General features: G+C 41.6%; 2 protein-coding genes across 5 annotated transcripts in view; both read right to left on the reverse strand.

Moving 5' to 3' along the window:
- Positions 1-9,686: 9,686 nt before the first annotated feature.
- On the reverse strand, positions 9,687-48,438 carry LOC115224665 (transmembrane protein 201-like). Of its 3 annotated transcripts, none has more exons than XM_036513568.1 (10): positions 48,356-48,438; positions 30,702-30,819; positions 29,061-29,231; positions 26,764-26,967; positions 23,655-23,899; positions 20,521-20,715; positions 17,356-17,930; positions 14,482-14,589; positions 11,930-12,181; positions 9,687-10,161 (listed from the first exon to the last, which is right to left on the reverse strand). In XM_036513568.1, exons 3-10 carry the CDS (start codon positions 29,151-29,153, stop codon positions 9,977-9,979), a joined length of 1,857 nt encoding a protein of 618 aa, XP_036369461.1. In that variant the 5' UTR covers positions 29,154-29,231; positions 30,702-30,819; positions 48,356-48,438; the 3' UTR covers positions 9,687-9,976. The 3 variants fall into 3 exon arrangements, with proteins under 3 accessions (XP_036369461.1, XP_036369460.1, XP_029651383.2); XM_036513567.1 differs by lacking the exon at positions 48,356-48,438 and adding an exon at positions 42,894-43,322; XM_029795523.2 differs by lacking the exon at positions 48,356-48,438 and adding an exon at positions 34,444-34,619.
- Positions 48,439-66,261: 17,823 nt separating this feature from the next.
- The window catches only part of LOC115224666 (nuclear speckle splicing regulatory protein 1), a 38,828-nt gene continuing 33,000 nt past the window's right edge, over positions 66,262-72,089 (reverse strand). The window contains exons 7-8 of one of the 2 annotated variants that reach the window (XM_036513792.1): positions 70,714-70,764; positions 66,262-68,094 (exon numbers count right to left, since the gene is read on the reverse strand). In XM_036513792.1, coding sequence (XP_036369685.1) covers positions 66,381-68,094; positions 70,714-70,764 — 1,765 coding nt within the window. In that variant the 3' untranslated portion in view covers positions 66,262-66,380. The remainder of the gene's footprint in view (positions 68,095-70,713; positions 70,765-72,089) is intronic. The other variant, XM_036513793.1, reaches the window with a different exon arrangement.

Genomic DNA, 72,089 nt, shown 5'->3' on the forward strand with positions numbered 1-72,089 from the left:
CATCGGGTCGTCTAGATCGTACTTAGATAGAGTGTTTTGTAGGCCAGCGGATAAGGACAGCATAGGGTGTCCACAATTCCACCTAGTCGACCACAAATTCGTGATCTGTACGGCCGACTTAGATAGGCTACATAGACAGGGACCCGGCTACTGGAAGCTGAACGCGTCGTTAACGGCGTGCAAAGCCTACAGAGACCGGATTAGTTTATTAGTTAAGCGGGCGCTCACAAGGGCAATCATCAACAACAACTGGTGGTTTGCCTTCAAGAGAGCAATTAGAGTAGAGTCAATTAGATTTAGTAAGACTCTAGCTATTGAAGAGCGAGCGGGGTTTAGTTAAGAAACTAGACGAGGCTCTTGAGACTGGCATCGCGACTGACGTGTTGGCGGCAAGGTTGGCCCTTGACCAACACTTTGACACCAAACATGAAGGCTGCATTGTCAGAGCTAAGGCACGTTCGCCAAGCGGGGAGGGGACTAGAGCTGCTCGATGGGCCCGCGTGGCAGAGGCGAGGCGAGGCAACAAAGCAACCATTCGGTCTTTGGCGGACCAGAACGGGCGCGAGGTTACCGAACCGAAGCAGATGTGTGCGGTGTTTCAGCGGCACTTTACTCAACTGTTTGGGATGAGCGGTGGAATGGACAACGGTACAGACTTTGGTGTGTACCTGGATGGCCTACCGCAACTCTCGGACAGCGAGGCAGAGTGCTGCGAAGGACTGATATCTGCCTGGGAAGTGGAGGAAGCAATGAAGAGTTGCACGAGAGGTAGATCGCTGGGTTTGGATGGTCTGCCCTACGAGCTTTACACTTCAATGCCAGACTTGTTTGCGGGCCTGTTGGCAAACGTCTGCTGCAACTGGCAGCAAAACGGGAGAATTCCTGCTTTTGTCTGTCGAGGGGTGGTGGCTTTGCTGAGAAAGGACCCAAACAAGGGGGACGTTATAGGGAATTTTCGGCCCATCACTCTGCTCAATGCAGAGTTGAAGATTTTGGCGAAGGTGCTAGCCAAGAGATTGGCGCTTGTCGTGGACAAGCTGGTTGGCAAGACGCCTTGCCGACCAGGTCGATATACGACAATCTCCATCTCATGCGCTACATCATAGAGAGGGTGGGTAACGACGCTGGCGCAGGTGGGGCTTTGATCAATTTAGATCAGAGTAAAGCCTTCGATAGGGTCAACCATCGGTACCTGGCAGCTGGCTTCGGTCCAGTCTTCCGCGGGTGGATCGCTGCTTGATACAGCAACATCTGCTCGGTGATACGGGTGAACGGTCACCTTTCGGAACCGTTTTTACATCTCGCGTTCAGTCCGCCAAGGATGTCCTCTCTCCTCCCTCTCGTACGTATTGACTCTCGAGCCATTACTGCGCAACTTGGAGGCTTTACTCTGATCTAAATTGATCAAAGCCCCACCTGCGCCAGCGTCGTTACCCACCCTCTCTATGATGTAGCACATGAGGCTTTGAGGGGTATCTATGATGTAGCGGGGAGGCTTTGAGGGGTATCCCGCGTGATCTAGGAGATGAAAACAGCGTGTCTGCCTATGCCGATGACGTCACCGTGATGGTGTCGAGTCACAGGCACATTGACCTGATTGGCGAGACACTAAACAAGTCGTAAGCGGTGACGGTGCAAAGTTAATGCGGAAAAGTCGTGGGCGCAACTGGGCACCTGGAGAGGCAAAAGATGCCGTCCAACAGCGTCGTAGGGCGCTGGACAGAGGACCCGTTAAACTGCTCGGGGTCTGGTTCGGTCCGGACCTCCAAGAGGATAAAAACGGGAAGAAGTGACGAACAGGTGGCACGTCTCACCCAGAAATGGGCCGAGAGAAAGCGTCCCTGAAAGGCAGAGCGGAGGTGGCGAATGCATACATCGCATCCGTCATCTATTACCGCTTGAAAGTCGTCCCTTGTCACAACCGCTGGGACCAAGCTGGTACGCCTGCACTTCGACATTTTGTGGCAGGGTCAGGTGCCACTGGTCAGGTGACCATCTGCTGTCAAAAAACCGCTGAACGGAGGCCTTCGCACCGGGTTACTGATGCGCAGACCATGCGCTCAGCTACGGCATCTCAAGCGTTTCCTAGACGGTGAACAGGTGTGGTCGTCTTTTGTCAGACGCGACTTTCCGCAGCTCGTCTCTTTCACAGAGCTGCAGACCTGGATCAAATAGGACGAGAAAGGGCGCTTGGCACCTCGAGTGCCGTCAAGCTACTCCGCCCTCCGTCAGGCGGGAATGCGATCGGTTTTAATACCACTCTAGTGTTCTATAGAGGGTTGTGGAGGAAAAATGTGACGGTTCTCAGGGAACTCTAGGCTTGATGATAATGAACTGGAGCGGTCTGTTTGGAAGAACTTTCGGTTGGAGCCAATGGATAATTTCCAAAGGTCCCTCGCCTGGCAGTGCTACTGAGGAGCTCTGCCTGTTCGAGGATAAACTCTACCGGCACGGAAGTGCTGTCAGCCGGGCCTGCCCGAGGTGTTGCCAGGACGATAAACCGTTCTGCACGCACTCGTCCAGTGCGAGTATTGCTGAACTATGGGTTTAATCGAACACTAGTTACGTATAGAACGGATCCGGCTATCAGGCCAAACCATAGGGAAGATTGCCCCGCCGACCTCCTTTAACAAGGAGGGCGAGGCCGTTCTTCCTGTGCCTAGTGGCTGTGGCGAAAAAGGTTATAGGTGGACCGTTTGAAAGGGCTAAGTCAGACACTTTCCTCTTTGGTCAAGGCCTCATCAACTTTTTCAAGTTTCACTTGAAAAGGAAGATGAGGTTAGAGAGGAGAGTGCGTCTGTGATAGCAAGTTTTCTGAAAGGTGGGTGAATGTGTGCAAGAATGACCAGTATAAATGGACCAATTCTCAGGTTTCGCCTGTAATTGAAAAAGGTATTATAAAAGGAGAAAGGGGCTCTCTACCCACCTTTTGACCAGGCTCCCATTGGCTTTTATGGGTTTTTCCACCAGGAACCTTTCATAACGCCTCCCCCTATTGGGAGTTTTTCGTTGTTATAATTTTTGATTGTTACACTGTTTTTACACGATTTTTTCACAAACGGACAAAACCATTTGTAACTTTTCGTCCTGTTTTGTCCCTTTAGGTTTTCCAATCATGTTTGTCAGCCCTTGTGGCCAATAAAAAGAATTTATTATTATTATTATTATTTTAACTGAACGCGACAGTTAATATATATATATATATATATATATATATATAGAATTAAACAGCCGAAATCTGCGATGAGGGATCAGTTTCTGAGTTTCTGACTGAAGAATGAAGGCTTTGAATGACCCGCTTGTCTTTTTGTTCGTCCCTTCGTGTATTTCACGTTATTTATTTATGTAAAGGTTTATTATATATATAATATATATATATATATAACTATATATATAATATATATATATAACGTGAGTTCATGGCTATTTTCTGCACTAGCTTCACATAGCAGCCCCAGCCCTTCCAAAGTACTTTGGATCGCAGGACGACCTGCTGTGCTTACCTTGGATTGTAGGGCGACCTGCTGTGCTCGAGGAGACTTACTGAGTCAAGTACATCAACATCAAAATAAAAATCAAATGGAAATTGTAGTTGTGATACCCGTGCCGGTGGCACGTAAAAAGCACCAACCGATCGTGGCCGTTGCCAGCCTCCACTGGCACCTGTGCCGTTGACACGTAAAAAGCACCCACTACACTCACGGAATGGTTGGCGTTAGGAAGGGCATTCAGTCGTAGAAAGACTGCCAGGTCAGATTGGTGTATGCGAACATCAGTCATCGTGTCTGGATGTGGGTAGGTGAGGCCATAAGGGATTACGAAGCGGTGGCAGGAGAAAAAATCAACTGGGATAAATCAGTCGGCACCTGGAGAGGCAAGTCAATGCTGCTCAACAGCGTCGTGGAATGTTGGACGGATGGACCGGTAAAAATGCTAGCGGTCTAGTTTGGACCAGACCTCCAGATAGAGAACTAGAGTGACGTGGCAAGCAGGGTTGCTTTCATAACTCAAACCTGGTCTGAGTGGAAGCTATCCCTGAAAAGGAGGGCGGAGGTTGCAGGTATGTTTATCGCATCTGTAATTACCTATCGCCTGACCGCCATGCCTTGCTCAGATTCGTGGCTAAACAAGTTGGAACGCATGCTCTTCCGCTTTTTGTGGAGGGACAAGGGACCTCTTGTAAGGCGCTCTATTTGCTGCCAACAACCGCTAAAGGGTGGGCTGGGGATACCGTGGCTAAAAATGCACTGGCATGCTCTGAGACTGGGGCATCTCTGGCTCTACCTGGACGGTGTGCAGGTGTTATCTCTGTTCACCAGACTTTTGTTTCTGCAGTTTACCTCTTTTAGTGAATTGAACCCATGGATTAAGCGTAGACCTAAGTTGGGGGCATGGCAAGCAGAGTGTTGTCAGGCACTCATGCTTCTCTCCCAGACGAGTAACGCCGGCAGCGGGAGTTCCACCTCGTCCTTTTATAGAGGGTTGGTAGAGTTCAAGTGTGACGATGCCCTGGGAGAAACCTTAGGCTTCGATGATTGTCAACTCGATGGCCTATACCGGAGAACATTCGGGCAAGGGCCTATGGACAATTTCCAAAAGTTCCTGGCAATGTTACGGAGGAGCCTTAGCTGTTTGGGACAAACTCTACAGGCATGGTTCTTCATCTACGCCAACTTGTCCAAGATGCGAGCAGGACAGTGAAACTGTTCTGCATGCAATTGTGCAATGTCCGAAGATTTCGGAACTTTGGGTTTATGCTGTCATGACTGAGAAGAGTTCAACTGTCAACCGAGTCTATAATTAAGATTGTTCCGCCGTCTTCTCTGAATAGGGAAGAGGTTTGTTTCCTCTGTGTAGTAGCTACTGCGAAGGAGGTTGCATGGAAGACGCGAATGAAAGGGATCATGACAGCCATTTTCATCTCCAGCCTTGCGTTGGTCAACTTCTTTCTTTTCCACATGGAAAGAAAAATAAAGCTGGAGACAAGATGCCTGTGGCGTGGAATGTTTCGGAAAAGACGGAAGACTGTAGTAAGTTTGGTGAGGGTGAATGAACCTGTTTGAGCGGCGAGAACATAAGGGGTCTATCAGGGATTCAGTGCTGGAATGTTGAGTCGGCCACGTTCCTCACTCCATTTTTGTTAATTCATCCAATTACATACTCACCCGCCATTATTTTTAATTAACATATTGTTGTACCATTCGTTCCCCGATCCCTTGTCTGTACTTATATTGTCCCCCTCTGTATTTTTGACCACGATGGTTAATAAGGGATAGAGTTTGAAAATGGCCATTTGAACCTTGAAACTCAGACCAGAGTCGCTCACTATAAACATTATCATTAAAATTAAAATTATCTAAAGAAAGCCATCGCTACTCATTTTTTCAAGCATATAATACTGTACCAAGAACTTCCTTTTTTTTATCCTACTATATATCTCTCTCTATATAAACGGCAGTTTGTCTGTCTGTCAGGTTGTACCCTCACTCTGACCACGGCTTTCAACCGATTCTGATGAAACTTGACACACACATAGCCCAATGTCATAATTCAAAACTGACGCAGCGAAAATTTTGAAAAGTTCCCCCAGTTCTGAAAAAATCGATAAATTCGACATGGGGTCGAGAATCTAAGCTTTTTATATGCAACACATTTTCTGGGCTGTACGTGGGCTGTTCATGCGTTGGGAGGCACAATGATGTTTTCATGTTTTCGCCCAAAGGGACAGCTAGGAACATTGTATACACAGAAGTATTCGAGTGAAGAGAAGACATTGCAACCTACACATGCGCCTTCGTTCCCTAGAGGGAAAGGACTAGATTGGGATTAGTCGTTGCCTACTAGGGGCTCTTACATACCCGTGCAACACCGGGCTATGCTGCTAGTATATATATATATATATATATATATATATAATACATATATAATGCATATTTATGTATATTCCAGCTCCGACAAATCTCATTTTGTAGAATCCGTCCACAAGGGACATAACTCTTTGACAGACTTGAGAATGCAGTCCATTCTGGCGACTGTTAATGTCCGAAACAATTAAACTGCAAGAGGCTGGGCTAGGGACTGTTTAATAAGTTCATTAACAGAGAGGAAGGGTTTAAGGTTTCTGACCCTGAGAGTGGGGGGCTGTTGGAAAGATAAAATACCCTGACTTAGCAATTCAACAAAGAGAAAAGCAGATTTTTAATAAGCCCCAGGGTTAGTATGGTCAACTGAAATGATGCTCCAACATGGCCACATTCCAAAAAGTGATACTGATTAAACAGAAATATCAAATACATTCCAGCCACGACCATCTCATCATATATCAAATTACTTTATCAAATGTATCCTTCCTTTCATCAGACAGCTATCGTGTGAGGGAGAGTTCACTTCCATTTCTTGCAAGCCAAAGGACCACATACAGATTTGGCAGTGTAATTCCCCAAGCACCAAATCAGCTTTAATTAAGCAGAGTTAATCATTAATTAACCCATTAATATTCGTCATCAACATCATCCTCCTTTACCATTCTTGTTCCCTGCTGGCATGGGTTGGACGGTCTGACAAGAGCTTGACCAGTCAGAGCTGCACCTGGTTTCACCTGTCCTTTTTGGCATGGTCTCTGCAACTGGATGCCCTTCCTAAGATCACGCACTTCACAGTGGACTGGGTGCTTTTTCATGTGACACCAACACCCCAGCAGGGTTTACAAGACAAAGAGCTCTCAGTTGGAAGAGGGCCTGGTACTGAGGGAGGAGGTTTTGTGCTGGTTGGGAGGTTTAAGTATAAGAGGGGGAGAGAGATGGATGTCTTACTAGAGAGGAGGTACTTGGTTATGCTTGTAGGAAAAAAAAAAAAGAGGGAACAATAGAGAGGCAGACAGGGATTGTTTATTTTTAGGACATTGTAGGGTTGGTGCAAGTGGTCAGATCAGATTGATTTCAACATTAAATAAGCTCTTGTCAAGCCATCCAACCCATGCCTTGGTTATGCTTGTAGGAAAAAAAGAAAAAAGGAGGGAACAATAGAGAGGCAGACAGGGATTGTTTATTTTTAGGACATTGTAGGGTTGGTGCAAGTGGTCAGATCGGGTTGATTTCAACATTAAACAAGCTCTTGTCAAGCCATCCAACCCATGCCAGCAGGGAAAGAGGATTTTACAGGAGGAGGATATTGCTGGTTTCGCAGCTGGCATGGGTTCAACTTGTCTCAGTTATTATCACATAGCATTCATAGTCAGACACAGTAGTCCCCATTAGTATTACTATTATCCAAGGCACATGGCTCAGTGGTTAGATCATTAGGCTTTCAATCACAAGGGAGTGAGTTCAATTCCCAGACATGGCTGTGTGTTGTGTTTTTGAGCCAGACACTTTATTTCACGTTGCTCCAGGGCATAATAACGATGATGATGATGATGATGATGATGAGCATGATGACGATCAGGTTGATAATTAGAGTAGTAGTAGTAGTAGTAGTAGCAGCAATGATAATTATGAAATTAACCAAACTTCAATTAGTCTAATTGTTTTAGTGCCATTTTTTTTTGGCAGATTATAATCACTAAATAAAAAAAATGCATATACTATATACATATAAAACGTGTGCTTATACTCTTTACTCTTTTACTTGTTTCAGTCATTTGACTGCGGCCATGCTGGAGCACCGCCTTTAGTCGAGCAAATCGATCCCGGGACTTATTCTTTGTAAGCCCAGTACTTATTCTATTGGTCTCTTTTGCTGAACCGCTAAGTAACGGGGACGTAAACACACCAGCATCGGTTGTCAAGCAATGCTAGGGGGACAAACACAGACACACAAATACATATATATATACATATATACGACAGGCTTCTTTCAGTTTCCGTCTACCAAATCCACCCACAAGGCATTGGTCGGCCCGGGGCTATAGCAGAAGACACTTGCCCAAGATGCCACACAGTGGGACTGAACCCGGAACCATGTGGTTAGTTAGCAAGCTACTTACCACGCAGCCACTCCTGCGCCTATTATATATATATATATATATATATATATATATATATATATATATTATATATATATATTATATCTAATATCATCATCATCATCATCCACTCTGCTGGGTGGTTGGGGTTAGAAAGGGCATCCAGCTGTAAAAGCCTGCCAAAGCAGTCACAGATGTCTGGTGCAGGGTTCTGCCTGGCCAGCTCTTGTAAAACCATCCCACCCATGCCAGTACGGAAGACGACGGACATTAAACACTGATGATGATGATGATGATGATAATATCACATAATATAATATATATATATATATATGTTATATACATATACATATATATATATTACGTTTATATATGGATATGTTTTTGTGTGTATATTTTGTATACCCAAAAAAAGTGCGGAGGCTAAATGATGTTTCATATAGATATATTATGTATACATTACATATATATATACACATATATAAAATGTATATTTATTTTTTAAAAAATGGAATATAAAATGAAATACAATATATACACATAAATACATCATACATACATATAAATACATATATATACATACACACTATTACATATATATATGCACAGACATATACAGTATGTATAAATATACATACACACACACACATACAGTATGTATAGATATACATACATACACACACACACATTATATAAATATACACACACACATACAGTATGTATAGATATACATACACACACACACATTACATATATATACACACACACATACATACACACACAATTACATATTTATACCTATATATATACATACATGTGTGTGTATATATATATATATACCACACACACATTTTTGTTTTTCACTTACACCAACAAATGTCTTGTTTGTTCCTTTTTTTTAGGTATGAATAGTCTTCATGTTGAATTAGATTTTTAAAATACTTTCATCAACTGGAATCAAGTTTTCCCATCGTTAACTTATTTTCCGGTGTGGCTAATTACTGTCATTATATTATTAACCAGCAAACATTTTCTCGGTCTTTAAATAGTTTTATATTTAGTCATTTTTCTTTTTCTTTTTGCCATTCCAGTTTCACTCGTTACCATTCGGGCTACCCTCGTCAAATATAATGCTCATTATTTATTCACATTGTTTTAAATTAATCATCTATTATCTCATTACTTTGAGATTTCGAAGATGCGATTGTTTACTTTTAGAATGACATTGTAGGGTAGGTATGAGAGGCAGGATCTGGTCAGAATCAACATAAAACAGGGGTAGAATAATATGGCTGGACGTGGTCACTTGAACCCTCTAGCCTTTAGATTCCTCTGTTAAATGCTAATCCGTATTAATTCACATTGTTTTGAATTAATCATGGATCATCTTGTAGCCTTGAGATTTCAACGATGGGATTGTTTTATTTCTAGAATGACATTGTAGGGTGGGTGTGAGAGGCTGGAGCTGGCCAGTGTGAATATAAAACAAGAAGAATGTTATGGCTGGATACAACTGAATCATTCAGATTTCTCTGTTAAATGCTAATCCTTATTTATTCACATTGTTTTCAGTTAATCAGGGATTATCTCATATCTTTGAGATTTCAATGATGTGATTGTTTTATTTTTAGAATGATATTGTAGGGTGGGTGTGAGAGGCTGGACCTGACCAGGTTGGACTAGATATGACCAGTTTAAATGCTAAATGTTAATGGATTTTTGCTTTTTCTTCTTTCTGTTTCATTTTTCATTCTCTGAAGCCCAAAGAGAAAATTTCTGCTGCAGATTGTAACCAAAGTCTGAAAACTGTGAAGAACCGATGATGAAGAAATCTTCACAATTAGTGCCAAGTCAGAATCTCACAACATTCTGGTTGTTTCCAGTCAAGAAACTTCCTTTTTCTTAACTGACAGTAGAGATTTATTTTGTGTGATAAAGTGATGGGCAAAAAAAAAAAGAAAAGAGTTTATGGCAAAAAAAAACTGATGCGGTTCAGAGCCATCATAATTGCAGCTAAGTGTGGTCTGTAAAGAACTGAACCAACTGATGCGTGACGTGTTTGGTGTAGTATGACGCTTGAGTGGCAGCACGTGAGAAATATAGGGAGAGCGGGAAGTCTCTGAGTAAGACTATGAGGATGAGGACAACATTAACAGCGATGCTGAAGGCCAGGAACATGGCTTTACTTGTTTTGGGAGCTGAAAAAAGATGAAATAAGACATTAAAGGAAGAGACGGGAAAAGAAAGGAAAATATTCAAACATTTGGAAAAAATACAAGTTGAGGAAAAAGATTTGGCGGAAAATGTACAGAACATATATAGGCGCAGGAGTGGCTGTGTGGTAAGTAGCTTGCCTACCAACCACATGGTTCCGGGTTCAGTCCCACTGCGTGGCACCTTGGGCAAGTGTCTTCTGCTATAGCCTCGGGCAGACCAAGGCCTTGTGAGTGGATTTGGTAGACGGAAACTGAAAGAAGCCCGTCGTATATATATATATATGCGTGTGTCTGTGTCTGTCCCTCTAGCATTGCTTGACAACCGATGCTGGTGTGTTTATGTCCCCATCACTTAGCAGTTCGGCAAAAAGAGACCGATAGAATAAGTACTGGGCTTACAAAGAATAAGTCCCGGGGTCGAGTTGCTCGACTAAAGGCGGTGCTCCAGCATGGCCGCAGTCAAATGACTGAAACAAGTAAAAGGAAAGAGAGAAAGAGTCATCACGCAAACACATGTGTGTGTGTGTGTTTCTGGCCCTTTAGACATCCTCAGTGGCAAATACCAAGGGGAGATAACACTGGGCAGATTCAAAGCCATGGCTTACATGCGTGTGTATGCAGTGTGCATCAGGAAATTATCTCACAGATGTGCTATGTCCATTTTAGTCTGATTTTTCCTGGCTGATGTCAGTACCCTGTGACTGGTGGCAGTACCCGTGCCGGTGGCATGTAAAAAGCATTATCCAAACATGATTGATGCCAGGCCCACCTGATTGATTGGCTCCTGTGCCAGTGGCATGTAAAAAGCACCTACTACACTCTCGGAGTGGTTGGCGTTAGGAAGGACATCCAGCTGTAGAAACCTTGCCAGATCAGATTGGATCCTGGTGTATATGTATATATATATATAATATATATATTATATATATATATATATATATATACCAGTCAAACCGTCCAACCCATGCCAGCATCTAAAATGGACGTTAAACGATGATGATGATAACTAATCACCTATTTTGACCAACACAAGCCTGATTACAATGTTTTTCATAAGTGATATCTAATTTCTTTTTTTAGAATATATATTTATTGTGGGACGTCTTGTTTTTAAAGAAGCAAAAGTAGGTAAACGATTTCATGACAATCAGTCGAGTGTCCATTTACTAGATGCGGTTGAGTATGTCTGAGTACATAAGCCTTACAGTATCCAAGACATGCAGTTATTACACCACTGTGGTCCTCACTTTAGTTTACCGTGATTGTGGAAGCGCCAGTCTCTGAGAAACGTGTCAAATTATGTTAAAATTCTGCTTTCATCAAGAGATATCCCCGGCGATTATGTAACCTTGTAGCATTTGGAGTGACTTGATGATTTCTACTTGTGTTTAGAGTGGGCGGCATGGGATGTATAGCTAATGTTCCTTCAATATGCCTGTTTAAAATTCTAAAGAAATATTTAAAGATATATTTTTTCGGTTTTCTTTACAGGGCAGACACCAATTAGCAATGAATCCTGAAGCTGTGATTATGGCACATTTTTAAAATTTATATAAAATAAAATTGGGTTTTGAAATAATTCTTAGTGTATCTGGAAAACACTAATTAACTAACACACCTGAAGCTATCTATGGTACTACTTTCGTTCACAACCTACCTGTGCTACATGTGGCACTATTTGCTGTACTACTTTAATTAATTCACCTGTGTTACATGTTGTGCAATCTGTAGTAATTAATTCACCACTCACCTGTACTACGTGTGGTATTATCTGTGGTACTGTCTACTAAACAAGAATCTGTGTTTGATTTCTTCATTGAACTTTGAAAATCATTTTGTCTGTCAGATTTCTCAAATTGGTCATCAGAACCAAACTCATGACAGCTTTTAGAATCCGAAGGTTTAATTGAGAAAGAATCCGAGAACACAGAAGCTGTATCGTTGAACTGGTTGGAAGACGAGAACTTAGACGACGATAAGCTGTTCTTGTCAAGATACGTACCTAGAAATTCGAAAGAGAGAGATGGTTTAAAACACACGGCATAAACACAAACAAGGTGTGACACAACAAATAAAGACAAAATCAACAAGAGAAATATTCTACAGTTAAGTGACCTACACAACAGGGCCACTGTTTAGCATTTAAACCACTCGCCTGGCCCCCGTGCCAGTAGCACGTAAAAGCACCATCCGTTCGTGTCCATTGCCAGCCTCGCCTGGCCCCCGTGCCGGTGGCACGTAAAAGCACCATCCGCTCATGTCCGTTGCCAGCCTCGCCTGGCCCCCGTGCCGGTAGCACGTAAAAGCACCATCCGTTCGTGTCCGTTGCCATCCTCGCCTGGCCCCCGTGCCGGTGGCACGTAAAAAACACCATCCATTCGTGGCCGTTTGCCAGCTCTGTCTGGCACCTGTGCAGGTGGCACGTAAAAAGCACCCACTACACTCACGGAGTGGTTGGCGTTAGGAAGGGCATGCAGCCGTAGAAACACTGCCAAATCTGACTGGGCCTGATGAAGCCTTCCGGCTTCACAGACCCCAGTTAAACCGTCAAACCCATGCTAGCATGGAAAACAGACGCTAAATGATGATGATGATGTCCAGCCAAAATAATCCACCTGTTTTATATTAAAACTGGCATAATCAGGTGTCTCGCATTTACAATCATCTCATTAAAATCTCAAAGCTGCAACAGAAGATACATGATTAATTCAGAACAATGTGGAGAAATAAGGATTACATTTGACAGAGAAATCTAAATGCTTCAAGGATCAAATCAGACACATCCAGCCCAAATATTCTGTTTCAGGTTCAAACCAGCCAGAGCTGACCCCTAACAATGATCTGAATACTAAAAGGTTAACCTTCTTTTTCTTAAAACACGTCGACAATCGCTGTTGCCAGAATAGTAAAATCTACACCCTAACTACCTCCATAAACTCACATGGACTCTTCCTAACCAGAAGATTTTGACTAAGTGCACTGTAACTCACTACAGTTTATATATTTCTTAATATCCCTTAATAGGTACCATAGTGAGGTACAATCTACTTGTGTCAAAGTACTGCAGTATGTACACAGACACAGGCGTTAGGAAGGGCATCCAGCTGTAGAAACTCTGCCAGATCTGACTGGGCCTGATGAAGCCTTCTGGCTTCACAGACCCCAGTTGAACCATCCAACCCATGCTAGCATGGAAAGCGGACGCTAAACGATGATGATGATGATGATGATGACACACAGAATTATACTTTCAGTGTTGTACTTAGCCATTGAATCTTAAAGGTTTTGATCATAGTTACATCATCACCTGCGATATAAACCAACAACTGTGCAGTTAGAATGTGTATCTCAGACTGCATTTTGAACCAACAACATTACGTTTGCTGCAGTCTCTCACCTCTTGAGGGAAGTCTTCTGACAACGATGCTGGAAGAAAAACATCTTTTGATGGGGGAAGAATATGAGGAGAATAAGTTAGGTGAAGGGCTCAGACATCTGTTAAACCCAGCACCATCAGATGCTTTGCTAAGGGAGCCAAAACTGGGAATGTCTGTCTGACTTCCAGAAGAAAATGATGGAAAGTTTGTCTGAACAGAAAGTGGACTCCATGATGACTTCCTGACGGGGAAATTGATTAGAGAAGCTGAGCTCTTACTCCTGTGTAGAGGATGTGTTGATGAGGAGAGGGGTTTGCAACGGAGCAATGGTGATGTGGAAAAGGATTTATAGGAACTGGCAGATGAGTTGGTTGTCACACATTGCGGTTGGTCACACATTGCGGCATCCCAATGAAGAACTCATCCGGAAGGCAATAGCACCAGATCCTCCCCCACGTTGGTGTAAACTGAAGGTGTGGTTCATAACAATCAAAGTGGATATGGAACTCATTTCTGGGCCCTCGAGTCTTTGGCATTTGCCTGGAACCCATCTTCAATATCTTTCAAGACATTAGCCTTTTAGCTTTTAAACTGGCCAGATCCAGCCCAAATATTTTATTTGTTTTATGCTCAAACCGGCCAGATCCAGCTTCACTACAATGTCATTCTAAGAATAAAGCAATCATATTGAAATCTCAAAGCTATGAGATAATCCATGATCGATTCAAAACAATGTGAATAAATGAAGATTTCACAGAGTAATATCTGAATGCTAAAGGGACCAGATCTGGCCCCACTCGTTTCTAACACCTACCATTCCCCGCCCAGCATCTCCCCCATATATTTTCACTCCTCCCTACATTAGCTTTTCTGGAACATTCCAGAGAACAGAAAGAAAGAGAGAGAGAAACAAACAAGTACTTACCAGATGGTGAGACGTTCTTCCTATCATAGAGTAACCTGGCAGGGGCAATGTCCCCTCGTGACAAAACAGATGAAGGACTGCGAGGCCACCTGTTGAATGAACCCATACCTGAAAGCAAATAGGAAGTGTCAGGCAGAATACCTATTTCTTTATTACCCACAAGGGGCTAAACATAGAGGGGACAAACAAGGACAGACATAGGTATTAAGTCGATTACATCGACCCCAGTGCGTAACTGGTACTTTAATTTATCGACCCCGAAAGGATGAAAGGCAAAGTCGACCTCGGCGGAATTTGAACTCAGAACGTAACGGCAGACGAAATACCGCAAAGCATTTCGCCCAGCGTGCTAACGTTTCTGCCAGCTCGCCGCCTTATTGTCAGGCAGAATACCTCTTGGTGTTGGCTTCCGTCCCTTTTTGCTCTAAGTTTCGATAAATATCACCATTTATATTAAACACTAGCAGCATAGCCCGGCGTTGCCTGGGTATGTAAGAAACTTTGTCGATAAGCAATGCCCTTTACCTTTTTTTGTACTCATTGAACCGTTATTTTGTAAAATGAAGCCTAAAAGGCATTAAGGCATTCAAGGCACCGTTCCCTTGCATGCATGAAGAAAATCTATGACAGTCAAAGTGCATTTTCTGGTTTTGTTTAGCACACCCAACCCAGTTCTGCGGGATCAGTGTCGCGACGGGAACGCATGGGCTGGGAGTTTGACCGGCAGAGGTGATAAGTTAAACTGCTTGACAAAAGGTCGTTAGTTTGACATTTAATGCAAACTTGATGTCCAACATTGGTGTAGGGAAAATCTATGTGAACTTTCAAAAAGTATCGCAGAAAAATCGGTTTGCTATGTGTGCCACATATGATGTAATTAACCGATTTTTTCCAGTAATAACGTATCCTATTGGAATCAAAAGGGCCATATAGCTCCTTGGAGCAGACATGATGCTCGCTGTGAATTTCAAAAAAAATTCCTGCCAATTTGTTAAAGATATTGTCGAAAATATGTCATCCTGAATTTGAACGCGATTTCCCAAAATGGCATGATTTTATCGATTTTTTCTCATGGTAAGGTATTGCATGAAAAACTAACGTCAGAATTAAGTTCCTTAGGGTAACATTAAGCTTCACCATGAGTTTGGTGAAAATCGATGGCAAATTGCGAAAACTACAACGGAAAATGTGTTGCATATGATAAGCTTAGATTCTCAACCCCATGTCGAATTTATCGATTTTTTTCAGAACTGGGGGAACTTTTCAAAATTTTCGCTGCGTTAGTTTTGAATTATGACATTGGGCTATGTGTGTGTCAAGTTTCATCAGAATCAGTTGAAAGCCGTGGTCAGTGTGAGGGTACAACCTGACAAACTGCCTTTTATATATAGAGAGAAGATTACTGATCTTACTTTGGACAAAAGTAAAATATTGACCAGGCAAAATACTGGGAGGTGGGGTTTAAATGATAACTGTTAAGGGGATACCCCAGCATGGCCGCATTCAAATAAAAAAAAACAATAAAATAATACTATTAAATAATCTACTCCTAATTAAAAAGAAGAAACAACTATGTGTGGTAGCATGCTTAATGAGGTTGTCAGGGTGACCCTTTGAAGACCAACTGGTCTGAGGCTAATCCCCCCCCCCCCCCGTCTTATGATAAAATCCTTTCATTTTAAAGTGACCTAAATTAAAACCTTCAATCAAAATCTCAGATTAATTTACGATCCAAATACTAATTTAATAACGACAAAATTATTTTTCTAAATTCTTCATTGTTTTTAAAAGTAAACTAGCAGTATCGCCCGGCGTTGCTCGGGTTTGTAAGGCAAATAACTATATAAGCATTTTTAGAGAGTTATAGCCAAAAAATGGAAAAAAAATTGTTGAGTTGCGTCCCCTAGACAGTCTGTGGTTTGTGTTTCTGATTCTCTACCCCATGTCGAATTTATCGATTTTTTTCAGAACTGGGGGAACTTTTCAAAATGTTCGCTGCGTTAGTTTTGAATTATGACATTGGGCTATGTGTGTGTCAAGTTTCATCAGAATCGGTTGAAAGCCGTGGTCAGAGTGAGGGTACAACCTGACAGACAAACTGCCTTTTATATATAGAGAGATGAATCCAAAACAGCAAATTTCAACAGAAATACGGTAATAAAAGGGTTAATGCACCTTATGAGTTTATGGGACTAAAACTGTTAACGAGGCTGTGAGATTAAGTAGACAACAATGCCACAGTATGGAGAAGGTACAACCCTGAAACCAAATACACTTTGACCCTGCGGTATTTATTCCACCTCCTGTTCTGAGTTCAGATCCCATGATGCTACTGTTAGCTTTCATTTTTCTGGGGTTAATAAGGAACTACACCGAGATAGGGGACAGGCAGAACCATTAGAGCAGGGAATGAGGTGCCTTGTGGTATTTATTTTGACTTCAAATCCTACCATGGCCTACCTAGATTATCTAGTTTAACACCAAAACAGGGTCCTGGAGTCACTTTAACAACAGAGGCCACTTTGTGGCTAATATTTGGGATGAAGTCACCAGTCTGAGAATATCTTCTGCCCCATTCTAACCAGTCTTAGAGGCATCACAACATAAGATAGAGAGTGTTTAGTGTTGCAGGGAACAAAGTAACCCCACTGGTGCTGGTGATATGATAAAAAGCACCCAGTATAGTCTGTAAAGTGGTTAATGCTAGGAAGGGCATGCGACCATGGAAAGCATAACAAGCATGGTATGGTGATCCAAGCTAAGAGGATATAAACTCCAAATAAGAACTGTTTTGATCTGTGGAAACCCAACCGGTAGAGAAAGCAGGCATAAAATGATGCACAGACACAGATACAGAAAAGGAAAATAACTTACTAGATTTAGAGGTATTAAAGGATCGTCCAAGGTTAATGCTGTCCATCTTCAGACCAAGGATTTTATCTGATATACTGTTGTGTTGGTCATCTGAAAGTGACTGATAATGGGACAATGGAGAAGGAGAAGAGAGGTTGGAAGAATTGAACTGATTCAGTGATCCGTTGGAAGAAAAACATCTTTTGATGGGGGAAGAATATGAGGAGAATAAGTTAGGCGAAGGACTCAGACATCTGTTAAACCCAGCACCATCAGATGCTTTGCTAAGGGAGCCAAAACTGGGAATGTCTGTCTGACTTCCAGAAGAAAATGATGGAAAGTTTGTCTGAACAGAAAGTGGACTCCATGATGACTTCCTGACGGGGAAATTGATTAGAGAAGCTGAGCTCTTACTCCTGTGTAGAGGATGTGTTGATGAGGAGAGGGGTTTGCAACGGAGCAATGGTGATGTGGAAAAGGATTTATAGGAACTGGCAGATGAGTTGGTTGTATGGTAGCTCTTTGTGGACCCTGGTTTTGGGGAACTGCATGAAGAATCATCGAGTGATGTCTGTGATGCAAAACTGTCAGAATAACTGAAAATATACAAGAAAAGAGAAATATCCATTTAGCTGCATGTGTATGAGAGTATGTGTCTGTATAAATACGTGTGTGTGTGCATATATATATATATATATATATTGCGAAGACATGTTGGGGCAAGTGAAATCGGAATCGAAATTGAACCAATCCTATGACTGGCACCCGGCAGATGCCAGGACCTCTGGACTGGAGATATGTAAAAAGCACTATCCGAATCGTGGCCGATGCCAGCGCCGCCTCGACTGGCTTCCGTGTCGGTGGCACGTAAAAGGCACCATCCGAATCGTGGCCGAAGCCAGTGCCGCCTCGACTGGCTTCCGTGCAGGTGGCACGTAAAATGCACCAATCCGACCGTGGCCAATGCCAGCCTCGCCTGGCACCAGTGCAGGTGGCACGTAAAAAGCACCCACTACACTCACGGAGTGGTTGGCGTTAGGAAGGGCATCCAGCTGTAGAAACATTGCCAGATAAGACCGGAGCCTGGTGCAGCCTTCTGGCTTCCCAGATCCCCAGTCGAACCGTCCAACCCATGCTAGCATGGAGAAAGGACGTTAAACGATGATGATGATATATATACACACACGTACATACATACTTTGTGGGTTAACAAGGTAACCATTGGTTTCACATGAAGAGGTCTTCACAATTATCCAAGCATACAACTTGGAAGTGTTGGTACTCATCTCCATTTTGGATGAGAATACTTTAACCCACAAATAAAGAATATTTATCCACTAATGCAATGTTGAACACTCACTCTCACTGTTTGACATTACACACACACACACATCTATATATATAAAACTCAACTTGTGTGTCCGTGTGTGTATCTGTGTGTGTGTCTGTGTGTTTAACTTCCCGGCACATCTCCTCCTAGCCAACAAATCGTAGAACCACTAAAAATGGGTCACTTAAAGTTTAGGCGAATGAGAATTGAACTGCGCTATTTCTTTTCCGAAATTCATCTCGCAAGTGCAAAATTCGATAATGTGTTTGTTTAGGCCTTAACCCATACATTGAATAGTGAACTTTACTCAGTCAGCTGTTTGACGTGAACTGTGTTCACCACACGTGCAAGCATGCGTAAATTGCATGAAAAATAAAAAATCAAGATATAAAAACGAATCGCCGTAAACATTGTAGAAATTCGGCAAAGAAATGAATTTTCAGGATGTAGCGTGGAAGGTTTTTCGTATTAATCGTTTGGACATTGTGAACACACACCAATTGTTTTCATAACATTTTTAACGCTTTGAATTAAATGTGACCAAATCCACTCACAAGGCATTAGTCGGCCCGAGGCTATAGCAGAAGACACTTGCCCAAGATGCCACGCAGTGGGACTGAACCCGGAACCATGTGGTTGGTTAGCAAGCTACTTATCACACAGCCACTCCTGCGCCTATATATATATATATATATATATATATTATATATATATATATATATATATATATATATATATATTGTAAAGTATAGAAGCCATCTTAACATGGCTAACCACATGGGGGAGGGGGTGTTACTGTAGCTGTATAGCCCCAGGAGATCGTCGTCTCCAGCTGGCTTTAGACACCATTTCAGTTGCCTTGAAGTATTTGCAAAGGGAGGCCATCCCTTCCTCGCAAGCCTGAGTGATACGCTCGAACTAGTTTCGGGATTTTTGTCCCTTGTCAACGGGCGGTAACCACCAGGTCGCGATGAAAGAGAAGGCCGCCTTGCAAATATATAAGAGTTTTTCTAGTGGACATCTGTAGTGTGTGTGTGTCTGTGTGTGGGGAGGGGATATAATAAGTAAAATTGATAATGTAAGAAAATGGAGAGTTAATGATGTAGAGTTAATTGATTTGCATCATTTATTTGTTGTTAAGTTTTAATTACAAATAATTTTTTTAAAAAAACAATATTTGTGTTTATATCTTTGAAACAGACTATGATGCAATTAAATTAACTCTCCATTATTAATTTTACCTATTATAATCCAAAACACAATGTAGAAATTTTCTTCTAATGTAATGGGGATTAAACCAATGAAATTTTGGATTTACTAATCCCTAATAAAGATAAGATATCCTTGAATTGACTCTCTTTCTCTTTCTTTCTCTTTTACTTGTTTCAGTCATTTGACTGCGGCCATGCTGGAGCACCGCCTTTAGTCGAGCAAATCGACCCCGGGACTTATTCTTTGTAAGCCCAGTACTTATTCTATCGGTCTCTTTTGCCGAACCGCTAAGTGACGGAGACGTAAACACACCAGCATCGGTTGTCAAGCAATGCTAGGGGGACACACATACATATATATATATATATATTATATATATATATATATATATGTATATATATATATATATACACGACAGGCTTCTTTCAGTTTCCGTCTACCAAATCCACTCACAAGGCTTTGGTCGGCCCGGGGCTATAGCAGAAGACACTTGCCCAAGATGCCACGCAGTGGGACTGAACCCGGAACCATGTGGTTGGTTAGCAAGCTACTTACCACACAGCCACTCCTGCTGTATATAGATATAGATATATGGTCTGTGGTGTATGTGAGCAGAGATTCATTTGAAATGGAAACAAACTTACTCTAATTCTTCTCGGCTTTGGTAATTCACTCTGGTCCAAACCAGACAAAGACAGGTAGAAACGGTGTTGACAGTATGACAGAGACAGTGCAGGCCGAGAGCAAGAGGGGAGGCAGGTCTGTCGTGGAGGAACATCAAGCCCACCACGTTGAGCAGGAGCCAAAAGAGGGCATCGACCACGTCACCAGCATACAGCCTGAAGCAAACCAAAACAAGAAATTGAATACAGGTAGAAATGGATAAGCGAACACTTGCTGCAAATTAGTGGTATGCATCCATGTATATAATGCATATATGTATATAATGTATATATATGTATATAATGTATATATGTATATAATGTATATAATGTATATATGTATATATATAATGTATATAATGTATATAATGCATATATGTATATAATGTATATAATGCATATATGTATATAATGTATATATGTATATATATAATGTATATAATGTATATAATGCATATATGTATATAATGCATATATGTATATAATGTATATATATGTATATAATGTATATATATGTATATAATGTATATATGTATATATATAATGTATATATGTATATATATAATGTATATAATGTATATAATGCATATATGTATATAATGCATATATGTATATAATGCATATATGTATATAATGTATATATATGTATATAATGTATATATATATGTATATAATGTATATATGTATATATATAATGTATATATGTATATTTATAATGTATATAATGCATATATGTATATAATACATATATGTATATAATGTATATATAATGTATATAATGTATATATGCATATATGTATATAATGCATATATGTATATAATGTATATATATGTATATATGTATATAATGTATATATATAATGCAACACACACACATATGGCAACACATACGTCGACATACACATATATATGGCAACAAACACACATGTATGGTGATAAACACACACGCATAAATATGGTCACACACACATTTATTAACGAAGGGAGCATTAAATCTGTCAGCAAGAAAATTCTGTGTTGAAGAAAAAACATTTTTAGTTAATGAACCAGCTTAGAAGTCACCCTATCGAGTGGCTTTTAACCTAGCTCTTGTGGTGGAGGGCTCTTCATAGGGCCTTGGGCCCAACAATGACACTTCATGCATTGAGTACATACTCTTTTTCTTTTACTTGTTTCAGTCATTTGACTGTGGCCATGCTGGAGCACCGCCTTTAGTCGAGCAAATCGACCCCGGGACTTATTCTTTGTAAGCCCAGTACTTATTCTATCGGTCTCTTTTGCCGAACCGCTAAGTGACGGGGACGTAAACACACCAGCATCGGTTGTCAAGCAATGCTAGGGGGACAAACACAGACACACAAACATATACACACACACCTACACATATATACATATATACGACAGGCTTCTTTCAGTTTCCGTCTACCAAATCCACTCACAAGGCATTGGTCGGCCCAGGGCTATAGCAGAAGACACTTGCCCAAGATGCCACGCAGTGGGACTGAACCCGGAACCATGTGGCTGGTTAGCAAGCTACTTACCACACAGCCACTCCATATTAAACTTGATTGATATTTTTCAAGCAAAGAACAATTTTCATCAAAACAACAATATAATTTGTCAACTTGGAACTTATTGCAAAGCAGCAGGATAAACAACAGTACCACCACCATCGCCACCACATCTGCCATACACACACCATTCAGACTTCTGACGCCACCACCATCAATACCTTTGACTTCACTGCAATCCCCCCTGCCTTTCACATCATTTACCTTCACCAGTATCCCTGACCGCCGTGGCTACCACCACCACCACCACCACCATCATCACTGCCACCTCCACTTCTATCACAACTACAGCTCATAATATCACCCCGCCGCCGTGGTGATCTCATTCTCGCCCACAACATCATAAGCGGGAAGTGTAACCTCTCGAAAGAGCTGTTCTTCACCCCTGCTCCGGAGCGTCGGCTGCGGGGTCATTCCGAAAAGCTCTACCTGCGACGATTTCATCTCAATCGAAGGAGAGGAGCTTTCTCCGTCCGGGTTGCGGATCCGTGGAACAAGCTGCCAGACGAGATGGTGAAGATGCCGACGACCGCTTTGTTCAAAGCCTCCCTGGACCTCAAGTGGCCTGAACTCTTTACATGAACACCACCCTGTACTTAACTCCATGTCCCCCTACATGGCCTTGCTATTTGCTTTTGAGCCAAATTAACTAACTAACTAACTAACAAAAAGGCAGTGTGTGTGTGTGTAAAAGAATTGTGTTCAGTCCTTCTTTTATCATTCCCACTGCCATCATCAACACTACTACTTATAATAAAAACATCAACTCTCCCTAAATTTCTTTGTCTCTCTTTGTCTATCTTTGCCACTACCCTCACCATCTCTATGCCTCCTACTATTACTCTCACCCCAGCATGAGCAACAGAAATATCAATGAACAGTGAGGAAGGGGGGGGGGATCCGAAGTGTGACACACTGACACACAGAAATTAGTTTTTGGATTTATTATATTAGATAATACTGTTTTAATAACTTCAATAATTAGAGACAACTGCAAACATATTTCTCTCTTATGACCCCTCATCAACAAAGCACAGATTTCATTGTGGTTGCTGAAGTAGTAATGACAAAACCATGAAGTGAAATATCTAAGAACTGACAACCATCAACAAGAATCAATGTTAGCTTGGAAGGATTTCACATCAGGCAATGATTACGGGCAAGGCATGAACATCATTAACCCCTTACCCAACAATTATTTTGAAAATAAATGTATTTTTTCAGACATATTTTTTAATTGTTTTATTTTACTATGTTTTGAATGGTGATTTCGAGGTATATTTCAAACCTTATTTATTATGAATTTTAATTCAATAATATTGATTTTAAATTACCGCTTTGGGCAGAAACGAGTTAACCCGTTTTTAGACGAAGGAACTCGTTTTCTGTCGATTTTGGCGAGTCTATCTTTTGACGAGTTAACTCGCCAGAGATAGAAAAAAAACGATTTCGGTCAAAACGAATATATTCGTTTCTGCCGGGTAAGGGGTTAAAGCTTCAATCCTAATCAAAGAGAGACTGGAAAAGTGGAACGAGATGACTTACCTGACTCGTCCGAGAAATAAAAACTTTGATGCCAGGCAGAAGAAGAGACCAGAAATAGCAATGGAACAAACGTTTCTGCTGAGCAGCTGACACAGATGAACCGACCAAATGGGCAACATCATTGTTGTGAAGAAGTTCAAAGAGATTTGGAAGATGTATGCAATAAGGAGGATGATAGCAGAGACAAAACTGAACATTTGTAGGAGGGACGGCAGCTGGGCTTGAACACACGACAACTTGGATGACTGAAATTAAAACAACACAATGGAAAGGATTAGTGAAATTTTCATTTCAATATAAACACAGCAAAACCTCGGTCAAAGAATGTCTCTCATCATCAACAAATCAGTTTACAAAGGATTTTTCTAATCTAAAACATGTCAGGTGACAAACGGTGTCTTGAATAATGAACATGCAAGCTGGCATGGACGGTTGGCAACAAGCTGAGAGTCTCAGCCGAAGAGAGTCTCAGCCAAAGAGAGTCTCAGCCGAAGAGAGTCTCAGCCAAAGAGAGTCTCAGCCGAAGAGAGTCAGTCGCCATCCAGCTTTCACTCAGTGCACAGCTCTGATTGAATTAGCTGAGCATTCTCTTGAATTTCCTGTGAGGAAAATAGTTTACAGACATTTTTGGAGATGAATAGCCTTCAGGAAAGAAATTAGATTCATAAACAAAGATTCCACTATATAGTGTGTATATATATTGTATAGAGGGCATTATTACACATAAATGCCTCACACTAAGAGGGACAAAGTCATTACTACCAAAATTACACTAATCATACCTAAATGCAGTTCTTCAAAGCAAGACATTTAAAAAATGAATTTAGTTCTGTATCACCTGTGATTTCACATTTAACGTATAAAAAATTACGTCTATGATCATCAGCAGAACTGATTCTGAACACATCATAAATAAACGACCAACCTTACCTAGTGAAGACGAACAGATATCTATTCACTCCGGCGAAGCACATGGAATGTTTATAAAGTGTGAGGCATTTATGTGTAATAATGCCCTCTATACAATATAAATATAATTAATTTGTTCAAAAGGAAAAAAATTATTTTCGAATGCTTTTCTCTTATGAGGTTTTTCACGCTAACTACCTGATAATTTCTTGTTAAGATTCCTTATTAAGAAGTTATCCTTAATTGTTATATATATATGTGTGTGTGTAGGAAGAGAGAGAGGGGGGGAGTAAAGAGCCCCTTTTGGTCATGAATGACTATGGGATTGCATGTAGAAAGTAAGCTCCCCACTGAGGCATAAATCCAGGCAGGAAGACCAGCAGTCACCCATGCATAACAGCCTCCCCTCTCCATGCCACCAGTGTTATCCAAGGCAAAGGGGCCGATACAGCTTGGAACCAGTGATGTCGCAACTTATTTCTACAACTGAGTGAAAATGGAGCAAAGTGAAATAAAGTGTCTTGCTCAAGAACATAATCTCTAGCCCAGTCCAAGAATCAAACACACCACCTGATTGTGAGCCCAATGCTTTAACCACTGAGCCATGCATCTTCACCATCTATATATATATAGATACACACACACACATATATCATTTAATATACAAAGAATTTTTAAAAAGGGGCTACTAATAGTATCATGCTGTACAGGTACAATAATTTGGCTGATTTAAATAACATGCCACATGGCCATGGAGCTACAGGGCAGGTTATATAAATCTGCCAATTTAAGGTGCCTTAAAGCATGAAACTATTAAGAGCTTTGTTGTATTCCATGTATATTAACCCTTTAGTATTTAAACCGGCCATATCCGGCCAAAATAGTTAATCTGTTTTACATTCAAACTGACCAGATCCAGGCTCTCACACCTACCCTACAATGTTATTCTACATTAAGTAATTACACCATCAAGATCTTGAAGATATGAGATAATGCAGGATTAATTCAAATCAATGGGAATCAATAAGCATTATGTTTGATACAATAATCAGAACACTAAAGGGTTAAATGATGTTTATATCTCACAAGACAGAAAATCTTTTTTTTGCTGATCCCATCTATAATGGAACAATAAACTATATATGTGTATATATCTCTCTTTTACTTTCTTTTACTTGTTCGTCATTTGACTGTTGTCATGCTGGAGCACCACCTTTAGTCGAGCAAATCGACCCCAGGACTTATTCTTTGTAAGCCTAGTACTTATTCTATCGGTCTCTTTTTGCCGAACCATTAAGTTACGGAGACATAAACACACCAGCATTGGTTGTGAAGCGATGCTGGGGGAACAAACACAGACACGCACACATACATATATATATATATATATACGACAGGCTTCTTTCAGTTTCCGTCTACCAAATCCACTCACAAGGCTTTGGTCAGCCCAAGGCTATAGTAGAAGACACTTGCCCATGATGCCACACAGTGGGACTGAACCCGGAACCATGTGGTTCGTAAGCAAGCTACTTACCACACAGCCACTCCTATACATATATAATTTGCACACATATATTCTTGTATTGCTTGGTTCTTGTTTCAGCCATAGGACTGTGGCCATGCTGGGGCATCACCTTCAAGCGTTTAGTCAAATTGATCCCAGGACTTATTTTTAAGGTTAACTACTTATTCTATTGGTCACAACTGTTATGGTTGTTTAGCCCCAGGTCAGTCTTAATCCACTGAGCCTATGATCAGAGATGTTCCATCCATGCCCATCTCATCTTTTATTCTAAGCAGTGTACATCAACAACTACAGCATCCAAATATTTTTTTTTCTTAAGGCTTGAAGCAAGAGGGGAAGAAGAAACTAGATAGGGAAAGCCTTTAACCCTTTAGTATTTAAACCGGCCATATCCGGCCAAAATATTTAATCTGTTTTATGTTCAAACTGACCAGATCCAGGCTCTCGCACCTACCCTACAATGTTATTCTACATTAAGTAATTACACCATCAAGATCTTGAAGATATGAGATAATGCATGATTGATTCAAATCAATGGGAATCAATAGGTATTATGTTTGATTGAATAATCTGAACACTAAAGGGTTAAGGCTTTACTTATAAAGTGAGTTTGTCCAACCCATGCCAGCATGGAAAACAGATGTTAAGTGATGATGATGATGATGATGAGCTTACCTGAGATAAGGTAGAAGTAGAGACTGTAGAGACAGAAGAGGCAGGGGACAAAGCACTGCCGCTGAGAGTCTGGGGGTATTTCATCTTCAAAAACATATCGAGTTTTTCCAGTTCCTGTTGCACATAGAGTTTACACTTGTAGCAGAGATTGTAGATTTTCTCCAGATGTTCCTTGTAGTCGTTCACCTCTTTATTGTAGTTGGCCTAAACAATTTGGAAAACAAGTAAATACTATTATTAATAATGATCCTTTCTACTGTAGGCACAAGGCCCGGAATCTGGGGGGAGGGGGAGGGGATAGTCAATTACATCGACCCCAGTACTTGACTGATACTTAATTTATTGTACCTGAAAGGATGAAACGCAAAGTCAACCTCGGTGGAATTTGAACTCAAAACGTAAAGACAGACAAAATGTCGCTAAGCATTTTGCCCAGCATGCTAACAACTCTGCCAGCTCACAGCTTTATTATCATTATTATTATTGTTATTATTGTTATTATTATTATTATTAATAACAATGATTTCTTTTATGTGCCACCAGCACAAAGGATTAGGGGGACAATACAGACATAAAAAGGGGGTTTACATATGAAATGATAAAATAAAGAAAAAATATATAAGCATACATGGCATACAATAAAGAAGGGACGTATATACAGTATACAAAAGTAAAAACAAAAAAGGATGATAGAGATACAAGAGAGACCTCTAAGGATAGGGATAATCAAGGAACCCCACTGCCTAAGACCTCCCTAAACACCAAGGGCAAGTGACCTCTCCAGTTCCTTTCCTCCAACTCACAGGTCCACACTGTAGACTGATACTTATTTTATCAACCCCGAAAGGCGAAGAGGCAAAATCAGAATTTGAACTCAAAACATGACAACTAATACAATGTAATCGTCACAGCCCATGCATTCATAAGAAGTTGTTGTTTTTTTCTAGTCATACCTGTTATAATTGGAAGGTTTGAAAATTAATTAGGCTAAAAAAAGACAGCAAACAATTTTGTGTGGTATGATTGATTGATTCTAGTTTCAGCTCACGAGCTGTGGCCATGCTGGGGCACCGCCATGCTAACAAGTATGCTAACAAGTCAGCCATCTCACTGCCTTAATTATTATAATGATGATGATGATGATGATGGCTTGAAATTTTGCAACAAGGGCAGCAATTTTGGAGGGAAAGGAATGAGTTGTTTACATTAACCCCAGTGTTTAACTGGTACTTATTTTATCAACCCCAAAAGGATGAAAGACAAAGTTAGTAGCAGCAGACAAAATACTGCTCATCGTTTCGTCCAGTGTGCTAACGATTCTGCCAGCTCACTGCCTTAATAAGGATGATATTGAGGCTATAATCCATGCCAGCTGTAAATATCCTGCCAAAACAGTCACAGAAGTCTGATACAGGCTTTGGCCTGGCCAGCTTTTGTGGTACCGCCCCCACCCATGGAACACAGATGTTAAATGATGATGATGATGGTCTCAAATTTTGGTACAAGGCCAATAATTTCAGAGTTAGGGTGAAAGTTGATAATAATAATTATAATAATAATGATGATGATGGTAATCATCATCATCATCATCATCATCATCGTTTAACGTCCGCTTTCCATGCTAGCATGGGTTGGACGGTTCAACTGGGGTCTGGGGAGCCCGAAGGCTGCACCAGGCCAGTCAGATCTGGCAGTGTTTCTACAGCTGGATGCCCTTCCTAACGCCAACCACTCCGAGAGTGTAGTGGGTGATTTTATGTGCCACCGACACAGGTGCCAGACGAGGCTGGCAAACGGCCACGCTCGGATGGTGTTTTTTATGTGCCACCGACACAGGTGCCAGACGAGGCTGGCAGATGGCCACGCTCGGATGGTGTTTTTATGTGCCACCGACACAGGTGCCAGACGAGGCTGGTGAACGGCCACGATCGGATGGTGTTTGTTACGTGCCCACAGCACGGAGGCCAGTCAATGTGGTACTGGCTACGGCCACGTTCGGATGGTTTTCTTATGTGCCACCGGCACTGGTACCACAAAGATACAAATTCCTTTGATGTTCATCTATTTTGATTTGGTATAATAATGATAACAATAATGATGATGATAATAATCCTCTCTACTATAAGCACAAGGGTTGAAATTTGGGGGAAGATGGGGGGAAGTCGATTAAATTAACCCCAGTGCATAACAGGTACTTTTTCCATTGACCCCCAAAATGATGAAAGGATGAAAATTGATTTCAGCAGAATTTGTATAATTAGTATTAATAATAATTGAGACAACATTACAAGACTCACCTCAACAAATGGCTTGAAGACAGCCAACTGTTGAACTTTGAGAAGTTGTCTTTCATTGCAGGCAGAACAGAGACCGTTGGATAAAGGAACCATTTTCTCTTTGGAACAGGAAATTGGGAAGTTGAGTTCGGAAGACCATTGAGCTGGAATTGGTTTATTGTAATCTCCATCCTAAATACAGAAACAAAAAGGAAAAGAAAAAGTATATCAAAATTTGGAAAAGAAAATAAAATTATCAAAAATATAGCAAAAGCAAAACAAAATGATAGAGAAATCCTATGACTGGCACCCGGCAGATGCCAGGACCCCTGGACTGGAGATACGTAAAAAGCACTATCCGAATTGTGGCCGATGCCAGCGCCGCCTCGACTGGCTTCTGCGTCGGTGGCACGTAAAAAGCACCATTCGAATCGTGGCCAAAGCCAGTGCCGCCTTGACTGGCTTCTGTGCAGGTGGCACGTAAAATGCACCAATCCGACTGTGGCCGTTGCCAGCCTCGCCTGGCACCTGTGCAGGTGGCACGTAAAAAGCACCCACTACACTCACGGAGTGGTTGGCGTTAGGAAGGGCATCCAGCTGTAGAAACATTGCCAGATAGGACCGGAGCCTGGTGCAGCCTTCTGGCTTCCCAGATCCCCAGTCGAACCGTCCAACCCATGCTAGCATGGAGAACGGACGTTAAACGATGATGATGATGATGATGATGATGAAGACCCCCAACAGGTGCATCAGTTGTTTTTCGACATGGGACAGGACTTATGCTCATTGGTTTGTTCAATCCCAGGTATCTTTATCTTCTATTTACTGTGGCCATGCTGGGGCACCATCTTGAAGAACTTTTAGTCAAGCAAATTGACCCCTACCCCAGAGTACTTACCATTTTTTAAAGTTTGGTACTTGTTCTATCAGTCACTTTCGCCAAACTGCTAAGTTTCAGGGACATAAACCCACCAACACCAATTGCCAACAAGTGGTGGTGGGAGACAAACACAAATACATGCACACACACAGAGAGAGAGAGAGAGAGAGACACACACACAATCACACATGCTGGGCTTCTTTCAGTTTCCATCTATCAAATCCACAAGGCTTTGATCAGCCTGAAGCTACAGTAGAAGATACTTGCTCTGGGTGTCATGCAGTGGGACTGAACCTGAAACCATGTGGTTGGGAAGCTAACTTCTTACCACACAGCCACACCTGTTCTTACGTTAAAGCCTCGTCTGGCACCTGTGTCGGTGGCACATAAAATCACCCACTACACTCTCGGAGTGGTTGGCATTAGGAAGGGCATCCAGCTGTAGAAACACTGCCAGATCTGACTGGCCTGGTGCAGCCTTCCGTTCTCCCCAGACCCCAGTTGAACCGTCCAACCCATGCTAGCATGGAAAGCGGACGTTAAACGATGATGATTGATTTCTAACAGATGCAAAGCCACACAATTTGGTAGAGGTGGGGGGCTTACAGTTACAACTGACATTCATATTCAACCGGTTTATTTGACCCCAGAAAGCCAAGTTGATCTTGGTAGAGTTTGAACACACAACATAAAGATACACTTTACTTCAAGACATTTTCTCTGTCCCCTTATCAATCCCCTCATTACTCACAAATGTGTTAATGTCACCTTTATCTTCTTACCTTTTTAAATCCATTGTACTGTTCACAGTGGGGGCAATCCCAGCAATTACAATTACCAAAGGGGACGGTGGATTTCTCACTACAAAACCAACACACGACTCGAACGGGGAACTTGGCCCTGAAAATAATCAATACAAAATAATACAGTGACACCACCAAGCTCATCTTACGATTTACTCGTTTTACAAATCAATTATCCCCATTGAAATTAGCTCAAATATAATTAATCCGTTCCAACCCCCACCAAAACCACTCAAAAGTAAATTTTCATGGGTTTTAAAAAAGAAACAGTGTCGTCACAAGTAAAGTGACAATTATAAAAAAGCTGGCAGAAACGTTAGCACGCTGGGTGAAATGCGTAGCCGTATTTCGTCTGCTGTTACGTTCTGAGTTCAAATTCCGCCGAGGTCGACTTTGCCTTTCATCCTTTCGGGGTCGATTAAATAAGTACCAGTTACGCACTGGGGTTGATATAATCGACTTAGTCCCTTTGTCTGTCCATGTTTGTCCCCTCTGTGTTTAACCCCTTGAGGGTAGTAAAGAAATAGACAATTATAAAAAAGAGAATGCCAAAGGAATGTGTAAACTGGTTTTCTTAACTGAATTACCTGAAAGATGGGATGATTTGTCTGCTCGTACTGCGGATTGCCGCTTGTACTTCAGGACAAAGATTCACACGAGTCTTGACTCATACAATGGGGCACTCGCACTGCGAGGTTCTACTGTGTAAGCAATTCATTTAACCCTTTAGTGTTCGCATTATTCTGCCAAAATTAATGCTTCTTCATCCACATTGTTTTGAATTAATCATGCATTATCTAGTAGCTATGAGATTTTGATGAGGTAGCTGTTAATTTTTAAAATAATATTGTAGGGTTGGTGTGAGAGACCAGATATGGCCAGTCTGAACATAAAACAGGCAGAATATTTTTGGCCGGATATGGCCAGTTTAAATGCTAAAGGGTTAATCTAAGAAATATATTCAAGAATGGATTAAGATAATCTATGTGAAGGCACATAGCTTAATGGTTAGGGTATTCAGTTCAGGATTGTCAGGTTGGTAGCTCAATTCCTGGTGACATGTTGAGTTGTTAAGCAAGATGTTTTATTTTCCCAATACTCCTGTCCACTCAGCTGACAAAAATGAGTTGTACCAGTAATTCAAAGGGGCTTAGCCTTGTTACATTCTGTGTCACACTGAATCTCGCTGAGAACGACATGAAGGGCAAGCATGGTGTGGATAGATGCAGGAGTGACAATGTGGTAAGAAGCTTGCTTCCCAACCACATGGTTCCAGGTTCAGTCCCACTGCATGGCACCTTGGGCAAGTGTCTTCTACTATAGCCTCAGGCCGGCCAAAGCCTTCAGAGTGGATTTGGTAGACGGAAACTGAAAGAAGCCCATAGTCTTGCTAAAACTGACATCGACTGTGCTTGTGCCACATAAAAAGCACCAAGTCCACTCTGCTGAGTGGTTGGTGTTAGGAAGGGCATCCAGCTGTAAAACCCTGCCAAAACAATCACAGATGTCTGGTGCAGGCCTCTGTCAGGCTGGTTCTTGTGAAACGGTCCCACCCATGCCAGCATGGAAGGCGAACGTTAAACGATGATGATCATGATATATGTTCGTGGATCTGTGTTTGCCCCCCCCCCACCGCCATCGCTTGACAACCGATGTTGGTGTGTTTACGTCCCCATAACTTAGAGGTTCGGCAAAAGAGACCGATGCAATAAGTATTAGGCTTACAAAGAATAAGTCCTGGAATTGATCTAATTGACAACATAAATGATTTTCACTCTTTTCAATAACAAAAAACCCCTTTTATTTAAAGGAATTTTCCCCAGACACCCTATAAAACAATAACTGGCTCAAATAAAATATCCGCCCAACCCATGCAAGCATGGAAAAACAAACGTAAGACAAATGAACAACTCCATCCCCGGTTTTGAAACGTTTGTCTTATCAACAAATTGTGGGCTCAGCTCACGAACCCTTAAAAGTCCGAGGGCTCCCACCCATCCTGACTGGACACCACTGGGCTATACCCAGCTCCTAAAATATGGACCCTGTCCCGTGTTAGAAATCAATAAATACAGTTGTTGTCTTCGATCTGTCTCTGGGATCGCCAATGAAACAAGATCGAATTCTATATTTGTGTGGTTGGTGATGTCCCCCACCCCAACTCATTTGATCAAAAGACAACCCTGCCAGGAACATCCCGATTTTTATTTCTAGGCAGATTAGTCTACCTTGGACTACACTACCGAATGTGTTTCATCTGAGATAGTAAAGTCTAATTTATTCTTTAACCCCAGGTCAGTCCCCATCGATCAGACCATGATCAAAAGGGATTCTAGCCATGACCGTCCCAACTTTTCAGACAACAGTATCCAATAAAAAAAAAAAGGCTGTAGACGTGATTCAAGGGAGTTGGCTGCTGTTTCTAACAGATCGAACGTCAGCACGTGTATTGGTGTAGTTTTAATAATCCCACCAAAGCTAAACCCCGCAGCACTGTGACAACTGCACGTGTAAGCAATTGATATACTACCACATGTTGGGTGGTAATCGAAGGATCCAGCGATCGAATCGCTGTTGATCCTTCTAGCTATGTCCACCCCATTTTTTATTTTCATGCACAGTGTACCTAAGACTACATTAACAAAAACCACATGTTGGGTGGTAATCGAAGGATCCAGCGATCGAATCGCTGTTGATCCTTCTAGCTATGTCCACCCCATTTTTTATTTTCGTGCACAGTGTACCTAAGACTACATTAACAAAAACCACATGTTGGGTGGTAATCGAAGGATCCAGCGATCGAATCGCTGTTGATCCTTCTAGCTATGTCCACCCCATTTTTTATTTTCATGCACAGTGTACCTAAGACTACATTAACAAAAACGTCCTGCGTGAGTAGACTGTGGTCCGAAGACAGAAAGGCGGGAAAGATTGGCTGCTATTTCTAACAGGTTTAGCGATCTCGTAAAGGTTTCCTTGTAATGTGGTAAAGACTTCATTAATTTCGACGACCACTGCGAGTCGTGTTGCGAGGTTTGAGGCAAAGCAAAATGCAATTAATTACAGGAACAAACAGATTTTTCTAGAAACAAATGTCTGTGAAATAAACGTATCCTGTCCGATTCTGTTTCTCGAAAACAGGAGCTAAAATTTATGGCGATCTTTCGTTTGTAGTAGCACGTTTCCGTCGTTGATTTCCGTAAAAAACTTTAATTTTTTTACATATGGGCTTGCGGGAACATTTGAAGTAATGAGAGCGAAAGAGACTAAGAGTTCCCGCAAGCCCATATGTAAAAAAATTAAAGTTTTTTTTACACAAATCATCGACGGAAACGTGCTACTACAAACGAAAGATCGCCAAATTTATTGTTTCTGACGTTAAATCCTTGCAATTAGTGATTAATTAAAATATATTAAGAAAAAAAAGCGATAAAATGTTTGGATTTTGGGTTTTGGGGTTGAAAAAGCGAAGGATTCCGATTGAATCGAAGAATTTAATGAGAATAAAGGAAATAAATAAGAGAAAAGAGAAAAAGTGGAGACGGAAGACAGATATGGGTAAATGCGTGGGTGCCTGGTGGTGGTTCGCTCCCTCCCGACACGTGTTGGCGCCAAATTGAGAGGAAAAACAAAAAAAAAACAAGAAAATAGAAGAAAACTCTGCAAAAAAAAAAGATTTCAATGGAAATCAATTTAAAAGGGAAACGGCAAAGAAGCTCACCTAATTAGCTTAAATATTAAAACCGTACAACCAAATAGTGCAAAAACTGCGAGAAAAGCGGCGACGATCTGTAAATAAAGGAAATACTCCATGGTGGACATGGCCATAACACCGGAAGTGTCGGCATCTACGACGGAAGTGACGTCAATGAGCACGGCTGACGAGGGGCGACGACGACGTTTTTAGGATTTCGGTCGAATTTTTCCATCAAACTTTCAATAAAACAAAGAGAGAGACTTTGGGGGGAGTTTGTGAATATCTTAGCCTCGACATAAAAGTGGTGGTTCGGGTTTCGATTCCTCGACTGCGCAGTGCGATCTCTTTCTCGAGCAAAAACACTTTATTCCACGTCGCTCTGCGATCCGAGCCGTGGGAACACCTTTGACCTTTGACCTGTCTATTGATATATATATATATATATATATATAACATTTCTGAAGATGACAGAAACCCTTTTCTCCACCCCCCTAACCCTAACCCCCACATATATAAAAAAACAAACACTTTCTTGAAATGTATCCGGTACATATACCGAAGTCACGCCGTATATATATATATATATAATTAATTAAGGGTAGAAATTGATATTAGTCAATTCAAACCAGTGGTCTAGCATATTAAAAAGAATCCGAAGATTAAAATATTTATATATACCAATTAAGGACTGAACACGAAACAATCTTTGTGGAGAATGGCGATTTGACGTCTATATCTAGCATGTTGACTGTCCACTTTTCGTGTTCAGTCCTTAATTGGTATATATATATATATATATATATATATATATATATATATATATATATATATATATATATATATATATATATATATATATATATATATATATTGGAAGGTTTGGAGATGATGTACAGGTATTATATATTAGAAGAAATGAGGTGATCAGAAGATCGGATGGTTTATATTTACAGATATTTATTTATATATTACATTTTTTACATATACATATCATATCATTCAGATTATTAGCGCTTTCTCCCATTCTAGTGGGGTTTTCAAATCAAAATATATATATATATATATATATATATATACACACACTTGCTGGTTGTGTCTACACCTGTCTTAGTTTTTCTATAAATTTGAACCATATGTATATATTTCTTTACTACCCACAAGGGGCTACACACAGAGGGGACAAACAAGGACAGACAAAGGGATTAAGTCGATTACATCGACCCAGTGCGCAACTGGTACTTAATTTATCGACCCCGAAAGGATGAAAGGCAAAGTCGACCTCGATATATTTGGCTGTATATATATTTGCTGTACACCAGTAAACAGTACAAACAAACATTCTATCACTAAAATAAATCTCTAAACTCTTCAGCAATAAATTAAGGATCCGTCTTTCTCGGATTCAAGAGTCTTCTATTATTATGTAGGCAATGCTTGGTACTGACAGGCAAAATAGTCGAGTTCAAATCTCACCCAGGTCGACTTTACGTTTCGTTTTTCGTAAATTTTGATTCTTTCACCCGCACGATTTTCACAAAGAAAAAAAAAAAAAAAGAAAACTCGGATTTTTTGCGTGCGGGAAAAAAAGGTGGGCACCGGATACCCCACCACCACCACCACCACCACCATATCCTGGAATCAGTAGAAATTATTATTTTTTTTGCTTTGAATGAACTCCGGTGACCTATTAATATGCTACACAATTCTTTTTGGGGGTCCGGAAAATGGGGTGGGGTGAGGTGGAAGCCTCGGAAATTTCACCCCCACCCCCACCCCCCATTGATCTTTTCACCCTCACGATTTATACGTCTCCGTATTTTTCCATGTGTTTCGAAAAAAAAAAATTCTGTAAAAGTGTGAAATTTGAAGAATTTTGGGTTGGGGGAAATTAAAATTTGAAAGTACCGTTTTTTTTCCTTTTTTTTGTTTTTTTTTTTCTTTTAGCAGAATCAGAATCTCTGTACTCGAAAATGGGGGGATTCTGTAAATGAAGAAAAAAAACCAAAGCGGGTGCGGTCCACATTCTTTACCCTGAGTGAAGTGGATGCTTTTCAAGTGTGACTGGCACAGGTCCAGTCAGACAGCACTGACATCCATCAACCTCAAATGGTACTTTTTACGTGCTACTGGCACAGCCGATGCCAGTGACAAGCACCCACTACACTCTCAGAGTGGTTGGCATTAGGAAGGGCATCCAGCTGTAGAAAACCATGCCAGAACAGACTGCACCCTCATTGCGGTCTCCTGGCTTGCCAGTACTCATCAAACCATCCAACCCATGGGTTGGAATTCATTCAACAGAAAAAAAAAAATTCCCAAGGATTTCAATGCGGGTGGGGGTCCAGTACCCCACCTTTCTTCTCCGACCAAAAATAAGGGGTTTGCAACGTCAGGGTACTTGATTCCATGCAAAACACCCGACTTAGTGAAAATTGCGATGGTGAAAGAATCAAATAATACCCATTTTTCTAGGCTCAATAAAATAAAATTCCTTTAAATTCTTTTAAACACTCTTTTAACTTTTGTGTTATGCTCCTTTAAAGTACTTAAGGGCTTCGTATTTTAAATAGCCAACATTCAGAATCAGTAAAAACGTTTTTTGTATTTTAGATTTGAAGAACTTTAGTCAAACGAATAGACGACCCCACCCCCTACTGTTTTTTTTCCAAAATCCTGGTACTTACTCTATGGGTATATCTTGCCGAACCACTAGAATACAAAGACGTTAACACACCAATACTAGTTGTAAAGTGGCAATAGGGAAAAAAACAAAGACGTGTGCATGCACACACACGCACACGTGTGTGTATATATATATATATATATATATATATACAGATGAATATGGTACTTAAGTTGCTTATTTTGATTATATATATATATAGGCACAGGAGTGGCTGTGTGGTAAGTAGCTTGTTTACCAACCACATGGTTCCGGTTTCAGTCCCACTGCGTGGCATCTTGTGCAAGTGTCTTCAGCTATAGCCCCGGGCCGACCAATGCCTTGTGAGTGGATTTGGTAGACGGAAACTGAAAGAAGCCTGTCGTATATATGTGTATGTGTGTGTTTGTCCCCCTAGCATTGCTTGACAACCGATGCTGGTGTGTTTACGTCCCCGTCACTTAGCGGTTCGGCAAAAGAGACCGATAGAATAAGTACTGGGCTTACAAAGAATAAGTCCCGGGGTCGATTTGCTCAACTAAGGGCGGTGCTCCAGCATGGCTGCAGTCAAATGACTGAAACAAGTAAAAGAGTATATATATATATATACACGACAGTCTTTTTTCAGTTTCCGTCTACCAAATCCATTCAAAAGGCTCAAGTAGAAGACACTTGTCCCAGGTGCCACATGGGAGGTCTGAGCCCAGAACCATGTGGCTGGGAAGCAACCTTCTTACCACACAGCCATGCCTAAATAAAAGTTTTAGATATTTTTATGAGCACTCTTCTGGAACTTCCACAGGGTCCACATGAAAGGGATTGCCTTGAATCTGTCTTCAATCTTCCTTGCATCCACCTCTTACTTTCGCTATTCCATCCCTCCTCTAACCTCTCACCCACATCTCTCTCTCTCCTCCTGCCTCTCAATTATTCATTTGAGTATTTCATCATCATCATCATCGTTTAACGTCCGTTCTCCATGCTAACATGGGTTGGACGGTTCGACCGGGGATCTGGGAAGCCAGAAGGCTGCACCAGGCTCCAGTCTTATCTGGCAATGTTTCTACAGCTGGATGCCCTTCCTAACGCCAACCACTCCGTGAGTGTAGTGGGTGCTTTTTACATGCCACCTGCACAGGTGCCAGGCGAGGCTGGCAGCGGCCACGGTCGGATTGGTGTATTTTATGTGCCACTGGCACAGAAGCCAGTCGTTTATGGTATGTTTATGGTATTGGAAAACTTGCACAATAATATGGTTTACATACATACTACATAGACAGACGGACAGACATGTATATACATATGCACACATACATACAAATATATATATATATATATAAAGTTAATCCAAACAAGAAAGCACAAAAAAAACACAACGCGAGGACATGGAAGAAATATAGTATTATTGGACGCTCAGGAAAGAAGGAGGGTATACACACATACATGGGATGAATTACTATTTTACAAAGAGAAATATCAAAAGCACTTTTAGTTTCTCTTAGCATATATATATATATATACACACACACATATACATATATAAATTCCTGTACATATTAAATAATGTATATCTCACTAAATAGAATACTTTTATGTTGATCCCACTCATGACACAACAGTATACATGTCTATATAAATGCGTGTGTACAGACAATGGCAGACTGGAGAACAATGCATTGAAGAAATCAATGCGTTTGGAATGGGGAATATTTTAAGGAATTTGCTGCTATTGTTTGGGTGAAGAATAGAAGAAAGCTTTTGATAGCACTGGTCCACTATGGAAGCCAAAAATAGCAAGGATTGTGGAACCATTTCAAACAACCATTTCAAACAACTGCTTACAAAGTCAGAAAACAACACAGCTCCCATGACTTTCGGAAACATTTCTTCACGCTCAGAGTTGCTGAAGCATGGAATAAACTGCCTGCGTCAGTTGTTGACTGCCATGACACTGCATCCTTTAAGGCCCTCATGCTTTCCGAAATCCGCCGAAACTACACCTGATTATACATAAACTTTAGATGAGTTGTAGTGCACCTGAGCACTGTACACAATTATTATTATTATTATTATTATTATTATTATATATGGAAAGAAATGCCAAAACCAACCAGTTCCCACCTTTAAGTGACAATAAAAAGATGGCAAACATTTTTTGTTGGTGGAGGCTGATTCTTCTGGCATCTGAAAATGATAGTTCTGTCTTGTCTGAGGGTTTCCTCTGTGTTGATGGCGTTGAGGACTGAAGAAAAAAAACGGTCCTTACATAAAACAGCAGGAAATTGTTTGTCATTGGTTGTTCTTGTGTTCTTTGTTGTTCTTTTTTGTTTCTCTTGACTTCAAAAGGGTCAGTTTCTTCAGTGAAAAAGGCACGCCAATTGCAACAGTTCAGGGCTTCTTTACTTTACCACAATTTTGTCTCAATTACAGCCATTTTGCAGCTTGAAAATGTTTATTAATATCTTCTTGTTGAATGTCAGTGGAATTGGGTATAAAACCTGGCAATTTGAAGCATTATCCAATCTCTAAAGATGAAACTTTATGTGTCAAGACTTGTGACCATAGCTCAGTGAAGATGGCCAAAGTCCAGAAAATCCAATTGCTTCTTATCCCAAAACGTACGATGACGGAGACAAATGGAAAGCATTCAACTAATTCTCAGCAGATTAACTAATAATAAATAGTTAATAATTAATTTAATTTGCATATGTTTCATTTAATTTCATCATTTCCCTGTTAATATTACTCCACCCATCTAACACCCGTGGACATATTTACAAAGTAAGAAAACAGCACAGCTCCTTCCATGACTTCAGGAAACATTTTTTCACGCTGAGAGTTGCTGAAGCATGGAACAAACTGCCGGCATCGGTTGTTGGTTGTCGGAGCACTGCATCCTTCAAAACTTCCATGCTTCCTGAGATTCGCCAACACTACACCTGATCTTCTCTTCCCCTCCATACACACGCTGAAGCATGGAACAAACTGCCAGCATCGGTTGTTAGTTGTCGGAGCACTGATCCTTCAAAACTTCCATGCTTCCTGAGATTCGCCAACACTACACTTGATTTTCTCCCCTCCATACACACGCTGAAGCATGGAACAAACTGCCGGCATCGGTTGTTAGTTGTCGGAGCACTGCATCCTTCAAAACTTCCATGCTTCCTGAGATTCGCCAACACTACACTTGATTTTCTCCCCTCCATACACACGCTGAAGCATGGAACAAACTGCCGGCATCGGTTGTTAGTTGTCGGAGCACTGCATCCTTCAAAACTTCCATGCTTCCTGAGATTCGCCAACACTACACTTGATTTTCTCCCCTCCATACACACGCTGAAGCATGGAACAAACTGCCGGCATCGGTTGTTAGTTGTCGGAGCACTGCATCCTTCAAAACTTCCATGCTTCCTGAGATTCGCCAACACTACACTTGATTTTCTCCCCTCCATACACACGCTGAAGCATGGAACAAACTGCCGGCATCGGTTGTTAGTTGTCGGAGCACTGCATCCTTCAAAACTTCCATACTTCCTGAGATTCGCCAACACTACACCTGATCTTCTCTTCCCCTCCATACACACGCTGAAGCATGGAACAAACTGCCAGCATCAGTTGTTAATTGTCGGAGCACTGCATCCTTCAAAACTTCCATGCTTCCTGAGATTCGCCAACACTACACCTGATCTTCTCTTCCCCTCCATACACACGCTGAAGCATGGAACAAACTGCCGGCATCGGTTGTTAGTTGTCGGAACACTGCATCCTTCAAAACTTCCATGCTTCCTGAGATTCGTCAACACTACACCTGATTTTCTCCCCTCCATACACACACAAGCATGTATCTGACTCATACACTGCTCCCTTTCCAGACATTTGTACATTACTGCATATGCTTTATATGCACTTTCTGACAAGTTGTGGTGCACCTGAGCACTGCATACAATAATTTCATTATTATATATAAATACCCCCTCCTCTGCAAATTTGAAAGTAATATTACTTAAATAATTGCTGTAACGAGCTGGCAGAATCATTAGCACAGCAAGAAAGTGCGTAGTGGCATTTCATTTATCTTCCCGTTCTGAGTTCAAATTCTGCTACGGTCAATTTTGTCTTTTATCTTTTCAGGGTCAATGAATTAAGTACCTATTTCTTTACTACCCACAAGGGGTTAAACATAGAGGGGACAAACAAGGACACACATAGGTATTAAGTCGATTGCATCGACCCCAGTGCGTAACTGGTACTTAATTTATCGACCCCGAAAGGATGAAAGGCAAAGTCAACCTCGGCGGAATTTGAACTCAGAACGTAACGGCAGACGAAATACGGCTACGCATTTCGCCCGGCGTGCTAACGATTCTGCCAGCTCGCCGCCTTCCCAATGAATTAAGTACCAGTCATGCACTGTGGTTGATGCAATTGACTTAACCCCCTCCCCTGAAATTACTGGCTTGTGCCAAAATTTTAAACCAGTATTAGATAATTAGTATAATTAACAATGTTTCACCTTGTTATTATAATGAATTATTGAACACAGCTGAGGGTTTTTAGCCAAACACCACGTGGCTTAGTGGGTAAGGTGTTCAGCTCTTGATTGTAAAGTCCTGAGTTCAATTCCCAGTGGTGCTTTGTGTCCTTGAGCAAGACACTTCATTTTATGTTGCTCCACTCCACTCAACTGGCAAAACATTCAAAAGGGCCAGCCTTGTCATATTCTGTGTCACTTTGAATCTCCCTCAGAACTACATTAAGGAAACGCATGTCTGTGGAGTCCTCAGCCACTTGCACATTGATTTTACAAGCAGGCTGTTCCGTCGATCGAACCAACCGGAACAGTTGTCATGGTAACCGTTGCGATGCCATTTCTTTGCTCTACATTATCCTATGGACCATATCTCTCACCTTTCCCCAACACTGTATATTATGAGAAACAAATATAAATATCACATTTTACACACCCAAGACAGAGAAGACGCACAACAGCTGACAGGTGCAATTCCAAACAGAGTTGAAATGGGCAGCAGATCCACGGACGTTCCTTCCTTTTCTGTCTGTGAGCTTCCAGGAATAATGGAGTCTTTCAGAGTATTTTTGATGGTGAAGTGAGAAATCTTGGAGTTCATTCCTGCCTGGATTGTTAATATTTTCACCTGTATCCAAATACCTCTAACACCTGTGATATATGGGAGACAAGACAACATAGATATATATGCATGCGTATGAATGTATGTATGTGTGTGTGTGTGTATATATATATATATATATATATATATTTCTTTACTGCCCTCAAGGGGCTAAACATAGAGGGGACAAACAAGGACAGACAAAGGGATTAAGTCGATTACATCGACCCAGTGCAAAACTGGTACTTAATTTATCGACCCCGAGAGGATGAAAGGCAAAGTCGACCTCGGCAGAATTTGAACTCAGAACGTAACGGCAGACGAAATACGGCTACGCATTTCGCCCGGCGTGCTAACGATTCTGCCAGCTCATGCATGTATATGTACACATATGCATACACGTACATATATATATATATATGTACATATACATACCTATATATACATATATATGTATATGTGTATGTATATATATATATCTACTTACCTATCTATTATCTACTTATCTACCTATCTATCTACCTACCTACACACACATGCACACATCAGCAATCCCAGAGACAGATCGATAACAACATAGACATGCATGGACACACATACACACACAAACACATACACACACACACGTATATACACACTTTTAGCATTGCAAATGAAAAACAATGGAGTAGAGGTTTATTTACATCAGCTTTGGTGATATTCTTGTCTTCTTCCTTGATTCCATTCTTGGTTCTTGTTGTACTCTTGGGGTTTTAACTTTGGTAATGATTTAGTCTTTTTAACTTTGATTATATTTGGTCATATTCTACTTTGACCACAGGTATTTTATTCATCACACACACACACACAAGGTTTATACATTTACCTTGGAAAATCAGACAGATTAACAGACATCCAAATGCACACCACTATTCATGTGTGTGTGTGTGTGTATTTGTAGGATATATGATGCTTGAGTCCCAAGTGTGAGATGATAGATGTCAGAGAGACATGGACTGCAGATGTGAAGGAGAAAGTGTGTAGAGGCTTGGAAACTTTCCAGTTGGTTCTGCTGCAGAGTTCAAGACAGTCGGTGTGTGTGAATCAGAATGAAGAGGAAGAGAGGTGAGAGAGAGATGAGTGTTGTGCAAAACCAAGAGGGCTGCTTTGGTATGGAGGAGAAGCAAAGGTGTTAGGACAGGTATGTGAACAAGGAAGAAGTGACTCAGGTGGAAAGGGACCACAGAAAAGTGGATAGGGGCCATAGAAGAGGGAGATGTGAGACAAGTGTAAAGGTGTCCCAAACAGGGAGATGGGAAGAAGTGAGTCAGGTGGAAAGGGACTACAGAAAAGTGGATAGGGGCCATAGAAGAGGGAGATGTGAGACAAGTGTAAAGGTGTCCCAAACAGGGAGATGGAAAGAGAAATGGGAAGAAGTGGGGAAGGTTGAACCTCACCAAAGAAATGACAAAAACTGCAGCAGACAGTGGACACATCTGATACTTGGGAAGAATGGAAGAATGGATGTAAGATAATGAGGTTCTTTGCATTAATATGCTTGTGTGTGTGTTTAATTATTAAATGCAAAAAATATTAGGTAAATAAAGAATTTAATAAGTGAAGTAAATTAAATATGTCATAAAATATCAATGAAATAAGCACACACACGAGTAATGTATAGGGACAATGTATAGGGGCAATGTATAGGGGCAATGTATAAGGACAATGTATAGGGACAATGTATAGGTTTAATGTATAGGGACAATGTATAGGTTTAATGTATAGGGACAATGTATAGGGACAATGTATAGGGACAATGTATAGGGGCAATGTATAGGGACAATGTATAGGTTTAATGTATAGGGACAATGTATAGGGGCAATGTATAGGGACAATGTATAGGGGCAATGTATAGGGTTGATTCAAAGATCTAAATATAGCAATGTATAGGGAGAAAGGTATGGAAACATGAGACCAGACAAAAGTCCAAAAGCGATGAAGAGAAGATTTATTGATCCTGTTAGGGAGTTTGGCCCCAGGTTAGAGTTTCCATCAACCTTAACACAATTAAGCCATGATGGAAGCTACTATAGGGTTACTTAGCCCACAAGAAATAGCAACTAAATTCCCTTTATGTTTTCAAAAGGTGAAGGATTTATTGGATATTGTGTTTATAGATATCCATAAAAAAAAAACAAGATGGTCATGGCTGGAAAGCCTTTAATTATAATCTGCTCAATCAGGCATTAGTTAGGAGTAAATAATGGCAACAGCTTCGGCACAATTTTGTTGACAGCTGTAAATATGTACCCTGTAAGGTACTTCGGGTATCACTAGGTACCACAGGAAGTAAAACTTGCTCACTGCAAATAGACAGAATATGTATTCATAGACTCTCAGGTGAGATGGGAAAATGTTCTTTCGAGAGAGACGAAGACCATTTCACTGTTATATCAGTTACCAATCTATTTGACTATAGACAAATACTTGGATAAAAATAGAGTCAATCTAGCTGGATAAAGCTACCAGAGAAAGATAGCAACCACTTATCTCTCTTTTCTCTCTTTTACTTGTTTCAGTCATTTGACTGTGGCCATGCTGGAGCACCGCCTTTAGTCGAGCAAATCGACCCCGGGACTTATTCTTTGTAAGCCCAGTACTTATGCTATCGGTCTCTTTTGCCGAACCGCTAAGTGACGGGGACGTAAACACACCAGCATTGGTTGTCAAGCAATGCTAGAGGGACAAACATATACACACACATACATATATATATATACATATATATGACAGGCTTCTTTCAGTTTCCGTCTACCAAATCCACTCACAAGGCTTTGGTCGGCCCGAGGCTATAGCAGAAGACACTTGCCCAAGGTGCCACGCAGTAGGACTGAACCCCGAACCATGTGGTTGGTTAGCAAGCTACTTACCACACAGCCAAAGGATGTTATCATTTCAAGCTGTCTTAAGGCAGTGAGCTGGCAGAATCGTAACACACTGAGTGAAATGCTCAGCGGCAATTTATCCGTCTTTATATTTTACATTCTGAGTTCAAATTCCACCTAGGTCAATTTTGCCTTTCATCTTTTCGGAGCCAATAAATGAAGTACCAGTTGAGCAGTGGAGTCAATGTAATCAACTGACCCACCTCCCCCTTACTGTCCATGAACCAAACATTTGAAACCAATAGATTCAGGTGGTGAGCTGGTCAAATCATTAGGACAGGGGCAAAAGGCTGACCACAATATTTCGTCTGTTTTTACTTTCTGAGTTTAAATTCTGCCAAAATCCACTTTGTCTCTCATCCTTTCAGGGTCAATAAAATAAGTACCACCTTAGCCCTGGGGTCATTGTAATTGACTTTCCTGCCTCCCCCAAACATGCTGGCCTTGTGCCAAAATTTGAAACCAGTATGTATATATATATTTATATATATATACTTTATTTAAAGCAGCAGAAAATTCAACAAAATCTGTTACTCTGAGTTTCTCGTTGCCGTTCATCAGACAGTTTATGCTAGAAACTGTCTGATGAACGGCAACGAGAAACTCAGAGTAACAGATTTTGTTGAATTTTCTGCTGCTTTAAATAAAGCATATTACTCTACCACTGGTATTTGAGTACTCTTTTTTCCACCTTGTTTCACATTTATGTGTTTACTCCGGTATATATATATATATATGTATATATATGTTATATATATATATATATATATATATAATATATATATATATATATATATATATATATATATATATATATATCAAGCTGTCTACAAATAATTTGGAAAGTAGAACATCTCAGCTGTCAATAGTTATCAAACTTCCATTTCTTCTAACTCCCTTTCTCAGTAACAAATCTTCCATTCTTAGTTTCACAACCTAATCTCATTCCTCTGCAGTCTCCATCATCATCATCTTCAGCTCCTTTTCTTCTAGCTTTGTGTGCCTAACACATGGGAACTCCATTATGTCTTCCCCAGAAACTTCCAGAATAGTCTTTAATTGAGGGCAATATCCAAACATTTTCCTCTTCTGACATCTACAATTCAGCCGCTTACATTTTTGTCTGACCACATTTCTCCTTTGTGGAACGTTATTTAGTTTGCGTGTTGAATCAACAGCCTGTGGAATTACATTTTTCTTGCCGGCACCACACGAAGTCACATATCTTTTGTTTAAAGTACACACCATATTTTCCCTCCTAATGTTACATGAGAACATATTTCTTCTGCAAGTATATGGTGATATGGCGCTCCTACTAAAACTGCACACCGACATATTCCTTCGAGAGGCAGGACACATCAAAATGTCTTGTCTGTTGATACTGAACAGAGAAACACTTCTTCTACACGAAACTATCTCATCTCTATAAAGAGAATCAACGTCAATCGAACAACACATACACAAATTCTTGTTGGATGGAATACGGACTTGTTTGGGTGCACACTTGGGGTTACAGCCCACGGGAGTTTTCTTGCTGGGGCCACTACAGGAGTACATATCTCTCTTAACAATGACTTCATCTGCTATGGAACTGGACTCAGAACCAACAGAATTTCTCCTGTTATAGTTACATGAGAATAACCGGCTGCAAAGTCGCCTGAGACGAGAAAAAGCATTGGACAGGCGTTGCCGTCGACTCACTTTATCTTCCATGCCTCCACACAAAGATGAAACAGGGGACAACGAGGACATCTGTTGCTTTTTAGGGAGGAGTGGGAGATAAGGGAGGGTTGCTTTCTTTTCTTTCTTTTTGTTTTGCTTTTTTTGTGTCCAATTAAAAAGTAAGGAATGGTTGAGACAGTAATTAATTCATGAACTTAAGACAAAGATACAAATTAGTTTAAATGAATGAACCCATAAACGAGAAAAGCACTGAAGTGGCAGTTAATGGAATGAGTTAACTAATTAAATATATTAATTGGAAGAGGGCAATAAATTAAGAAAGAAAGAAAGAAAGAAAGAAAGAAAGAAAGAAAAGGGAGAAGAAGGAAGTAATAGAGGGAAAAAGTTATCAACAAGTAATCTGATGAGTGTGTGGGTCGTTGAAATCAATAGATCAATAAGTAATCAATAAGTAATCGATCGATCGGTCGAACACACAAATGGAAGGATAAAGATAAAGAAAAGATGGGGAAAATCAATCGACAGATGAAGTTTAAAATGGTAAATAATAAGGAACAATGAATCAGTTGAAAGTAAAGGGGTCGATAAGCCATGTTTAAAAACATCAATCTGAGATCGATTTGAGGCAGAAAAGATGTGAGCGAAATCTTCTTCCCTTGTGAACTTAAGAAACGAACTAATTAAAATGTTTATCACAAACGGTTTAAATAAAGGATTCTGTTTAAAGTTGTGCCAACTCAATTTGTGTTAACCTCTTCCAATGTTTCTGCTAAAACTTTCGTTTCGTTCTAAACATATCGGAAACATCGTCGAGTTTAAGTCGTGGTTTCTTGCTTCTTGGGGAAAACTCAATAACAAACTGTTACTACATGGATGATGGCATCTTGTTCTTCTCCAAGACTAAGGAACTGGAAATATTAATTATTCATGTTTTTAGGTGAGCAAAACAAGGAGGAAGAAGAAGACGACATGTGATGAGAGATTTTCTTAAGAAAAAAAAAATGTAAAAGAGCGTCGCAAATTGTAACGTTTTTGTAACGATTCTTAAAACCAAAAAACATTTCGTTGTAAGTGAAGAACAATGGAATGGTACGAGAGCAGGTAAGAAGGATCAACAATGATAGATCTAAAGGACGGACATTTAGCTTAAATAAATCATTAATGAAATTAAAAGATGCGTTTAAACATTAGGTTTTATAAACCCTCTTATATATTTTTGGCGATAAACTAAGGATGTGTTCAGAAAGTGTCGTAACTTCAAAATTCTTTGGTTTTGGTCTCTATTGTAAATCGATTGAATTTTTATTAACGAAATAAAATTGACCCTTAAATAGATTTTGTGCCCACATTTTCAAAGGTTAGACAAGCGTAAAATGGGTTCACAGACAAGAAAAACGATGGTGAAGCGATGAGATTCTGGCAGAAACCGTGTAGGACCCTGTTGAAGTTGAGGACTACAGTACAAGACTACATTGGGGAACAAGGAGGGGGTTCCGACCTCAGGACTGATATCTATGCTAAAAATAATATAAACTTACTCTGAGGTTATCTTTCGGCATTAACGGACTATCGGCAGCAAAGGAACCACCTTTTCCCAACTAATCTGTTTAATTGCAAAGATAGTGGTTTAGTGTGTGTGTGTGTGTGTGTGTGTGTGTGTGTGTGTGTGTGTGTGTGTGTGTGCGTGTGTGCGTGCGTGCGTGCGTGTCTGTCTGTGTACATACTTATGCAGAGGTGTGTATTCCAGAACCGTGTACTGCACCTGTGCACCAGAACCAAGACAGGAAGCAGGTCAAGCTGCTGGAATGCTTCCACAAGAGATGTCATGGAAGGAACACATAACCAACAACGAAGGCCTCCATCTGTCCCGAATATTGAAGCCTTGCTGCAGTTCAGGCAGCTCAGATGGCCTGGACACGTCTCTCATGCATAGACGAATCCAGGATTCCGAAAGCCATATTCCAGGGTGAGCTCAGCCAAGAGAAACGAGACAAGCCAGGAAGTGTTTCAAAGGCCAGCCGAAACAGCAGCTGGCCCAGGCAGGAGCAAACCCAACGGCATTGGAGGGACTTAGGGCACAGAGAGAGGCATGGCTATGATTGCATCCAGACCGCTGTAAACAAATTTCGAGGGGATCGGAGCAACTGCGGTGAATGACTCTAACAACACTTTGAACATAGCCTCCTACTTAACACTGTCACAGCTGACACGGTTTGCAGAATGTGGTCGGCAGGTTAGAACCTTATACTTCTTTGGAATTAATAAATGTACCACCTAAAAAAGTCTCAAAACTTCTGGACACACGGACACACACACACACACACATCATTAATAGTTGGGTCTTAAGAAACTCTATAACTTCTGCCGATTATTATTATTATTATTATTATTATTATTAAGATATATATATATAGGCGCAGGAGTGGCTGTGTGGTAAGTAGCTTGCTAACCAACCACATGGTTCCGGGTTCAGTCTCACTGCGTGGAATCTTGGGCAAGTGTCTTCTGCTATAGCCTCGGGCTGACCAAAGCCTTGTGAGTGGATTTGGTAGACGGAAACTGAAAGAAGCCTGTCGTATATATTTATATATATATATATGTGTGTGTGTGTTTGTTTGTGTGTCTGTGTTTGTCCCCCTAGCATTGCTTGACAACCAATGCTGGTGTGTTTACGTTCCCGTCACTTAGCGGTTCGGCAAAAAGAGACCGATAGAATAAGTACTGGGCTTACAAAAAAAAAGAATAAGTCTCGACTAAAGGCGGTGCTCCAGCATGGCCGCAGTCAAATGACTGAAACAAGTAAAAGAGTAAAGAGTATATATATATACCGTATTTTAATGTGTATAAGGAACCCTTGCCTGTTAAAAATTAGGTTTAAAAAATGTGGGAGTTTCTTATACATGGATAGTATTATAGATATTGATAAATACTTAATTCATCGAACCTCAATTCTCCAAATTAGGGGTTCCTTATACACATTAAAACACGTTTTATATATATATAATTATATATTATATTTTATATTTCTATTTCCTTGTCTAATTACATTTACAATATATTTTGTATAATGCCTTTACTGTTATGTAATGGTGTAATAAAGTATTGATTGGATATTATTTGATGGTTGATGTTTGATTGATTTAAGTATGTTTCTCCATTTTCTAATTTTGTGTATATATATATATATATATATATATCTTCATCAATGTAACTACATGTGCTGTTGGTGATGTCTTTCCTCTTCTTTGGACTTTTCCATTTTCTCTTTTTCCTTTCCAACGAAGAGCTATGCTCGAAATGCCAAAGACTTTCACCCTTTACTGAGCGTCAAACTAACACACTCCATGTGCACATCCTTGTTCATTTGATTTGACCATGTGGTAAGAAGCTTGCTTCCCAAAGACATGGCTCCGGGTTCAGTCCTACCAAAGCCTTGTGATTAGACTTGGTAGGCGTAAACTGAAAGAAACCCATCATGTGTGTGTCTGTGTCCCCGCCATTGTTTGACAACCGATGCTGGTGTGTTTATGTCCCCGTAACTTAGCGGTTCCGCGGAAGAAAACCGATAGAATAAGTACTGAGCTTACAAAGAATAAACCCTGAGGTCGATTTCTTCGACTACAACCCTTTAAGGTGGTGCTCCAGTATGGCCGTAGTCATATGTCTAGAACAAGTAAAAGAATAAAAGAATATATGCTCATGTCCAGAAGAACGGATGAATATCGTATAGATTCGACGGCTGTGTAGCAATAGCAGGGTCCCTCAGAAATCATGGGTTGGTGCCTGGCATATTGGAAGACCAGTGGGGGCGAAGCATCCCTTAGCTTTTACTAAAACGTGTCTCTAGGAGAAAATTAGTCTGATATAAAACCAAAGAAAACAGCACAGCTCCCATGACTTCAGGAAACATTTTTTCACGCTGAGAGTTGCTGAAGCATGGAAGAAACTGCTGGCATCAGTTGTTAGTTGTCGGAGCACTGCATCCTTCAAAACTTCCATGCTTCCTGAGTCCGTCAGTCTAACACCCGTGGACATGTTTAAAAGTCAGAAAACAGCACAGCTCCCCATGACTTCAGGAAACATTTTTTCACGCTGAGTGTTGCTGAAGCATGGAACAAACTGCCGGCATCGGTTGTTAGTTGTCGGAGCACTGCATCCTTCAAAACTTCCATGCTTTCTGAGATTCGCCAACACTACACTTGATTTTCTCCCCTCCATACACACACAAGCATGTATCTGACTCATACATTGTTCACTTTCCAGACATTTCTACATTACTGCATGTACTTTATACGCACTTTCTGACAAGTTGTGGTGCACCTGAGCACTGTATACTATAATTTCATTATTATTATTTAAACATGCAGGGAATGGCATTGGGCGTTTTAGCGATCTTTTGCTTACGCGTGAAGCCATGGCGCTCCCACAATTCTGAGCCTGCGACTCATATTAACACTGGATGTCATACCCTTGATCGTCTCTGGAAGCGCTACTTTGGCATGGGATCTACCAGGAAGATTACTTAAGAAACCACAAGTCAGCAGCTGCTAGCCCAAACCCTTAGCGACGTCCTCACACCTCGTCACCTGCACGACCCATGTTGGAAAGGGCGCAATTCCCCGCTCCCTGCGCACGCCTGACGGCTGACCCCTTCCGGTTGCCCCAGCTTCCGGTCAACGCACCCAGCTGCCGACGTCATCCCACAGCATATACAAGAAATCTTTTACACATCATTTCGAAAAAGAAAGGTGCCACTTTGGCGTGTGATCTGCAATATAAAGGGAGATTGCTTTGTGTCAGTGCTACTTTCCGTCTGATTTAGGTGAGCAAATTTATTTTGGTAGATGATCTACATGCTTATTTTAATTACTATATCGTTTCCTTATTATTAAAACAGTAAGAAAAAACGCATTTACAATAATAATAATAATAATGAAATTATTGTATACAGTGCTCAGGTGCACCACAACTTGTCAGAAAGTGCATATAAAGTACATGCAGTAATGTAGAAATATCTGGAAAGCGAACAATGTATGAGTCAGATACATGCTTGTGTGTGTATGGAGGGGAGAAAATCAAGTGTAGTGTTGGCGAATCTCAGGAAGCATGGAAGTTTTGAAGGATGCAGTGCTCCGACAACTAACAACTGATGCCGGCAGTTTGTTCCATGCTTCCTAAGCATGTACAAAATCATTTTAAAAGTAACCAAAATCCATCTCCCTTGTAGATCACATGTCAAAGTAGCATCTCTCTGGATTATGTCAGTGGGGTGACATGATCCAGAAGTCTGTAAGGTGCTGTACAAGCCTTATTGGACCAAATATTTTAGGTTTTACAATCGTCAGCAAGGCGACTAACCGATGCCCGGTCGAGTTGGAAGGAACTACTATTGGAGTCCATTCCCACGAAATTTAACTTTCCGTTTGAGTTGCTAAATAGCGGACTCATCACGAGCATCATCACCAGGTAACTGCACGCATACACACACACAAACATACATACACACACACACTCTCTCTCTCTCTTTCTCTCTCTCACACACACACACACACATATACACACACAGGTTGGTAAAGCTCAATTGCTGAATGTCATTAATTATTCTCGAACTAAATATAATTTATACGCATAGGCGCAGGAGTGGCTGTGTGGTAAGTAGCTTGCTAATCAACCACATGGTTCCGGGTTCAGTCCTACTGTGTGGCATCTTCGGCAAGTGTCTTCTGCTATAGCCTTGGGCCGACCAATGCCTTGTGAGTGAATTTGGTAGACAGGAACTGAAAGAAGCCCGTCGTATATATGTATATATATATATGTGTGTATGTGTTTGTGTCTGTGTTTGTCCCCCTAGCATTGCTTGACAACCGATGCTGGTGTGTTTACGTCCCCGTCACTTAGCGGTTCGGCAAAAGAGACCGATAGAATAAGTACTGGCGGTGCTCCAGCATGGCCGCAGTCAAATGACTGAAACAAGTAAAAGAGTATCTAGTTTATAATGCCGCCTCCTCTATATTCACGTAAAAATAAAGTAGTCTTCATCCGTCTCCTGGTTTATACAAAAGACTTGGTCTTTGGATACCTCTATGGGTATCCACCTTGTTAAACATTTTTGGATCTAGTGTCTGATTTGAGGGTGCCTTCCTCCCTCGCACTCTCTCGCAAGCCTTGAAATGGATCAACAAATACAGCAGTTGTCAAGCTTATATTAATTTGTCGTGGAACCATTGTTTCCAAAAATTACACAGCCCCAAAAGCAACATTTTACAGACAGCAACCCGTCCCTGAATCTTAACTTGGATAAAGCATTAAAGAATTGGCGTGTGTCTGTGGACAGGTGCCGCCTGGGTTCAGTCCTTTTACGTGGCACTTTTGGCAAGTGTCTTCTATTACAGCCTCAAGCTGACCAAAGCCTTGTGAGTGGATGTCATAGATGGACACTGAAAGTAGCCCGTCACACACACAAATATGTGTGTGTGTGTCTGGGTTTGTCCTCCACCAGGACTTGACAACAGGTACTCGTGTGTTAACGCTCTCCTAACTTAGCGGTTCGGCATAATAGGTTGGTACAATAAATACCAGGCTTTAAAGCATTAGTTTTGGGAACAATTCGTTTGACAGAAATTTTCAAGGTGGTGCTCCAGCATGGCCACACTAAGGACTGAAACAAGTAAAAGATAAAAGATGAGTGGCTGTGTGGTAAGTAGCTTGCTAACCAACCACATGGTTCCGGGTTCAATCCCACTGCGTGGCATCTTCTGCTATAGCCCTGGGCCGACCAATGCCTTGTGAGTGGATTTGGTAGACGGAAACTGAAAGAAGCCCGTCGTATATATGTGTATATATATATGTGTGTGTGTCTGTGTTTGTGTTTGTCCCCCTAGCATTGCTTGACAACCGATGCTGGTGTGTTTACGTCCCCGTCACTTAGCGGTTTGGCAAAAAGAGACCGATAGAATAAGTACTGGGCTTACAAAAAGAATAAGTCCCGGGGTCGATTTGCTCGACTAAAGGCGGTGCTCCAGCATGGCCGCAGTCAAATGACTGAAACAAGTAAAAGAGTAAAAGAGTAACATTTAATAAATAACTGATTATTTTGAAAACAATGAGTAATATTTGTTTTTTCGTAAATTTTTATTAAATTCATTAAAAGACATTAATTTTAAGAGATCCCGCTTTGAGGAATCCAGCCATCACACTGAGAATGACTTGCTCTCTTCCACGAGTGTCTTAAGACCTCGAAATGGGTTGACTAAACCATTATTAATAAAAGTTTATTACAGTAAGAAAACAGCACAGCTCCCATAACTTCAGGAAACATTTTTTCACGCTAAGAGTTGCTGAAGCGTGGAACAAACTGCCGGCATCGGTTGTTAGTTGTCGGAGCACTGCATCCTTCAAAACTTCCATGCTTCCTGAGATTCGCCAACACTACACTTGATTTTCTCCCCTCCATACACACACAAGCATGTTCGCTTTCCAGACATTTCTACATTACTGCATGTACTTTATATGCACTTTCTGACAAGTTGTAGTGCACCTGAGCACTGTATACAATAATTTCATTATTATTATTATTATGATGATGATGATGATAAAAAATATTAAATGTAACACAAATACATGTCAACTCCAAATCTTCAAACACGTGACCCTAGAAGTAATAACATTTTCTTACAGACACAACTCTATGAGTTAATAGTCCTTTTTTAAGGCAGAAGGACACTGTTTGGCTGCCATTTCCAGAGGTAACACCAAGTGTAGAGGAAGAGTTACCCCCCTTGAGTTATAGTTCCTGGCAGTTGATCTCTATTTTTTACTTGTTTGTCATTTTGACTGCGGCCATGCTGGAGCATCGCCTTTATTCGAACAAATTGACCCCAGGACTTAATCTTTGTAAGCCTAGTACTTATTCTATCTGTCTCTTTTGCCGAACCGCTAAGTTACGGGGGCGGAAACACACCAACATCGGTTGTCAAGGGATGTTGAGGAGACAAACGCAGACACAAACACACAAATATATACGACGGGCTTCTTTCAGTTTCCATCTATCAAATCCACTCACAAGGCCTTGGTCGGCCCATGACTATAGTAGACACCCTATGATTGAACCCGGAACCATGTGGTTGGAAAGCAAGCTTCTTACCACGCAGCCACGCCCAATATAATATAGAAATATGCAAAACGAAGTCAAGCCAAATAGTGCGAAAGAACTCTATTTATGGTTGGTTGACTTGATTATTACAACTTATACAACTCGAAGGTCCAGACTCAACTTTGGTGGATGCTCTAACAACAATTTCCAGTAATCTGTTACAAACAATAACTCTGAGCACCTCTTCAAACTCCACCCATCTAACACCCGTGGACATATTTACAAAGTAAGAAAACAGCACAGCTCCCATGACTTCAGGAAACATTTTTTCACGCTGAGAGTTGCTGAAGCATGGAACAAACTGCCGGCATCAGTTGTTAGTTGTCGGAGCACTGCATCCTTCAAAACTTCCATGCTTCCTGAGATTCGCCACACTACACTTGATTTTCTCCCCTCCATACACACACAAGCATGTATCTGACTCATACATTGTTCGCTTTCCAGACATTTCTACATTACTGCATGTACTTTATATGCACTTTCTGACAAGTTGTGGTGCACCTGAGCACTGTATACAATAATTTCATTATTATTTTAATGCCAACCATTTCACAGACTGTATTGGTGTTTTTTTTTACATGGCACCAGCATGGATGCTTTGTGCCACTTAAAAAGCACCACTACGTCCATTTGTCTATCTGTCTCTCTGCCTGCCTATCCACCTACCTACCTATGTGTGTATGTGTGTGTGTGTGTGCTTGAATATGAGCTAAAAGGAGCTGAGAGTAGGCAATGTGCCATTCCACAATTCCGTCTCGGTAACCAACCACTTGACAGAGACAGGCATCAGGACAGTCTCTCACTCTCCCTACATTCCAGACCTAGTCCCCTGTGACTTTCGGTTGTTCCCCTAGCCGAAGGAGAAGGTGAAAGAGGCTATGGCAAGGCTACTGGACACCTTCACTGTAGAGGACTCTTCCGCGGGGCCTTTACCAACGCTACAATACATGCCTTGAAGCCAGAGGATCCTATTTTGAAAGAGATTAGAGTTTTGCACTGCTTTGAAATTAATAAATGTTTCTCCTGAAAACTCCTGGAATGTTTTTTCAACATACATGTGTGTGTGTGTGTGTGTGTTAGGCTAAGAAGCTGTTGGACCAGAATTTTCGATTCTAGTCGAATAATAATAATAATAATAATAATAATAATGAAATTATTGTATACAGTGCTCAGGTGCACCACAACTTGTCAGAAAGTGCATATAAAGTACATGCAGTAATGTAGAAATTTCTGGAAAGCGAACAATGTATGAGTCAGATACATGCTTGTGTGTGTATGGAGGGGAGAAAATCAAGTGTAGTGTTGGCGAATCTCAGGAAGCATGGAAGTTTTGAAGGATGCAGTGCTCCGACAACTAACAACCGATGCCGGCAGTTTGTTCCATGCTTCAGCAACTCTCAGCATGAAAAAATGTTTCCTGAAGTCATGGGAGCTGTGCTGTTTTCTTACTTTGTAAATATGTCCACGGGTGTTAGATGGGTGGAATTTGAAGAGGTGCTCAGAGTTATTGTTTGTGCAATGGTTGATAATTTTATGGGTGTCTGCCAAGTCAGCTGCCAGACGTCGGAGTTTCAATGTGTCCATGCCCAGGGAAGTAAGGCGTTCAGGATATGGCAAAGGAAGGACATCTAGCTGTAGAAAGAAACCATGGAGTTTGGTGTGACTCCTGTCAAACCATTTAGCCGATGCCAACATGGGAAACAGACATTAAATGATGGGGATGATAAGAGACAGACAGACAGACTGATAGAGTATGAGTAAGCAGTGTGTAACTAGACATATGGAACCAGAACTAGACAGAGAGAAATGTGTGTGTGTGCGTGCAAGGAGAGAGAAGGTACAAATTAAGTCTTCTTTATGCAGGTGAGAATATTAAGAGGGTGGGTGGGTGAAATAATAAGGACTGGGGACAAAAGTGGGGTCTACAACACATTACTCCCTTCCCTTGTCTTCAGCTGCTTAATTCCCACCCAGCCCCTTTTTTGTTCTTTGTTTTTTGCTGAGATAGTTATAGGGGTGTTTTCTCAATAATTTAATATTTTATACTTCTAATTTTTTTGCTTCCTGTAAAAATGTTTCAAAGGTGGCAAGCTGGCAAAAACGTTAGCACACTGGGCAAAATGCTGAGCGTTATTTCGTCTGTCTTTATGTTCTGATTTCAAATTCCACCAAGGTCGACTTTGCCTGTCATCCTGCTGTATATTAAGTACCAGTTGCATACTGGTGTTGATCTAATCGACTGGCCTCCTTCCCCAATAATTTTGGACTTTGTGCCTAGAGTACAAAACAATGAAATGTCTTTCAATAAAAAAAAAAAAAAGAAAGAAAATGGAAGAAAGTTTCGAGTGAAACCAATATAACCAGAGCCAGAAATTCAAGCCATTATTTTTGACAGGGACTGTAGTTCCAGATTTTGGTGCAAGGCACATTTGGACCTCCATTTGATAAGTAAATCCAGAGTTCACTTCTGAAGATTTCAGAGCACAAAACACAAGAAAGAATGAAAAAATATTACATTCTTAATAGATTATGAGTTCAAACTGTAACATCCTCCATGAATATATATAATTATCATTTAACGTCTGTTGCATGGGTTGGACAGTTTGGCCAGCGCTGCACCAGCCTGATTTGTCGTGGTTTCTATGGCCGAATGCACTTCCTAATGCCAACTGCTTTACTGAGTATGCTGGGTGCTTCTAAATGGCACCACACAAGCATTTTTAGGTAATGCCACATGCGTGCTTTCACATGGCACCACACAAGCATTTTTAGGTAATGCCACATGCGTGCTTTCACATGTGCAATGGTTGATAATTTTATGGGTGTCTGCCAAGTCAGCTGCCAGACGTCGGAGTTTCAATGTGTCCATGCCCAGGGAAGTAAGGCGTTCAGGATATGGCAAAGGAAGGACATCTAGCTGTAGAAAGAAACCATGGAGTTTGGTGTGACTCCTGTCAAACCATTTAGCCGATGCCAACATGGGAAACGGACATTAAATGATGGGGATGATAAGAGACAGACAGACAGACTGATAGCAGCAAGATTGATAGAGTATGAGTAAGCAGTGTGTAACTAGACAGAGAGAAATGTGTGTGTGTGTGTGCGTGCAAGGAGAGAGAAGATACAAATTAAGTCTTCTTTATGCAGGTGAGAATATTAAGAGGGTGAGTAGGTGAAATAATAAGGACTGGGGACAAAAGTGGGGTCTACAACACATTACTCCCTTCCCTTGTCTTCAGCTGCTTAATTCCCACCCAGCCCCTTTTTTGTTTTTTTTTGCTGAGATAGTTATAGGGGTGTTTTCTCAATAATTTAATATTTTATACTTCTAATTTTTTTGCTTCCTGTAAAAATGTTTCAAAGGTGGCAAGCTGGCAAAAACGTTAGCACACTGGGCAAAATGCTGAGCGTTATTTCGTCTGTCTTTATGTTCTGATTTCAAATTCCACCAAGGTCGACTTTGCCTGTCATCCTGCTGTATATTAAGTACCAGTTGCATACTGGTGTTGATCTAATCGACTGGCCTCCTTCCCCAATAATTTTGGACTTTGTGCCTAGAGTACAAAACTGTCTTTCAATAAAAAAAAAAAAAAGAAAGAAAATGGAAGAAAGTTTCAAGTGAAACCAATAAAACCAGAGCCAGAAATTCAAGCCATTATTTTTGACAGGGACTGTAGTTCCATATTTTGGTGCAAGGCACATTTGGACCTCCATTTGATAAGTAAATCCAGAGTTCACTTCTGAAGATTTCAGAGCACAAAACACAAGAAAGAATGAAAAAAATGACATTCTTAATGGATTAGGAGTTAAAACTGTAACATCCTCCATGAATATATATATATAATTATCATTTAATGTCTGTTGCATGGGTTGGACAGTTTGGCCAGCGCTGCACCAGCCTGATTTGTCGTGGTTTCTATGGCCGAATGCACTTCCTAATGCCAACTGCTTTACTGAGTATGCTGGGTGCTTCTAAATGGCACCACACAAGCATTTTTAGGTAATGCCACATGCGTGCTTTCACATGGCACCACACAAGCATTTTTAGGTAATGCCACATGCGTGCTTTCACATGGCACCACTGTGAGTCCTTTACACCACCAGAAGGACCAGTCTTTACACTTCTGCTGCAAAGTACTCATCTTCTTGAGTACAAGTGTAAACATTAATTTGTGTGTTCATTAAAACCATTTGAATAAATCCAGTCGCAATGTTGAATGATGTTCTCAAGTAAACGAAGGCCCCACATTCAGAGACTTGGTTAATTTTAATGTGGAGACAAGCACTAGTGGAGCTAGAGTGTATGCCACCTGGGGCAGCCCTTGTTTGCTGCCCCCAGACCCCACAAAAAAACACATTGCCTACAGCAGGCCCAAACTGCCGCCCAGGGCAGACTGTTCGCTCCCCCAACTACGCTAGTGGAGCCAAGTGGAATAAATATTACCTCAATTTTAAAAACTTGGTTTATTATGTAAATTGTAACACAAATATGTTAACGTGTTAAGTTGGTGAGAGGAAGAGCATCCAGTCAGAAAAACTTGATTTGTTTGACCCATGGAAACATACAAGTTGTGATCAAGACTGTTGCCATGGTAATAAGAGCTTAACTTTGCAGAGTGAAGCCACTTGGCACCCAATGACCTTCGACCGTGTCATACAGGCCCGTTAAGTTAATAATGTTCTTGCTTTCTTGTTGTTTGTTAAAGTTCTTGGGTGAAAGGGTGTAGAGTGTTGTCATCTCAACAAGGAGACTGGTTTTCGGCTGTGCAGGATCTCTTTGATTGTGCTAAGATGAAAACCTTTCTAAAATGGTCATAACACGTGAAGAATTGTTGGTCAATGGCTATGACCCCAAAACCAAAGCTCAGTCTTTGCAGTGACCCACAAGCCTTGAAGATCAAGAGAATACGGTACAGCAGCCACTTACTGTCCCGACAAAGGAGTTCCAGGAATGCTTCCATCAATGGAAACGGTGCTGCATAAAGGACACTACTTGAAAGATTCGGGCTGGAATTTTCTTTTTATAGCAGCAGTCCTGAGGCTTTCAGACAAGTCCCCTGCTACTTAGAGAAACAGATTAACCAATTTTGTTCCACCAAACCAAAATATAACCATTTCCATTTTTGGTTTCATTTTCTTGCTTCCTTTTCAAGTGTGCCAGGGTGCATGGCTTAGTGGTTAGTGTGTTGGACGCATGATCACAAGATTGTGGTTTCGATTCTTTAATAGGGAAATGTGTTCTTGAGTAAAACACTTCGTTTCCTGTTGCTCCAGTTCACTCAGCTGGCAAAAGCGAGTAACTGTGCAATGGACTGGCTTCCAGTCCAGGGGAAATGTATGTAACACAGAAACCAATCCTATGCATCTCTATGATTCAGGGAGGATCTTTATCAATTTTTTATAGTAGTGCATGCCACCTGATGTGGTCTATTTTCTTGTACAAGGTGGTTCGTGTCTAATTTAACGAACTGGATATTTTTTTTCCAACAATTGAATAGAATTTGCAGTGCTAAATGTCTGATGGTACAGGTTCGGATTTAAGTCGACCATTTTCAATCCTAGAGTAAAAACGGATTGAAAAAGTAATTAGATATTTAACCCTTTAGTGTTCACATTATTCTGCCAAAATTAACCCTTTTTTATACATTGTTTTGAACTAATCATGCATTATCTTGTAGTTATGAGATTTTGATGAGGTAGCTGTTAATTTTTAAAACGATATTCTAGGGTTGGTGTGAGAGACCAGATAGGGCTAGTTTGAACATAAAACAGGTAGAATATTTTTGGCCGGATATGGCTGGTTTAAATGCTAAAGGATTAACTGTAAAACAAAATCAAAAGTCTTGAAATGAATTCAGTGTTCTGATACATGTAAATAGGCTTCGTCTTACATTCAATCATATTTCGTGGATCTGTTATGTTATTAACACTCATCGGAAGGTGGTTATTTTCTCCACTCACCAAAGTGAATGGTTAACTTTGGCCAGGAGGAACTGATGTCATCAGACAATATCCAAAAATCATCAGAGGTTTCAACCCCTGAACCATAACTCTCTCCCATTGCTGACCAAATCACTGCTCATTATCTTCTCCTCTTGCTCCATAAACAACAAATCTGTTTCTGCTGCACAGCAGCCCTTGGCTCTTTTCCTCTCGTTCCAATGGTTGTAAGCATTCTGCATAGCAAGCAGATTGGTGGCTTTTTTCTTTGGGATTTGTCAAATCAATGTAAACAACACCTCCACTGAGAATTGGGAAAGTTGGAAATTGATTGAGGTCGTTCATCAGTTTTCTCAATCTATGGAGAAACAGCTAAATTAGCCTTGTTCATAGATCTTCCTAACTTGGCTAATATGAATCGAAATCGATCAATGGAAATTGCAGAAGTGTTACCAGTGCAGGTGGCATGTAAGAGAACCTTCCGTTTCGTGACCGTTGCCAGCGCCGCCCCGACTGGCCTCGTGCCGGTGGCACGTAAAAAGCACCATCCGTTAGTGGCCGTTTGCCAGCTCTGTCTGGCACCTGTGCGGGTGGCACGTAAAAAGCACCCACTACACTCACAGAGTGGTTGGCGTTAGGAAGGGCATCCAGCCGTAGAAACACTGCCAGATTTGACTGGGCCTGATGAAGCCTTCCGGCTTCACAGACCCCAGTAGAACCGTCCAACCCATGCTAGCATGGAAAGCGGACACTAAATGATGATGATAATGACATACAGGCACACACATTTATGGACAAGCAAATATGCATACACTCACACACACATATACATATGTTTGTGCAGAGATGGCAAATAAGATTCCCTACGTTTAGAAGATCCTGGTGCTCTCACACCCGAGAATGCAATTTGTATTGACCCCAGAAATTTCACCTGTTTCTCTCGGGATCATACCAACAGGGTAGAGAGGGTCTTTCAAGGATTATACAAGCCTTCCTGATTTTTTAATTTAGGAACCAAACAATTTTTAACTCATCTCTCTGAAATTACATGAAATATTTCAAAAGTGGTGAGAAAGAATTTTCAGATGCTGGGCCTCACTGAGGATGTGGCAATTTGCTGTACTTGATGAGACATTTTGTCAAGCTAAGTAAAACTGCTGTCATCCATAGATACAGGCTTGTTGTTTTAAAACCACCAGCACCTCTGTAAAGTGGTTGGCATTAGAAAGGGCATCTAGCCATAGAAACCATCCCACGACAGACAATTGGAGTCTGGACAGCTCCCTGTCAAACCATCTAACCCATGCCAGCATGGAAAGCGGACGTTAAGTGATGATGCACAAGGCCAGTAAACTAGGAGAGGTCAGGGGTTAGTCACTAACACCGACTCTCATACTTCACTAGAACTGTACTACATCAGGCCTGAAACGATGGAATCATCATCATCATCATCGTTTAACGTCCGTTCTCCATGCTAGCATGGGTTGGACGGTTCAACCGGGGATCCGGGAAGCCAGAAGGCTGCACCAGGCTCTGGTCTTATCTGGCAATGTTTCTACAGCTGGATGCCCTTCCTAACGCCAACCACTCCGTGAGTGTAGTGGGTGCTTTTTACGTGCCACCTGCACTGGTGCCAGGCGAGGCTGGCATCGGCCACGGTCAGATTGGTGCATTTTACGTGCCACCTGCACGGAAGCCAGTCAAGGCGGCACTGGCTTATGTTGATAAAATGAAGTCCCAGTCAAATAGCGAGGTCACTGGTTCAAGTCCCCTGCGTCACTCAGCAATGTCCGACACACTAAGTCACTGACTTTGGCCAGGGCAAACAACATGTTGAACCCTTTAGCAATCAGATTACTCTGTCAAATATAAAGCTTATTTATTCACACTGTTGTAGTTAATGATATGATTGCTTGTTTTTAAAATGACATGAGTAGGGGTCAGACAAAATACGAGCAAAATATGTAATCGGTAGAAGTTATATATCTTCATGATTTGAGTACTAATTTCCTGTCTAAATATAAATATCAATGGAAATAGTAGTTGTGATACCTGTGCCAGTGGCACATAAAAAGCACCATCCGGACGTGGCCGTTGCCAGCACAACCTTGACTGGCTTCTGTGCCAGTGGCACATAAAAAGCACCATCCGAACATGGCTAATGCCAGCGCCGCCATGACTGGCTTCTGTGCCGGTGGCACATAAAAAGCGCGGCCCCAACTGGCTCCTGTGCCAGTGGCACATAAAAAGCACCATCCAAACGTGGCCAATGCCAGTGCCGCCCCGACTGGCTTCTGTGCCGGTGGCACATAAAAAGCACCATCCAAACGTGGCCGTTGCCAGCGCCGCATTAGCTGGCTTCCGTGCCGGTGGAACGTTAAAAGCTCCAACCGATCGTGGCCGATGCCTGACCCCCGGCACCTGTGCAGGTGGCACGTAAAAAGCACCCACTACACTCGCGGAGTGGTTGGCGTTAGGAAGGGCATCCAGCTGTAGAAACTCTGCCAGGTCAGACTGGAGCCTGTTGCAGCCCATGGCTTCCCAGACCCCGGTCGAACCGTCCAACCCGTGCTAGCGCGGAAAACGGACGTTAAACGATGATGATGATGATGATCACCAAACCTACCAACCCATTAACATTCAGATTAATCTTACCAAATCTAATGCTTATTTATTCACAAGGTTTTGAATTAATCATGGATTATCTCTTAGCTTTGAGATTTCAATGATGTGATTATTTTTAGAATGACATTGTAGAGCAGGTGCAAGCAGTAGGATCTGGCCAGTTTGAACATAAAACAGGAAGAATATTTGGGGCCGGATATAGTCGATTCAACCCTTTAGCATCCAGATTAATCTGTCAAATGTAATCCTTATTTAATCACATTGTTTTCAATTAATCATGGATTATCTCATAGCTTTGAGATTTCGGTTACGTGATTATTTATTTTTAGAGTGGCATTGCAAGGTTGGTGTGAGAGGCCCGATCCAGCCAGTTTAAATGCTAAAGGAATAATGTGTGTGTGTGTGTGCCAGTGGCACATAAAAAGTAGCCAGCACACTGTAAAGTGGTTGGTGTTAGGAAGGGCATCAAGCCACAGAAACCATGCCGGATCAAACAGTTGGGAGTCTGGACTGCCCCTGGCTGGCCAACTTGTCAAACCTGTCAACCTATGCAAGCATGGAAAACGGACATTAGACAATGATGATGATGATGATGATGATATACATGTAAGCTTACGAAAAGGGCTGGTTTAGCAATTACTTTGTAGATTGAACAAATGACAATCCATCTCAATCAATTTTCAAACCATAAATGATTCTCATCAGAGGTGTTGTCTCCATCAATTTGACCAATCCCAGAGACACATGTAGCCAATCCATTTATATATTCAACCACAGGAGCAGGGACAGCCGAGGAGGGACGGATTCGGTCAGCAGAGCAGAAACGCCAGATGCGGAAAGCCAGAGCCGCCTGCACCAGTAGCACGGCCCCCTACCCACTTCTGCCCCACCTGTGGGAGGGGCTTCCTTGCCCGGATTGGCCTCACCAGCCACCTCCGGTCTCATAGCGGCAGTTCCACCAGATGATGTCAGTGGTCATCTTCGAACCCGAAGGACGAACATTATATTCAACCATTCCAGGAGCTGCAGAAATCTGGGGTTACTAATTTGCATACCGTGTCAGCACATTACTTTAAATATCAGGGGCCTGTCAATAGGGATCTCAGTCGACAGAGTAGCAAGGTATGACATAATATCTGCAACTTATATAAACAGGGCTGACTCGGCTGTTTCTGTTGAACCCTTTAGCATTCAGATTACTCTGTCAAATGTAGTTGGTTCCCACTGTTTTGAATTAATTATGCATGTGGCAGGGTGGAGGCGCAGACGTGGCTGTGTGGTAAGAAGCTTGCTTCCCAACCATAGTTCTGGGTTCAGTCCCACTGCATGGCGCCTTGGGCAAAGGCCAACCAAAGCCTTGTGAGTAGATGTACTAGACAGAAACTGAAAAAAGCCAGTCGTATATATATATATGTGTTTGCGTGTCTGTGTCTGTCCCCCCACCTTTGTTTGACAACCGATGCTGGAGTGTTTGCGTCCCATAACTTAGTGGTTTGCCAAAATGAGACCAATAGAATAAGTACTAGTTTTACAAAGAATAAGTCCAGGGGTTGATTCGTTCAACTTAAGGCAGTGCTCCAGCATGGCCACAGTCGAATGTGTTTGCGTGTCTGTGTCTGTTCCCCACCACCTTTGTTTGACAACCGATGCTGGAGTGTTTGCGTCCCATAACTTAGTGGTTTGGCAAAAAGAGACCAATAGAATAAGTACTAGTTTTACAAAGAATAAGTCCAGGGGTCGATTCGTTCAACTTAGGGCAGTGCTCCAGCATGGCCACAGTCGAATGTGTTTGCGTGTCTGTGTCTGTTCCCCACCACCTTTGTTTGACAACTGATGCTGGAGTGTTTGCGTCCCATAACTTAGTGGTTTGGCAAAAAGAGACCAATAGAATAAGTACTAATTTTACAAAGAATAAGTCCAGGGGTCGATTCGTTCAACTTAGGGCAGTGCTCCAGCATGGCCACAGTCGAATGACTGAAACAAATAAAAGAATATCTTGTAGCGTATGATTCTTTGAATGACACTGTAGGGCTGGTGTAAGAGGCCAGATGAGGCCAGTTTGAACATAAAATTGTAAATGTTAAAGTCCTAAGAGAAAACAAATATTTTCATGAAGATGATGATGATGATGATGATGATGACCAATGTATAAATAGTCGGGCCACAAAGAAAACTGGAAGTTTCAGAAATATTCTGTTTAATATTTTTACCAATTGATCAGATTTTTTGTTTGTTTTATCTTTTTTTTTTGTGGATCTAAAACATTCAGCAGAATCAAAAATAAAAAAAAAAAAAATTCAAAGATTTACAAGAAAGAAGATTTTTTTTTAAAAATTCAAAGTGAAAACAAATTACAAGTGTTTATACACACACACAACACACACACACACACACGCGTGTGCATGCGTATATATTTATATATATATACGCGCACACACACATACACACACGTATACACACACACGTGTGTATACAAATATATGTAGTTTTACATGTATATTTGTATATGTTTATAATGATACCCACACGTATATACACGCATAAATAGGTAGACTCACATACCTGTGCATCTGTGTGCATGTATACGCATAGATACATACACATACATGCACACATACATGTACATATATTTCAACACACACCCACACACAGACTCACACATATTTCATATTTCAAATGTGCACAAATGCATGTGAATGCACACACACAAACACATCAACATACATGTGTATATATATAATATATATAGACACTACTATGCACACACACAGACACACACACACACTGAAAACTTATTTTAAAGAAAAAATTTCATTTAATAATAATAATAATAATAATAATGTGCTTCAGTTGCTTTCTGCTGGGACTATGGCTGGGTTCTGAGTTATCTTGCGTTTAAAATATCGTTCCTGTGCATCGAGGAGGGACTGGCCAACCGTGTGCTTGGCATATTTGGGGGGAATGTCACTTTTGGAGTCAGATTTCTCTTTAGCAATGTCACTGTTCACTTTTGACTCACTAATTGGAGGGGGTGAGGGCAGGCGTGGCGGGGGGGAGCAACGAGCAGATGGAAGTGGTGGGGGAGAGGGAGAGGAAGAGACTGGTGGGGCAGGCAGGCAGGGCTGCAGCTGCTCGGGTACAATTGGGGGTGTGTCTAAATCGATAACCTCAGGGGTCTTGCTTTCTTTCTCTTTGTCATGATTGCGATGGTGGGGGTGGTGATCGCTGCTGCCGCTCCCGCCACCATCGCAGCTGTTATTATTATTATTACCCTGGTCGTCATCATCATGATTGTAATCGCGAGAACGGTGATCACGGGTATTGTCTTCACCATCGTCATCACCACCATCAGACGATGACGACGATGATGATGATGCGTTAATAGGTATGACCTTCACAGGGGTCCTGGATTTTCGTTTATCTCCCATTCTATGTTGCCTTTCATTAATGCTCACACGGGGCAGTTCTTTCTCTGCCGATCGCTTCCGATCCCTAGATGATGGTCTTCCACTGTGCCTGTCCTCAGAGTGACCCCTGGCACTGGTGTGGCTTGAAGTTGATGGCTTGTGAGATGATGGTCGACTGCGTTCATTCCTGTCTGACCTGTCTCTAGACCTGGAGCGAGATCTCCTGTCGTATCTTTTCTCTCTCGAATGTGAACGAGATTTCCTCTCATACCGGTTGAACCTGCCTCTGTTGCGAGATCTAGATCGAGACCTTCGATTGTATCTGTCAAACCGGTTTCGATCCCTTGACCGAGACCGAGATCTGCGGTTGTATCGAATGAACCGAGGTCTGTTTCTGAAGTTGAAGTAAGGCTTCCTTTTAAATCGGTCAAATCGCCCACGATCTCTGGAACGGGATATGGAACGCCTGTCTCTAGACCGTGACCTCTTGTCCCTAGATCGCGACCGTTTGTCTCTTGATCGAGACCGTCTGTCTCTGGAGCGAGACCGCCTGTCTCTTGATCGGGATTTTCTGTCCCGTGAGTGAGATCGTGATGATTTTCTATCCCGATAATCCCTTCGGCGTACACGGTCATCTCTGGATCTTGACCGAGAGAATCTATCTCGACCTGAAGTCTCTGACTTCTTATGTTGTGGCCTGCGGTCCTCAGATTTCGAACGAGAACGAGAGCGAGACTTTGATTTGGAGTGATGGTTACTGCGACCATAGCCTCTTTCGTCGGTGTGCCTCGAGCGACTCACGGGACTTGATCTTGTGACAGGGGTAGACTTCTTACGCTTCCGCCTGTCGTCATCACTCTGCGAGTCATCCGAATCTGAATACTGATTCCTCTGACTCGTAAAACTGCTGTGTTTCTTGCTTCCGGAAAGCTCCGGCTTCTGTTTATCAGCAGATTTACCCCAGCGACTTCCTTTGCTTTCTTTTCTCTCCTTAGCACTGTCTGATGACGATGACGATGACGAAGAAGACGAAGAGGATCTCCGTTTCGACACTTTTTCAGCTTTGGTCACACTCGGATGATGTCGGTCTCCGTCATGGCTGCTAACTTTCATCTCAACATCTTCAACTTTCAAAAGATTCTTCTTTTCTGCCCTGAAATAGAAAACAAAACAGAAATAAGACTAATTAATAAAACACATAATGATGTTCGTTAACTACAATAAATACAAACAAAACAATTCTAAATCTAACAATTCAACAGACCAAAACCTCTCCCTAAACCTGCCGACTGCATCAACCAACACCTTTGTAACATTTTTACTTGTTTCAGTGGGGACAAACACCCACACACATTCACGGTGGGCTTTTAAAAATTTTTGTCAACCAAATTCACTGAAGCTTCAGTTGGTCTGGGGCTATAGTAGAAGATGTTTGCCCAAGGTGCCACACAGTGAGACTGAACCCAGAACCATGTGATCGAGAAGCCAACTTCTTACCACACAGCCATGCCTGGCCATGGATGAAGACAATGCACAATAGAAAGGAGGACTGACAGCCAACCTGTAACACTCCGTTACACCAAGGAGGGAACAGAGACTGCTGGTGAAAAGGGACAGTTGTGGATAGCCTCCTTGGTGTCCTCCATCTCTGCTGTAAAGTGGCCGGTGAAGGGAAGCGCATCCAGTCATAGAAACCATATCAAAACCATGCATAAGGGTTAGCCAGTTCCTCTCTCTTACCTCATTTACCAGATCATGAAGGGCTGCCAGGGACGGTGAGATAGTGGGAACCCACTCTCATCTCTGGCCAGCATAGGAAAACAGGTCTAAACTGAAGAGATTGCTGAGTAAACGAGCATCGCAGCCAGTTACTGCTAGACCTCACCACTTATGAGAGTCTTTGGAAGCTGTCTGTATGCGACGTACGCTACGTCCTGTCCCATATCCAGAAATTTCACTGAATAAGAAAGTTTTCTCAAAGACAAATTTGCTAAAGAAAGGCCGAAGCCAGTGCCGCCTCGACTGGCTTCCGTGCAGGTGGCACGTAAAATGCACCAATCCAACTGTGGCTGATGCCAGCCTCGCCTGGCACCAGTGCAGGTGGCACGTAAAATGCACCAATCTGATCGTGGCCATTGCCAGCCTCGCCTGGCACCAGTGCAGGTGGCATGTAAAAAGCACCCACTACACTCACGGAGTGGTTGGCGTTAGGAAGGGCATCCAGCTGTAGAAACATTGCCAGATAAGACCGGAGCCTGGCGCAGCCTTCTGGCTTCCCAGATCCCCGGTCGAACCGTCCAACCCATGCTAGCATGGAGAACGGACGTTAAACGATGATGATAGAGATTATTATATTTGCATTTTTTTTTATTAAAAAGAACAATGATAAAAGATTTGATAAAAGCATTAAAAAAGTGTGTTGAGGTCATTTAAAATGAAATTTCTTACAGCAAATATATACTCTTTACTTGTTTCAATCATTTGACTGCAGCCATGCTGGAGCACAGCCTTTAGTCGAGCAAATCGACCCCGGGACTTATTCTTTGTAAGCCCAGTACTTATTCTATCGGTCTCTTATGCCGAACTCCTAAGTAACGGGGACGTAAACACACCAGCATCGGTTGTCAAGCAATGCTAGGGGGACAAGCACAGACACACACACACACACATGCATATATATATATACATATATACGACGGGCTTCTTTCAGTTTCCGTCTACCAAATCCACTCACAAGGCATTGGTCGGCCCGGGGCTATAGCAGAAGACACTTGCCCAAGATGCCACGCAGTGGGACTGAACCCGGAACCATGTGGTTGGTTAGCAAGCTACTTACCACACAGCCACTCCTACGCCTATATGGCAAAATTTCCTATAACTGTCCTGTTCGTACAGTATGAATGGAGTATGGACCACTGTTTATACTGTCTGTGTGTTAAAATGTACTGTATTGCAAGAATATGTGCATCTGTCCTGTAACTGTGGAGTATTGGACCAAGTGTAGAAAAAGTAGGGTAAAGATCTTTCCCAAGACTCATAGGGCTGGGTTCCTGGTTTCTGTGGAGTGTGTATATTCCCCCCACCTGGATAGGACACCAGTCCATTACAGAGTAACTCATTTTTGCCAGTTGAGTAGATCAGAGCAACATGTAATGAAGTGTTTAGCTCAAGGACACAATGCGTTGCCTGGAATTGAAACCACAATCTTACAATAATGAATCTAACACCCCTGACCACTAAGCCATGCACCCACCCCACCACCACAGACAGGATGTTGGTGACACTCTGTTAACAAAAGACCTTTGTCATTTACTTATTTATCAATGACAGTGACACAATTGTTACAGTGTGGGATCAAATACCTGGTGGTAGTTGATTAATGTTACAAGCACAAATCTACTTTGATTCATTCTTGGAGCAGTGAATGTGAAAGAAATAGATACTTCTTCAATAGTGGGGTAAAGCCTCAACTGGCTTCCGTGCCGGTGGCACATAAAATACACCAATCCGACCGTGGCCGTTGCCAGCCTCGCCTGGCACCTGTGCGGGTGGCACGTAAAAAGCACCCACCACACTCACGGAGTGGTTGGCGTTAGGAAGGGCATCCAGCTGTAGAAACATTGCCAGATAAGACTGGAGCCTGGTGCAGCCTTCTGGCTTCCCAGATCCCCGGTCGAACCGTCCAACCCATGCAAGCATGGAGAACGGACGTTAAACGATGATGATGATGATGATGATTCTCAAAGTAGAATTAATCCAATCATCAACTTACAATCCTTCCTCGACATCCTCTGGTTCCTGTTTTACCATTGTTGGCTTCTTACTGCAAGAAAACAAAAACAAAGGTAAATATTGTTCCTGATAAGAACAGAGTCTAAAGGTAAGACCAGACAACCAAGGTTAGTGGTTCACATCTGGTTACCAGCAATGCCATGTCCACGTTTCCCTGGGCATGGATTGACTGAAGCTCCGGCGTCTGGTGACGGACTTGGTAAACACCCACAAAGTTATCAACCACCTCACCAACAACAACACTGAACACCTTTTTGATCTCCATGTGTCCAACACACGTGGACATGCCTACAAAGTCAGAAAACAACACAGCTCCCATGACTTTCGGAAACATTTTTTCACGCTCAGAGTTGCTGAAGCATGGAACAAACTGCCTGCGTCAGTTGTTGACTGCCATGACACTGCATCCTTTAAGGCCCTCATGCTTTCCGAAATCCGCCGAAACTACACCTGATTATACATACACTTTAGATGAGTTGTAGTGCACCTGAGCACTGTACACAATTATTATTATTATTATTATTATATATTATTATCCTTTGAACTTTTAGGATCTAAACTGGCCACACCCAACCCAAAATATTCCACCTGTTTTATATCCAAACTAACCAGATCTGGCATCTCACACTTTGTCATTCAAAGAAAACTAAACAATTTCATCATTGAAATCTCAAAGCTAAGAGATGATCTAAAATTAATTGAAAACAATGGAAATAAATAAGGATTACTGGCTTCTGGCCGACTGGCTTCTGTGCCGGTGGCACATAAAAAGCACCATCCAAACGTGGCCGTTGCCAGCGCCGCCCCGACTGGCTTCCGTGCCGGTGGCACGTTAAAAGCTCCAACCGATCGTAGCTGATGCCGGACCCTCCTGGCACCTGTGCAGGTGGCACGTAAAAAGCACCCACTACACTCGTGGAGTGGTTGGCGTTAGGAAGGGCATCCAGCTGTAGAAACACTGCCAGATAAGACTGGAGCCTGGTGCAGCCCCTGGCTTCCCAGACCCCGGTCGAACCGTCCAACCCGTGCTAGCGCGGAAAACGGACGTTAAACGATGATGATGATGATGATGATTACATTTGTTAGAGTAATCTGAATGTTAAAGGGATCAGCCATATCCTGCCCCATATATTCTAAACAAGTCAGATTCTGCCTCTCACACATACCCTAACAGCGTTTCTCAAATGGGGTCCCCCAGAACCCTAGTGATCCACAAGAAAGAGTGAGCTAAGCTAATTTCATGATTGTAATGTTACTATACATGCACAACCTATTATTGGTTATTTTGTAATATAGACATCATCCTATCTCATCTATCATCATCATCATCGTTTAACGTCCACTTTCCATGCTAGC

The sequence above is a fragment of the Octopus sinensis genome, linkage group LG26 (genome assembly GCF_006345805.1).
Source record: "Octopus sinensis linkage group LG26, ASM634580v1, whole genome shotgun sequence".
Classification (NCBI taxonomy): domain Eukaryota; kingdom Metazoa; phylum Mollusca; class Cephalopoda; order Octopoda; family Octopodidae; genus Octopus; species Octopus sinensis.

Bases quoted from the DNA above. Each gene is read 5' to 3' on its own strand.
- LOC115224665 (XM_029795523.2), bottom strand. From the start codon at position 34,550: ATGGCCATGTCCACCATGGAGTATTTCCTTTATTTACAGATCGTCGCC. The intron at 26,968-29,060 runs GTGAGTCTTGTA...CAAATTGTTTAG, and splicing joins TCTTCAAGCCATTTGTTGAG to GCCAACTACAATAAAGAGGT. The intron at 20,716-23,654 runs GTAAGTCATCTC...GGTTTGCTTCAG, and splicing joins TTATTTCTCGGACGAGTCAG to GCTGTATGCTGGTGACGTGG.